The sequence below is a fragment of the Cynocephalus volans genome, chromosome X, assembly GCF_027409185.1.
Source record: "Cynocephalus volans isolate mCynVol1 chromosome X, mCynVol1.pri, whole genome shotgun sequence".
Classification (NCBI taxonomy): domain Eukaryota; kingdom Metazoa; phylum Chordata; class Mammalia; order Dermoptera; family Cynocephalidae; genus Cynocephalus; species Cynocephalus volans.
This window is the reverse complement of record NC_084478.1, coordinates 125,788,171-125,860,259: the sequence shown is the minus strand read 5'-3', so window position 1 is coordinate 125,860,259 and position 72,089 is coordinate 125,788,171. Positions and strand designations below refer to the sequence as shown.

General features: G+C 46.2%; 1 protein-coding gene across 1 annotated transcript; it reads left to right on the top strand.

Moving 5' to 3' along the window:
• The first annotated feature begins 21,501 nt into the window (after nt 1-21,501).
• LOC134368332 (melanoma-associated antigen 4-like) lies at nt 21,502-49,232 on the top strand. The gene is given in 6 exon segments (XM_063084870.1): nt 21,502-21,644; nt 23,376-23,493; nt 47,465-47,536; nt 47,730-47,776; nt 47,938-47,968; nt 48,081-49,232. Coding segments are annotated over 6 exon segments (1,563 nt in total).
• Nucleotides 49,233-72,089: the final 22,857 nt, after the last annotated feature.

The window sequence follows — 72,089 nt, the reverse complement described above, 5'->3', positions numbered from 1 at the left end:
TCCTCAAAGTTTTGTCCATGCTCTAGCGTGTCTTAAAATTTCCTTCCTTTCTAAGGCTGGATAATATTTCATTGTATGTATAGGCCACATTTTGTTTATTGATTGATCTATTGATGGACACTTGGGTTCTTTCCACCTTTGGGCTGTTGTGAGTAATGCTGCTATGAACATGGTTGTACAAATACCTCTTCAAAACCGTTCTTTCAGGGAACACTTCAGGAAGTAAGACTGGGCAAAGACCTTATAAATAAGACCCCAAAAGCACAGGCAACAAAAGAAAAAATAAACAGATGGGATTCTATACAACTAAAAAGCTTCTGCACAGCGAAGGAAACAATCAAAAGAGCGAAAAGACAACCTACAGAACGGGAGAAAATATCTGCAAACTATGCATCAGACAAGGGATTAATATCCAGAATATACAAAGAACTCAAACAACTCAACAATAAGAAAACAAGTAAGCCAATTAAAAAATAGGAAGAGGAGCTGAATAGACATTTCTCAAAGGCAGATATACAAATGGCCAACAGACACATGAAAAATGCTCAACATCACAAAACATCAGGGAAATGTAAATCAAAACCACACTGAGGGATCGTCTTAGTCCATTTAGACTGTCTATTATCAAAAAGACAGAGAATAACAAATGCTGGTGAGGATGTGGAGAAAGAGGAACCTCCTACACTGTTGGTGGGACTGTAAATTGGTGTAGCCATTATAAAAAGCGATATGGAGTTTTCTCAAACAACTACAGATTGAGCGACCATACGATCCAGCAATCCCACTTCTGGGTATGTACCCAAAGGAATCATGTTGAAGGGATACCTGCACTCCCATATTCATTGCAGCTCTGTTCACAATAGCCAAGATATGGAACCAACCTAAGTGTCCATCAATGGACAACTGGATAAGGAAAATGTGGTATGTATACACCATGGAATACTACTCAGCCATAAAAAAGAATGAAATTCTGCTATTTGCAGCAATGTGGATAAGCCTGGAGAAAATTATCTTAAGTGAAATAAGCCAGACACAGAAAGAGAAATACCACATGTCCTCACTCATAACTGGGAGCTGAGAAAGAAAGAGAGAGAGAGAGAGCGCGAGAGAGAGAGAGAGAGAGAAAGAAAGAAAGAAAGAGAAAGATAGATGATAGATAGATAGATCGATGACTGATAGATAGATAGATAGATAGATAGATAGATAGATAGATAGATAGATAGATAGATAGAAAGAAAAGACCACAATAACATGTTGACCTTCCAGAAGAAGAGAATGAACCTAAGAATACTAGAGACGGGGGGAGGGAGGGAGGAAGGTTGTGGAGTGATTGGTCAGGTAAGGGGCCTAAAAAATAATTACAATTTCTAATAACAAATTTGCTAATAATAATACTAAAAGAGAAAAGTAACAGAAAGACAGAAAGGAAGAGAATATGTGTGAGCACAGGGAAAGGTTTGGATGAATATGCCCCAAATTGTTAAAAGGCTATGGGGGAGAAGGGTGTACTGAGAAGGTGATATGAAACTTTTTAAGCAAAACAAAACAAAAAAATAAAATGTTATTTAAAAAAAAAAAAAAACAACCTTTCTTTCAATTCTTTTGGGTATGTACTTGGAGGAGGAATTGCTAGATCACACAGTTGTTGTATGTTTAATATTTTGGGGAAAGGCCATACTGTTTTCCATAGTGGCTGTACCGTGTTACATTCCCACCGGCAGTGCACAAGGGTTGCAGTCTCTCCACATCCTTGGCAGCACTTTTTGATATAATAGCTGTTGTAATGGGTGTGAGGCGATATCTCATTGTGTTATCAATTTGTACTTCCTTAATGATTAGTGATGTCGATCATCTTTTAATGTGCTTGTTGGCCTATTGGTCACTCTTAAGGAGGGTTGGCAAACTTTTTCTGTGAAGGGTGAGATAGTAAATATTTTAGGCTTAGTGGGCCAGACAGTCTCTGTCATAAGTACTCAGCTCTACCATAGTAGCACAATGGCAGCCATAGACAATATGTTAATGAATGAATATGGCTGGGTACCAGTAAAACTTTATTAACAAAGCAAGTGACAAGCAGGATTTGACTCCAAATTAGTTTGCTGACCCCTGCTCTTAAGGCAAGGAGCACTGGGTTATTAATTTCTGCATTTCATTTCTTCTGTGGGACTGTGAGCTCTCTGAGGGCAAGGGCTCTATCTTGGTCACTTCTGCATCCCTTCGGATATAGCAGGGGCCCAGTTGATATTTTCTCAGTTGGCATTGCTCCTCTCCCCATGGAGAACAAAGCCGGTGGTGTGTGCATCTCCCAGGACCTGCTGCAGGAGGCATCTTGAGAGAGTTGCTGGGAGGCAGGCTGTGGTACAGGACAAAAGCTGAGAGGCCTTTGCTCCCTTTCCTCCTTTTCTCCCCTGACCAGGTCACTCGAGAATGTTCTCTAGGAAATTCTCTGGGCTAAAGCAGCTAGTGTGAAGAAAACTTCTGGGGCTGAGTGGGTAAGAGGCCGAGCTGGCAAAGGGAAAGCTCTAATTTGGTTCCATCATTTGGAGCCTTTTATGATCAATGACTAGGCAGTGCTGGTGAAAACAGGTGCACCCTGGAATGGAAGGTTCTAGTGTCCCCCAACATGCCTCTTTTCTTTCTCACAGTTTCTGACTATCTCTTTGTGCTTTTTGAGCCCTCCCCATTTGAAGATCAGATTGGAGCCCGTGTCCTGACTTCCTTCCTCCCCGCATGGCACCTTTGCTGCATCAGTCTCCCTGAATCTGAGTGGGGAATGTGGGGTGGATTGGCCAACCCCCTCCCAGTACAGGAACATATACACACCGGGACACCAAGAATACCCCTGCCCCTCAGCTTGTCTCTCCTGGACCCCACCTCCAAAGCAGGCTTCCCCACAGCTGCTGGCCCGGACCCCACAGGCTTGTATTTTTAATTAGGCCACAGTCCTCTTTGAAGAGCTGGTGAAAGTTACATGCCCTCTCCCATCAAAAGACACTCACTCATAGAGGCCCCAAAGGCTGCATCCGCTTTTTGGAGTTCACATACGTCCCGAGTCCACACGTGAAAGCGAAGTCTATAACCTCTGCTCCAACCCAGTCCTGCTGACTACTCTGATCCCCATTGCTTAGGCTGTTTTGTTTTGTCACCGTTGTTGCTCTAGGATTCCAAGCCAGGGAAGTGATTACCACGTTTCCTGAGCACCCACTTGGTGCTGTAGGGACACTGATTGGCTCTGCCCTAAAGGAGCTCCGGGCCTGGTGGGGGTGGGAAAAAGCACGAGCAGGGAGCAAAACAAGGCAAAGATCAGGGGCCACAGCCTGGGAATTCAGAGAAAAGAGAAGGTTTCCAATTGGAGGACCAGCCAGGCTTTCGGGGGAAAGGGAGCTGGCCATTCTGAACATAGGGACACATGGGGTAGAGGACACTACAGGCAGCAAGGACAACCTGAGCAAGGATATGTATGACAGGGCATGTGCAGGCAAGTGTGGCTCAGTTGGGCTGCAACATGGCAGGAGTGGAGCCCAGTGAAAGAATGTGGAAAGGTGGGTTGGGAGAAAGTCGGGACCCGCTGAAGCACTTTCGGCAGAGGAGAGGCAGGATCTAGGTCTGTTTTAGGCAGGACACCCTGGATGTGCAGAGAGGCTAGATGGGAGGAAGGGCAGGAGAGGAGGCAGGCAGATCAGCTCGGCTGTCCCAGTACACCTGACCTAGGTGCAGACGCCGCCAGCTTCTGAACCAGGTCGGTGTTGATGGGGAAGGAATAGGGACTTCAATGAGAGATCACCCCAGTGGATGTGCAGGACTTGGCAATGGGCTTTTAGCTGTTCCCAAGCCGGGAGAGAACTGCCTTCCCTTGGCCATGATTCTCAGATGGTTCAGGCCACAGGGCAGAGGCACAGGCCTGGGGCCATGCTCCAGGATGCCATTGTAAGCCATGTGCTACAAGGCCTCCCACCGTCAGGGAAGAAACGGGTGGGGGTGGCCCCCAGGACTTCTGACCTGATGAGCTCTCAGGGGTACCGGGGCTGTGGTTTCCTGGCGGATGGACTTTCTCCAAATGAGTGTGTATGTGTGTGGGGGGCGAGATAGGTCTGGGTCAGGAGTGTGGGCAAATACGAGGAGCGACCAAAGCACCCACCGGATGGGAAGCGTGTCTGCTTCCACGACTGTTCTGCCCCCTTTGCAACTTCCCTATGCTGATTTTTTTCTCTTTTCTTTCTTTCTTTTTTTTTTTTTTTTCTCTATCCTTTTGCTGTAATAATTCGTACAACTGTCTGTGGAGTCCTGTGAATCTTCCTAGTGAATGATCAAAGCTAGGAGTGGTCTTTGGGACACCCCAACTCGGATCGTCACTAGATCTGAGGCTTATGTCATGCCTTCACAATGGCCTCCCCTTACACTCTTCAGACCCTTCTGGTGCCCTGATGCACAGGGCTGGAAACTTGGCTGTGACTTGGCAGATTCTGTGTCCCAGAGAATGTACAGCAGGTGGTGGGCCCAGCTGAAGCAGGGTGGATGCAGGTGAGAGGGGCTGGAAGACACACACTCCTGGGGATGAGTGGCTGGATTCTGGAAGAACAGGGAGCTGCTGCAGTTGAGGGGGGCAGGAAGAATCTGCCTGAAGGAGCCCATGGGCGGGGAGAGAACCAGACCTCTCCTAGGCTCCACGGACCCCTCCTCCACAGTGTGGTCCTCTGAGGCAAGGGCCCACGCACAGGTGAGGAATGCTAATGAGTCAGATCCAGTGGAGAGGAAGCTCCACAGGCCTTGTGTGAGAGCGCCAGGGTTAGAGTCTTGGCTGCACCCCTGACTGGTGGTTTGTTGTTGGGAAAATGATTTACCTCCATTGTGCCTCAGTTTCTCCATCTTTAAATTGGGGATATTAATAGTTCCTACCTCATAGGTTGTTGGGAGGATGTCTTAGTCTGTTTGGGCTGCTATAACAAAATGCCATAAACTGGGTGCCTTATAAACAACAGAAATCTATTTCTCACATTTCTGGGGCCTGGGAATCTAAGATCAGGGCACCCGCTAGTTTCAGATTGTGGGGAGAGCCTGCTTTCTGGTTCATAGACAGTACCCTCTCACTGTGTCCTCAACTGGTAGATGGGGCAGACGACCTCCCTTGGGCCTATTTTGTAAGGGTACTAATCCCATTCCTGGGCATTTTTATGAGCATTCTAACCTGAACATCTTTCTATATCATTCAATATTTTTTTAAATGATGTTTTAATAGGTGCATACATCTTATCATATCATAGGGATATGCCAGTTGTTGTCATAATGACTAAGGGCTGAAGAGGATTCTACTGCTGAGATGCAGCACCACCTGGAGGATCCCCACATGGCCAAAGCCTGTGGGCATACCTGGAAGTAGGGGTGGGGAGGTGTGGGGGAAGTGAAAACACGATGTGCTTGCCAAAGGAGAGCTGCAGTCAGTGCGACTCTAGCAGCCAAGAGCTACTGTAGTCAAAGAGTCCATGGAGGAGACGCAGCGGGGTGGAAGCTGGCCCCAGAAGCTATTAGGACTTGACTAGAAGGTGGCAAAGATGTCCTACATGGCGTTGGGGGGGGGCACAGATGCTCTCGGCATTTGAGTGAGGAGCAGAGGATTCACAGAGGGCATTGCAGACAAGAGATTCAGAAAGGTAGGAAGGGGCCAGATCTCAGTGCACCTTGCGTGTTGCCCCAGGAGTTTGGAATCCGTTGGGCAGGTCATGGGAGTGACCTTTGGAAGGCTATTGCCTTTGCACTTGGGGGAGGCTGGAAGCATTTTGGGCATCAATGGTGTTTGAGGCAGAGCCAGCTGGTGTCCTTGTGTTGGGAACCAGTGTCCTGTCTCCTGCTCAGAACAGACACTGTTAGAAAGGAATGCTTTCCTGAAGGAAAACGGCAGCAAGAGCCCTGTTCCTGTAGAGTGTTGCTTAATTGCATGGGTTTCACCTCTGTGTAGTTATCAATGAATCAGCCTTGAGAGAGATGACTTTGCAGTTTATGTCATTGAGCCAGGAGGCCAGCAAGGGCATGTGTGTGAGAAGCAGCTTTGCCTGTGAGCCTCTGGGGGTCTGGGATACAGGGAAGCCCCTGCCAGCCTCTGTACCCTCTGTGCCCACGTGGCTTCTGTGTGTGCCCCTTCAGCACGCCATGATCTTCCAGAGGGCAGGGACGGCACAGCCCATGTTTCACATGGTCTCGTGCATGCTGGTATATCTCACGACTGGGCTGCTGCACCAGGGTTGTCAGTCCTTCTGCACATAAGCTCCTTTGCTGACTTGATTCCTGAATGGAGTTCCAGAGGCTTTTACCACTATGCAACTGGAGGAGGTGACAGAGCTCTACAAGATCATTAGAAAAGATCTTGATATAAATCTTACTACAATTTGCTGTAAAACTTCATATCAGTCTTATTATTCTACAAGAGGCTTTATTTCTTTTTTTCTTCTTGAATCGTGCTAGAAAAAGCCCAGTTTGGTATATGCCAGGCCCAGGGGAGAATGGAGACATGGCAAGCTCCTGGAAGAATTTTGGAGAAAAAAGAATCCCATTCTGTTACGTGGGACCTCTGGGAAAGCAGAAAAGGAGGCTCAGAGGGAAGTCTTTGTAGACTCCACAGAAACATCCAGAAAAGAATATGTTACTTTCTCACTCAAGTAATAACCATGTTTGGACGTAAAACCATCTCCTGCCCATCTTTCACAGTATAAAACTCGACATACATTAAAAACAGAATAATTAGAATGTGATATGTACCAAATAACTACCAGCTCAGAGGAGTCCTGCCCCAATTGGAAACTGAAACCAACAGTGATTTCTAATGTTATATTTTAGATGAAACTAAGCAAAACCACTTTCTTTTTGGATTATGAAAGTCAACAGGCTCATGGTAAAGGCAAGAAAAAAACGTTTACAGAAGAAAATAAAAATAAGCTACGACCTCACAACCTCGAAATAATGATTGGCAACATTGTTAGCATATTACCTTCCATTATACCATATATATATATAAAAAAAGGGATTTTGCATCGATACAATTGTATTTTGACTTTTTTAGCATTATAACATGAAAATTTTCCCTTGTCATTCAGTACTTTTTTAAATGATGTTTTAATAGCTGTGTACATTTCATCATGGGGATATGTCAAAATATACTTCACTGTATTCTTACTGATGGAAATTTGGAGGAACTTTAGTTTTTCGTTATGAGAAATAATGTTTTGATCAAAATGCTTACACAAAAACTTTCTTTTTTAATCTCTGATTTTTTTTTTCCTTTTCCCCTCTGGCTACTTGTAAGATTTTGTCTTTGTTTTCTAAAATTTAGTTAAATGTCTAGGTATGGATTTCTTTTTACTTATTCTGCTTGAGATTTGTTGGGCTTCTTGAATCTGTGGGTTGATGTCTTTTCCTCAGTTCTGGGATGTTCTCAAACATTAGCTCTTCAAACATTGCCTCTGCTGTTTCCTCTTCTCTGGGAATTCACAAATCTGTGTCAGACCTTATCTTTGTACTCTCTATGTCGCCTGCCTTCTTTTGTGTATTTTCCATCCTTTTTTCTGTATGTGCTTCATTCTGGATAGTTTCTTCTGACTTGTCTTCTAGTTCAGTTATACTCTCTTTAGCAGTGTCCGATCTACTGTTAAACTAGCCACTGGGTTCTTAGCCTTAGTTACTGAATTTTTTGGCCCTAGATTTGTCTGTGTTTTCTTTTTCAAACCTGTTGTGTGTCACCTTTTACAATTTTCAGTTTCCTATAAAGATCTTGCCTTTTGTCTCCTTGAGCATAGTAAACATGGATACTTTGCAGTAGGTCTGATAGTTCCCATACCTAGAGGTCCTGTGCCTCCCTTTTTGTTGTCTACTTCCACAGGTCTTTTGATCTCCTGACTCCTCATACTTTTGATTATCTTTGAGTATGTGTTAGAGATGTTGTTAAACGTTGTATTTGAAAAGAAATATTTTCCGTATTAATTGAAAACCTAGGATGATGTTATCTGCCACTCATGAGAATTTTTACTTACTTTTGCCAGGAACACGGGAGCAGGCCCTGCTCCCCTTAATTGATATCCAGGGTTTGGGGTTCTCTGGACCCCCTAGAGGAAATGAAGTGGTCTTGCAGTCTGTGGGAGGATTTCTAGGTGGATTTCAGGTGGTTTTCTAGGTCACAGTTACTCTTAGGGATAGACAATCAGAGTCCTAGCCAGAAATGGAGGGTGGTTTACCAGGTTGCTCATCATTGCTGGGTACTGAAGTCCAATTTTTGACTCTCTGGCCATTTTTGAGGTTGCTAAAATTGCAGCTCAGCCTCTGAGCCCCTTTGTGGACAAGAATAAGCCTCAGGACAGAAGTAAACGCAGTGCCAGTCTTCTTTCTGTCTCTATTTTCTGATCTCAGCCAGATCACAACCCAATAATTTCCACTTTGCTCATTTTTAATTGTTCCATTAAGATTTTTAAAAATCTTATCTAGTTTCTTTAGTTGTTTTTAGCTGTAGAGTTGGCCCAGATTCTATAATCTGACGTTCTCAGAGGGAGAAATTCTTCTTCTTCTTTAGGAAAAATTTCTAGGAGTAGAATTTCTAGGTCTAAGACATATGTATTTTTAAGACTCATGAGACAGATTGCCACAATCCTGTTCAGAAAAGTGGGTTTCCTTATGTGAGCCCTTTGCTCTTTTTTTCTCTGCTAGTTTCCAATTGATGTCTTAGAGTCCAGTCATTTTTCTGCGTACTTTAAAACCCGTAGCCTGTTTTAAATTTTAGTTGCACACCAGATGTAAAAAAATGGGGACTTCATTTCCCCATATTTGAATTCAACTTGTTCTCTAGCTCTTGTTTTCACTGATGATGGAAAAGTAAACTACTCTTTTTTGTTTCAAGATAACTCAGTTTCTTCCAGTTGAAAACTCAACTCCATCTCTCCCAGGACAATTGCTCCATTAAATCGGGATTTAAAAAGTATTCTTTGTAAGGGCTCCGCTTCGCCCTTGAAGGTGCCCCCTTTCCCGCCTCCCCTCTTGAGTAGCACGGGAGCGGGGGGAGCTGGGGAGCGGGGCTGGAGCTGCCCAGTGGTGGTGGGAGAAGTGTCTGGGCTGCAGGCTGGCCTCTGCTGCCCTGTCTCCCACCTCCCAGTCTTGAAGGTTTTGTCCCCTCTGTGTTCACAGTGCATGTCCACGGTCCTGGTCCTGTACTCTGGTCACAGTATTCACCCTTCTGTACCTCCTTATCCCCTGAATCCTCTAGGGAGCCAGCCTGTTCAGCCTTTGGCCACCTCTGCCCCTCAGGATTTCCTGCATGTAAGGAGCTGGCTGTGGGCACTGAGAGCGTTATGTTGGGTCCTCTGTGTGCCTAAGCATCACCCTACCATTTCTGCTCCCCTACCTGGGGCATTCTGCAAGATATTCACCCTCCCCCAGTTGCTAGGTGAGAAGCAACACACGCATCTCCTGTGCCATCCCGTCTTCAAGCCTGTCTGCATGATTTCTTGGCCCACTCCCTGTATTCCAACCTGAGCAGGAGGTGAGGCTGAAACTCCCCTGGAGAGGCCTTCTCTAATGTCAGTCTCCTCTCTCTCCAGACTTTGCCCCCAACCCAGGAAGAATGTCTCCTTTTAGGGTTGGAAACATCCCCTATGTCAGTGGTTCTCAACCCTGGTTATACTTTAGATTCAAATTTGAATGCAGAACAATCGAATAAGAGTGTCTGAGAATGAGCCCAAGCCCAGGTAATTTTCTAACGCTCTTCAGCTGCTCTTAAGGTGAGCCAGCATCGAGACCTGGGCAGCCGTGTCACTGTCTCCACCCCTGGCTTCACCTGGCTGCCGTCCTGGATGTTTAAGGGAGGCTTTTGGAATTTAGAAAGTGCTTTTCTGTCCCTGGAGCATGGCTCATGCATTTCAATCCTGGCTTCCAGACTGTGGTTTCGGAAATGAGCTTCGAGAGTTGGTTTTATAATCATGACAGAAAAGTAGCATCTCCTTTCCTTCTTTCCATCCCAGCTCTGACAGTCTTAGCTCATCTCAAGGCTATGACTGCTTCTGGATGAAATGGCAAATCCGGAATAGAAAAGTCTTCTCATGTATTTCAAAGTAAATTATGCTATTATGTGACTACTTTCTTATAACTATTTTTCTACTGATGTAGCCCTTAAATAAGCAAGGCCATCAGAAAACTGTGTTCCTCCTTGGACCTCATTGTGGCCCTGAAAACAGTTCCTCTCACTTTACTGTCCCTGGGCCACACCATGAGCCGGTGCTGAGGAGTGTTTTAAGAAACAGATGTGTGGAGCCTGTTGTGTTTACTGAAGTGCTGTTGTAAGGAGACTGCTCACCAGGCTACTCAGTAGAGAAGTCCCTCTTGGGTCTTAGTGGTCAAGTAACTGTACTTCCCTTCAAAACATCTTCTAGACATTAACAGATCAATGCAGTGCACGGTGGAGAATTTTTTAATTTTTTTTAATGGAAATGTATTGATGGCTCGTATTTATGGGGTATAGAGTTATATATCAATACATGTATACAATGTGTGATGATCAAATCAGGGTAGTTAGAATATCCATCACTGCAAAAGTTTATCATTTCTTTGTGATTTAACATTTGAGCTCCTCTCTCCTAGCCATTTGAGAACATACAATAAATTGTTGATTATAGATCCCTTAGCACTACAACACTAGAACTTATTTTTCCTGTCTAACTGCAATTTGGGGTTCATTAACCAACCTCTCATTATCTCTCTCCCTCCTCCCCTTCCCAGCCTCTAATAACCACAATTCTCTCTACTTCTAAAAGTTCAACTTATTATTATTTACTTTTTAGCTCACACATGTGAGCTCACACATGTGAGTTAACATAATGTCTTCCAGGCGCATCCACGTTGCTGCAAATGACAGGATTTCCTTCTTTTTGGTGGCTGAATAGTATTACATTCTTTGTGTGTGTGTGTGTGTGTGTGTGTGTGTGTGTGTGTGTGTGTGTGTGTGTGTATTCACCACTTTTTCTTTATCCATTCACCTGTCGATGGACACCTAGGTTGAGTCCATATCTTGGCTATTGAGAATAGTGCTCCAATAAACATGGGGGTGCAGATATCTCTTCAGTATGCTAATTTCCTTTCCTTTGCAATCCAGTGTTTCTGTCTGCAGCTCAATTGTGGTCCACCTTTATCAGGTATATCGTGTGTCAAAGCCTACATTTTCTATGCTAAACTTACCCTTGTATCGTTTTATCTTGCTCTTCATCTTTTTATTCTCAATTACTTAGTTTTCATTTCATTTTATCCTATAGAATCTACGTTTACATAGGATGTTCTGCAACCCAGAAAAATTCTCCACCATGCACAAAGTCTCAATACTCTCCCTTTCTTTCTAGAACAATTTGTGTTGCTAGCCTGGTGCCATTTTAAAACGCATAGCTCAAAGCCTTTATCACAGTTGTTTTTACGTCAGCCCTGGAAGTTGGAGAGGGATACTGTCCCCCCTTTACAGATGAGAAGGAGGCTGATCTAGCTTCCAAGTCTTTCCTCCACCCGAGTCGCTCATCTGTCCTTTGCAAAGTTACTTTCTGGCCAAGGGCTCAGTATCATGTTCAATGTTGAGTCTGCAATCCCCTCCAGGGCCTCTTGTTCTAGAACAGAGGCTGGCAACATTTTTCTGTAAAGGGCCAGATAGGAAATACTGTAGCCTTTATGAGCCAGGGGGCAAAATCGAGGATTCTGTGTAGGTACTGGCAAACAAGAGCAAAAACCGATTTCCACAAATATTTTACTGACAAAATCCAAAATGTACTAATAATTGGTACAACTTTCTTATAATCCGGGTCTAGAAATGAGAATAATTGAATTTGTTGTGGCAAGGCGCATTTTACTTCACTGAAGTTCAAAGTTAATGTTCCCATCATCAAATCGATTAAAAATGTTCATCTATAAAACACATTCTTAGCTCTGGCCAGACAGAAACAGGTGGTGTAGTTTGCCGATGCCTGTTCAAGATCTTTCTTTTTTCTCTTCCCCAAAACATTCACCCAACCACATCTCATCTCACAAGATAGCTAAGTAGATACTTAAAAAATATATAAAGTGTTGATGGCTGATAATGACTTAACGTGTTACCACTTTTTATGAAACACCATGCTTTTACAAAAATACTTTTCAAAGGATTATCTGCACATCAGTTTCTCAAAGCCTAAAGAAAATATGATTAGCAAAGAGCAAAAGTGTTATGCTGAGAAAATTGCTTGTGGGAAGCATCTTACTAGAGAGTTTTGGTATGGTCTTTGTTCTAACAAAGCAATCCCAGGCAAAATCGGTCAGTCAAGGAAATGCGGTTGGGACTGACATGTGCAATCCCCACTGGCATTTTCTGCATCTGTGAAAAATCACACCCCAGAGAGATGAGATTTCCTTTATCCTCCAAAAGGGAAGGCTCTTAATACCCAGACAGTTCACTTCCCGATCTGGAGGAATCTGTGGTTTCAGCCTGAGTTATCTTTTCAGCACCAAACGTGAAAGTGCTGCCTCCATTTATCAGCAAAGCACTAGCCTTTGGGTCCTATTTTCTTGTGAGATATTTGCGTGCTGGATATGGCATTTGATTTTTTAAAAGGCAGCAGTACTTACCCTTTCAGTATTTATACGGATAGCACAGGCAAATGGAACCCTGAGTATTGAATGACTGCACTGTTCCAGTTGAGAATTCTATACCAGCCAGCGACTCCTTCCCCCAGATTGTAGTTTTAGTGTTTAGCAGCTGCAAGTTCCCAGAAATCTTCAAAGCGGGACCACTGATTCCACCCTGCATGAGAGCACTTAGCTGCTGCCAGTTTTAGGCGATATGGTCTGGGAGGCAGCGGGGGTGCCTGTGCGGGGGAAGGGGTCAGATGACAGCAGATAGGACTGGCTCCGCACTTCCTTGCATGTGTCTGCTGTTGGCCAGTTCACTTGACCACCGAGCCAAGGTTTCCCCAGCCACATAATGGAGCTACTCTCAGGAAAGGACACTGTGGCCTGAGTGGTGTGCCCACCTGGCTCTCCTCTCCTTCCCTGCCCTGTCTTTTGGTCACCTCAGCACGGGTGCCTGTGCCAGCTGCTGACCGAGCAGGCAGCATCTGCCTCAGACACTCGTCCGATTGATTAGGAAATGCTGTAGAGAATTCACAGTGTAAGATATTATAACAGTGCACTGAAACACACTAGTTTCCTCTTATCCACAGTTTTGCTTTTTGCTGCTTCAGTTATCCACGGTCTGAAAATATTGAATGGAAATTCCAGAAATAAACCGTTCACGAGTTTCAAATCACAAACCGTGCTGAGTAGCATGACGAAATCCCTCACCATCTGCTCCATCCTGCATGGGACATGACTCGTCCCTTCGTCCAGTGGATCCACGCTGCATTCACCACCTGCCCGTGAGTCACTTAGCAGCCGCAGCCACGATCAGATCGACTGTCGTGGTGTTACAGGCTGGTGCTCACATCACCTCTATTTGACTTCAGCATGGCCCCAAAGCACAAGAGCAGCAATGCTGGCACCTTGTTATGACTGTTCTGTTATTGGCTATTGTTGTTCATCTCTTACTGTGCCATAGAATATATAGGGTTCAGAACAAGCTGTGGTGTCAGGCATCCTCTTGGGATCTTGGAACGTGTCCCCCGTGCATAAGGGGAGACTGCTGCAAGTGAATTTTGATTAGGCAAGCTATTTCCTGCCAAAGAAGTTGACAATCCTACCAGAATACCCAGTGCTGAGTATACCTGGAGAGCAAGATTTGCAGCAATTCATACAAAGACAGCTGCAGGGATGGAGTTGAGTTTTATGAGCTCTTCCTGCATGTGGGGTGTTGCGAGAAGGTGCTCGGCACCCAGGCCTTGCTGATCACTGATGCACGGCAGAGACCAAAGAAAACAGCAGGTGTTTGAGGCTGAGGTCAGAGGACAGCAGGAAGTCCCAACAGGGCAGGCCAGCAAGAATCATGGGAAGGGGGAACAGGGTAAGCCCTGATACCCAAGTCAAGAACCATCAGTCAGATGCACATTTGGAGACATGGTCACCAGTGGCTGGGGTCAAGGACAGTGGCAGGAGGTGTAAGGCGGCAAAGAAAAGCGAGGGGAGACACAGCACCGATACCCAGTGGGGACCGAGCAGCCTGCCACACAGTGCCAGGCCAGCAGCCAGGCAGGGGCTGAACAGGGGAGGGAGGGCAGGTGGAGGAGAACACAGCACAGCAGGCCAAGTTTCTGGCTCCTTCTGTCCTGTAAGAGTACCTGCTCCTCCCACTGACAGCCCACGGATGCGTAACACCGGGCTTCAACCAGAAGCCACATTTACTAAGGAACAACAAAAAAATAGCGTCTGTCTGCCCACTAGGATGGCACCCTGTGTTTTTACAGCCTCAAGTGCTTGGGACTTAGTCTAACAAAGGATTTCTGGACTGCTTCATAATGCTTGCTGACAGGATTAGCGAATGAATGAGTGCTCTCATCCCTGCTCAGAAACCTTCCTCTGCAGATGGTGACAGGGCGTTCAGAGCTGAACAAGGCCAGGAGCTGTGGGGACATGGAATTCCACACACACATGCCTTTGGAGTTCCCTGCAGAGGCACAGACTGCAGTCGGGGGGGGAGGAGAGGAGGTGGCCCGAGCTTGGGCTGGGCCATCTGCGGGCAGGCACCCCGCATCCCCTCCACTACTGGCCACACAGGCATTTCCCTTGGGGACACTCTGACTGCCCCACTCTATTCCCTCGGGTGTTTGCACACACTTGCCCCCGGTGCTCACCTGAGTGCGCACACCTGTCCGCTACAAGGGACAGACTTTCTTACTTCCCTTCCCCTCCCTCCTGGAACTCAGGCCCCCGCCTTGCCCTTCTAACTGGAGAGCCGAATTATCTCCTGGAGCGACACCTTTGCCAGATCCTTCCTCCCCAGCTTCTCCCTCCCTGCCCACCCCCTTCCCTTAAGTCCTTCATCCTTCTACTTCCTTTAAAGCTCTCGGTTACAGCACTCATGTGTTGAGTGCACTGTCTGTTTTTACTGTCTCATCAGATTCTCACTGCGGTCCTATTAGGTCCTATCAGGGTAGAGTCCTAGGCACAGTGTACTGATGGAGAAGCTGAGTCACAGATGGCAGGATAACCGTGCAGGGCAGCAGGACTTCTGGCTAGTGTGCCTTCCCTAAGGTGGGGGCCTGTGTTCGTCTGTGCTCTGCTGCTGTCACAGAACACCACACACTGGGATATTTACAAACAGTGGAAGTTTATGTGGCTCACGGGACCAGAGGCTGGGAAGTCCAAGAGAGGGTGCTGGCATCGGGCAAGGTCCCTTGTGCTGCATCATCTCGTGGCAGGAGGCAGAGTGCGGACGGGCAAGTGAGTAAGAGAGAGGAGACTGCACCAAAAAACGTTCTTTTTATCAGTCGCCCACCCCCACGGTAACTGACCCACTCTCACAGTAACAGCATTCATCACCTCTTAAAAGTCCCACCTCTCGACACTGTTACAATGGCAGTTGAGTTCCAACAAGACTTTTGGAGGGGACATTCAGACCATGGCAGGGCCTGTGTTCCCACCCATCCATGGTTCTCATGCCAATTAACCCAGCTCGAAAATGTGGGGTTTGGGCTGAAACTTGAAATATTTGGGGATCTTGTCACCAGAGTGCTGGAAAGTTTGTCTTCAAGAGGAGAAGGTAAGAATGGACATAGGTGCTCACCTCCACTCTCTTGCACTCCCTTCTAATGGCAATTAGAAATTCAGGGGTCACTTTTACAAGGTAATATGACAAAGGAAGCTTGAGTATTGTTGTCACCAGTTCCATATTATTTGTTCTGGTAAAATACACATAATTTAAAATTTACCATCCTTATTAGTCCATTTCTGCTGCTTATAACAAAATACTTGGGACTGGTTAATGCATAAAGAAACAATGTTTGTTGCTTATGGTTTCAGACGCTGGGAAGTCCAAAGTCTAGGGAATACATCTGGTGATGCAGCGTGTCACATTGTGAGGAAGGCAGGAGCAGAGAGAGAGACTCTCGCACGCTCTCCTTTTAAAGCCCTCATATCCATGCCCATGACCACCATTATTAGTTCATCCACTACCAGCATGGTCCTAAGAATCCAATCACCTCTTCAAGGCCCCACCCTTCAATTACCGTAATAGGATTTCCCACCCTCAACTCTTACACTGGGGATCAAGCTTCTAATATGTAAAACTTGGGGGACACAATTCAATCCATATCACCACATTAAAGTGTACACTTCAGTAGCATTAAGTCCATTCACAGTGTTGTGCAACCATCACCATAACCTACTCCTAAAACTTTTTCATCACCCCAGATAGAAACCTTGTACCCACTAGTAGTCACTCCCCGCTAACCCCTCCACCCAGCCCTAGCAACTACCAATCTGCTTTCGGTCTCTATGGATTTGCCTGTTTGGACATTTCATGTAAATGGAATTATGTAATAAATAGCCTTTTGTATGTCGTCTCTATACTTAGTACAATGTCTTCAAGGTCCATCCCTGTTGAAGCCTATGTCAGTACTTCATTCCTTGTTACGGCTAAGTAGTGTTTCATTGTGTGGATTCGCCGCATTGTGGGTATCCATTCATCGGTCGATGGATGTTCAGGTTGTTTCCACCTTTCGGCTGTTGTGAATAATGGTGCTATGAACTTGTGTGTACGAGGTTTTCTCGGAGCAGCTGTTTTCAGTTATTTGGGGCATATACCTAGAGTGTGGCTGGAGGGGAAGGAGAGGAGGTCAGAGAAGCCTGGGGAACACAGACCATCTAGGGGGAGTCTTGGTGGCCATTGTGAAACCCTGGCTTTTCTTCCAAAGGGAACGGGGAATCATTGGAGAGTAGAGACGTGGCCACATGCGATGTACGTTTCAGTGGATCACCTGGCTGCTGTGCTGAGCATTCACTGAAGGGGAGGGAGGGTGGAAGCAGTAGCTAGTTAGGAGGACACTACCATCACCCAGGCAATGTGACAACATCGTGGTGCTGACTGGATGGTGGCAGAGAACGTGCTGAGAGGTCATCCGATTCCAGATATGTTTCAGGGTGGAGCCATGAGGACTTTCTGGCTGACTGGCACCAAGGCCCACAGCAAGGTTTTCTACCCCAGCATTTAGAAGAATGGAGTTGACATTGCCCAAGACAGGAAAGACTGCAGATGGAGCAGGGTTGAGTGGGGAAGGTTAAAGGCTCTATTTCAGCCATGTGCGAGGGGTCTCGTAGATGTAAGGGAGACATGGAGCAGTCAGTTGGACATGCCAGTCTGCGGTTCAGAGCAAAGACTCAGACTGGAGTGTAAATTTGGAAGCTATTGGAACGTAAATGTCATTGAGAGCCATGAGGGCAAACGACATCACCAAGGAACGAGTGTGGATGGAGAAGAGAAGAGACCCACGGGCCATGCCCTGGAGTCCTCCAACCTCGAACACCAGGAGAAAGGAGACTGAAAGGAGCAGCCAGGAGCACAGCCAGGCATGCACGGTGCTGGATGCGAGTGGACTTCTGCGTCCAGGAAAAAGGAAGGACTGGCAGCGTCACATGTGGCTAAGAGGCACACGCAATGAGGACTGAGAACCAACCAGTGGTTTTAGAGGGACAGGTCATCTCCAACCTTGACACGTGCAGTTGCAGCGGAGTGGTGGGGTTCAAAGCCTAATTGGAGTGGGTTTAGGAGAGAACCAGGAGAGGAATCAGAGGACCTGGTATAGACAGCTCTTTTCAGGAGTTTTGCTATAAGGGGGAGCAAAAAGCAAAACACAAGGAGAGAGCAGGTGTCGGGGAAGTGGGTCAAGAGCAGCCTTTGTAGCATGTGTCAGCTGCAGGAGCGATGCAGCCCAGGAGGGAAGCAGATGATGCGAGGTGTGTTTGGGGAGGGGGTTGCTGGAGGGGGGCCTCTGAGTAGCGGAAGGGCGTGGGATCTCCCACTCGGGCAGAGCTTAGCTGAGGAAGTGGACAGGGCACTTGTAGCAAAAGGCAGGTGCGGATACTAGCAGGTGGGTTGACATAGGGGTGTGCACATCTTGTTAGAAGTGTGCTGCTTTCCTAGGGGAGGAGAAAGCAAGGTCATCGGTTGAGGGTGAGGAAGGAGGAGGAGGTCTGGGGGGTTTGAGAAGGGAGGAGATGTGGGTACCTTGGGCCCCTTAGAGACTTGTGTCCCTGAATTTAAACTGAAATCAACCCGTGTGTTTACATTTCTCTCCTATGACCAGCTGTGCGTTGCGGGTGTGGAGTAGGGGGAGCATTGAGCTGACCAGCACTGGGCTTGGCCAAATAAGACCAGCAGAGTGAGAAAGGGACACTGGGGTGACAGCACCTGCCATGGCTTGAACCTGGGGAAGTCCACTGTTAAGATGGTAGGACCACAGATTGGGGGGCCCAGTGGAATAGAAGAAGGGTAGATTTGGGGTACCTAAGCACGTGAGCTAGAAAGAACAGGGATAGCAATCAGAGAGTTGAGTCTTATGGGTAGAGAATACAGATGATTTTTTGTTTTTTCCTTTTTTTCAAGGTATATTTTCTGTAAGGTATATGTATTCTTTTTTTGTGACATAATTATTTTTCAAAGAGAAAGAAATGTGTTTTGAAGTGTGGATAGGATTGGAATAGATGGAGGTGGTCTCGTGGAGGATGTTTCAGGAAAAGGAAGTACAAAGTTGGTGTGTATTTCACGAACACGAATGCTCCAGTATGGCCGGGCCATGGGGTCTGTAGGGTTCATGGCTGGAAGGAATGGAGACAGGCAAGGATGCCCAGGAGGAACCTGCACTTCGTTCAGAAGAGACTAGGGAGCCACTGAAGGACTTTGAGGAGGGGAGATATCCAGAACACAGATGGGCCCTTGGTCACATGTCAAAGGAGGAGACATTGAAACTGAGCAAGCTTCACCCCTCTCGGTGAAAGTTCCTGGGGCTGCCACCCTCTCCTCCCCGTCTCTCTCTTCCTCCACCCATCCTCTCTCAGCTGGGACTGTTGTGTGCGTTGCATGTGTTTTGTGTAACAGCAACAACAAAAGGCATTATTTTTAATTTCTGTTCTTCTCCGCTGTAGTGGAGCTATTTTTAGGCTTTGGCGGATCCCTTAACGTGAGGGTCATTTTTGAATGATTTTGGATTGAAAGAGTTGCACTAATGGTGGTCATCGCACTTGAGTTTGAAAAATGAGGCTGTAGGCTCACGTTCCAGGATCTCATCAGCCCAAAGGGTCATTGGCCACGGCCCCCACAGCTGGCAGGTGGCGAGGACACCTTGGAGGGCAAGTGGGGCCATGCTCTGCTCTTGATTCACTGATGTGAGGACAGGGCTGGCTAACCTGCCACTGGCATGGCAGTGGCAGATGGGGCGGGTGGTGGCTTCCTGTGGGAAGACTGATTCTCCCCGGACATGCAAGGCTGGCTGCCCATTGCAGTGCAGTCGGGTAGTTCTAGAATTCAAAGCAGTCGCCCACTGCACTTGCCAGCAGCACTGGCCGGCCCAGCCGTGGGTGAGGATGTGCCTTTGAATCGTTTAGTCTCCATGACGTCCACAAGTTAGACCTTAGCTGCCTGCTGGGGCCTTGCCTGCTCCCAGCCCTGTGGGGAGGGCCCCGGAGCCCCGGCATCTGCAGGGATGTGGCCTTCTGCTTCTGCTTCAATGGGGGACTGCCGCCTCCCAGGGGCCATGGCCAGCCCCTCCTTTCCACAGGCTCTTCGTGACGCTGTGATAGATTTTGACCGTGACCCTCAGGAAATCTCTTCCCATGACACCAGGAGGAATCATCCTCATGCATTTGGTCCACACCCGCTGCATCAGGAGCAGCCTCCTGCCCCTTTGTCCTCGGGTTCTGTTGGCCCACGCAGGTGCAGACAGAGGCCTCCCGGGAGCCCTCGTGCCAGCCTGGGCAACTGTCCTGCCCTGGCCTTGTTTCAATGAGGAGGCGCTAAGGGGACCTCGTGGTTCTGTTCTGAGAAATGCCAGGACTTCTGATATGGAGACTGGTGGGCTGTGCCACACAGGGCTGTTTCCAGCAGAGAGGGGGCCAAGTCACACTATGAAGGCTTCTCTCCGTACCACCCACAACCGAAAACTATCCCCCAGAGAGAACCAAGTTGTATTAAAATATCAGGCTGCTTGGCAGGAAGAGATGTTACCCAAGGGGCAATCCGAGAGGGCTCTGGAAGGAAGAAGACAGTGGAGGTGAGCTCTGGATCCCTGCCCTTTCCCCTCCCCCGTTCTTCCTAGCACCTCCCTGTCCTCTCCCTTCTCCATCTTTCCTCCCTCCCTCCTTCCCTTTCAGCTGCAGCCAGAGCACACTCCCTGCTGTCCAGTTGGTCCCTGAAGCACCGTGGAGCCCTTCCTCACAGGGGTCATCGCACAAAACTGAATGAGTAGTGCTCATTCACTTATTCAGAAGATATCTAACAAGTGCCTACCCTGTGTCGGGCAAGGCACCCGCTCCTGGGAATACGAGAGATTACAGGGACCGCATCTCTGCTCCCAGGGAGGGACCTGACAGTCCTCTGGCAGAGGAGCTCCCCAGGACAGTTCTGCTGGTACAAACACAATGCCAGAGCCCCATCTCTGTAAGTGGAATTTCGTGGTTCTGGGCTGGACCCAGGAATCTACATTTTCTAAGGAGCCGTCAGCGTGGCGCTGCAGCAGCTGAGCCCTAGACCAGCCGCTGGGGCTCCTGAGGCTGTGCCCATAACCACAGCCTCAGAGTGTTTGTTGTGTGACTGTTCCCTGTGATGTCCACTGTCCTGCCTGCCTTGGAGGGTTTAGAGAGCAGAGAGTCTTGGGGCAGGTGTTAGTTATACACACTTGTCAGTGGTGGACATTTTCAGACTCTGAGCACAGGCTTTTGGGAAGATCGTTCTAACCTGTCAGAACCTCGTGATGTGCTCACAGCTGCACCCTAGAGAATGGAGGTGACAACAGGGCTGTCTTCTTCCCCTCATCCTCTGCAGACTCCAGCATGCCCAGGGATGCTCCTTACATCCAGGCATGGGTGTCACTGACGTGTCCATAACTCAGGTGGACCTGGCTTTAGCTCTCGCAGAGTGATCCTGCAGTTTGCCTCTTCAGGCTGTGTGATAAAGCCTTCTTTTTCCTGCCCTGGATCGTAAGTAGGAGGAGATAGCATATGGCATTGTCCCCATAAGTTGAGGATGGCTGACTGCAGATGCCGGGGCAGAGGGGAGAGCCAGGCCTCTCGGTGATGGGAAGCCAGGTCACTGGACAGCCACTCCCCTGTGCACCTGCCTCCTCCCTCTGCTCCATCCTCCATGGGCACAAGGCCCAGCATGGCAGTAGCCTGAGCCCCACCAATGCATTAGATTGCCTTGTCCAGCTCTCAGCTCTGTCTCGATTCCAAGCTCAGGGGACACATAATTTGGTTAACCTGGTTTGGGATCAGTGCTCATTTCAGGTTCAGCTGACTGAGGCCAGGAGATGGGCTCATATCGTACTGTTCCAGTTCAGAGATCAGGCTGGTTCTCTAAGAGGGGCCAAGGGTTTGGCAGAAATGGCTGACGAGGAAGCCTCTGCTGTCCCTGGGGGATCCAAGGGCGGCACAGCTGCGCTAGCAGATGTCAGTGTCCTGTGCACAGCCATGATTGATGCGGGATTTCTGGAAAACATGGAGGAGCCTCATTGCAAGCGGGCAAAGTCACATCATTTATTGAGCTCCCGCTCTAAGCATGGGCACATTCCATATCTTCTCTTGTTTAATCCACACAGCAACACTCCGTAGAGACTTAACTGGGATCAGAATGCTTCTGATTAACGTAACACGATTCTGCCTTTCAGCAGCAGCGCTAGCATTCTGCTCTGCGTGTGCTTCTCCCGTGTACCCACGGCTGCGTCACTACGTGGGTACCAACAGGTGTTCTGCGGAGTCAGAAATCTGGACAGTAAGGTCAAAGTCCAGTCAGAAATCAGAATGAGCAGATGAGAGTCTGAGATGACGGTCCACATTTCTCCAGAAAATTCTGTGTAATAGCTTCCTGGTGGTCTCCTGTGTGAGACGTCTCTTTGGCCCAGAAAAGCATCATAATGGTATTTCTGAGCTTTGGCAGGGTGGGAGTTTGCCAGCTCCTACATGAAGCCTTTTCTGAAGGATGTAGTAAAGCACAGGGCTAAAACTCAGGGCTTTGAAGTTAGGTGTTGAGTTCTATCCTGTGACTCAGCAGGTCACTTAACTTCCTGTCACATGGAGATGGTTCTGCCTCCTTTGCAGGGTGGTGCAGGTGTTCACCTGGGGCAGGGCGTGGAAAGGGCTTTGCACCTCGTGCTTGAGACAGTCATTGTTGGATACGTGGTTGCAACAATAGCAATTATATTGTTATGTTCACTCTCAGTTGCTGGAATGAGGGAAGCCTGTCTGTGTTTCTCTACCCCTGCAGCAGAATGCCTTAGGCATGGTGGATGCTGAGACATCTGCCGAGTGACTTTATTATACAAGGGTGTCTATGAAGTCTGCAAACAGAGGCAAAAAGACATAATAAATGGCTTACTGATGCTACACTAACGGTACACGGCATAACACGAGTACAGTGCAGTACGATATGTAATATGTACCAGTGTGTTGCCCCTCATTAGCAGTGCAGGGTTCCACGCGTCCTGCAGAATTGCAGTGAGCATGGAGCATTGAGGGCAAATGTGTGTGATGTCGCCTCACATCATTTCTGTCTCTGATCTTCGTTGAGTCAACTTGGGCTCTTAGCCTACCCCAGAAGAAACAATCAAGGGGATCAGTACATACAAAAGTAAACTACTTTTTCCCCAGATTTTACAGTCACCCCGTAGATGCTCTTTGCATCTCTCCCACTCAGCACCCTGTCTGTGGGCTGAGGCACCTCTCTGCCACTTATCATTGATATCCCTGGGTACTGATGGTTTCCTGCCTAGTCGTCTCCCTTCTCTAGAGACCCACACCCTGAACCACTTCCTCCCACCTTGGCATGGAGATTGGGTGTCTTGCTTCTGACCTTCCATCTCCAGTCTCCCCTTGGAGCAGCCGTCTTGCCAGATCTCTTCTCCTTCCTGGGGATGGGAGCAGATGCCCCTTGCTCCTCACCACTGAGCTTCTTTGAGGCTGCCCCTGGATCCCATCCTGTCACTCAGCTGTGCCCCTAACGCAGGGACAATCACGCCCCATCCGGGCAGACAGCACGTGGGGCATGAGACCAGTCTCCATGCAGTTGACAGAGGACGCCTTGGGGGCTCCAGAGGTTCTGACACTAATAGGCAGCCTTATGGAGGGGGTGGTGACCCAGGGCCTCAGGGGAGTGACTTGACTTTCTGTGCTGGGCCAGCGCCAGTCCGGCGGGCGGTTGCTACACCAGGGTTTCTGGGGCTGGTGCCTCCACGATCTTGGCTTCTTTCTGTGTCCCGCAGGATGCCAGCCATGATCGGCTGCTCCTTCGTGGTCAACAGGAAGTTCTTTGGTGAAACTGGTCTTCTGGACCCTGGGATGGATGTGTACAGAGGAGAAAACATCGAACTTGGAATCAAGGTTTGTGACACGGCGTCCCTCCCTCTTCATCTGTTCTTGCTGCGAGCAGAGCTGCTTGGCCATCCTCGAGGGGAATGTGAAGCTTCTTGTAGCTGACGAGTGACAGATTCACTTGCCACGCCCCCACCCCGGGTAGGACGTCATAGCAGGGTTGTCACCCCTCCTTCCACAGGGGACTCCTGGGCTGTCCTCTGTAGGGGTTGATTTGTTTCCCGCCTGGGTGACTCACTCTGGATGTTGGTTCCTGCTCCTATCCAGGGTTGTCTTTTCCTTATGTTTTTCTTAAAATTAAGTGATCTTCTTAAATTACTCTTTCCATCCTAAGTGTTTCGGTAGTTCATGTACATCAAAGAACCGTAAGATGCCAGAGGAGGGAAGCGCCAGGTTCCGGGACCCTCCCTTTTCTCAGAAGTGCTTCTAGGAGAGCGTGATGCGGGAGGGGACCAGGAGGGAGTGGAGTGGGCCCATTGCTGGGCCCCAGCCAGGATCAGCTCCACTGTCAGAGATGCTATCTGCCGGGCTCTGCTTAAGATTTTGTTCAAAGGAAGAATTCCACTGGAAAAAAATGAAAGTTAGAAACCATTGATGCATTCCAACCTCCTAATTTTAGAGTTAAGATGAATGAATCCCAGCAAAAGACAGATGGGTGTAGGAGGGACTCCTTTAGTATCCACTGACAAAGGGTCTCTGCTTGAGCAAACTTTTGTCAGGCTCCTGAGCCTTCTCCTAGGCCCATCTGTACACTTCTTGTAAAATCCAGTCTTAGCAAGAACCTTAAGTCAGTTTAGCAAAAACCTCCTACCCTTCATATTTGATCACCCTCCATATCTGATCAAGTTTCTTATCCTCCATCATTTCCCAGGTGATGTCTGATCACCTGGCCTGTCTTCAGCAAGAATCCTTTTAGTTCGGTGTAGCCAGAATCCACCTTCCACCTGATGTTTCCTCTTAGCAATTTCTCATTCACTGACCCCCACCCTGCTCCTTGGCTATAAATTCTCAATTGCCCACGCTGTACTCAGAGTTGAGTCCAGTCTCTCTCCCCACTGCAAAATCCCATCAGAGTGGTCCCTACACCTATCACAATGGTCCTGAATAAAGTCTGCCTTTATCATACTTCAACAAGTGTCATTGAATAATGTTTTTCTTTAAGACTGGTAACCACCAAGCAGGGAACTTGCTTCTCCAGGCTGGTGCATCTTCCACTACACTCTGAAGATGCTGGGGGAAGCCAGGCTGGGGTCTCTCTGTCTGTTGCCCCCTGTCCTGAACCTTTCCATACATGAGCGCTGGCAAAGCAGGCTTGTTGGCAACAACTCAGGACACAGTTGTAAGGTTTAAAGTTTATTAAATTTCTTCTGCCTTACTCTGCTGTATTCTCATTTTTTATACTTATTTTTATCCTTCCTAGGCATTTACCCAGTGTATACTTATTTTTACCTACCCCCAATCAAAGCCTGCTCTCTGCAGTTGGTTTCACTGGTTTATTCCCAACTGCTTGTCTGGAGCAAAGGCAAAATGTCCACCAAACTGAGAAGGTACCTTGAGACTGAAAAACGAAACAGGCAATTCCATGCAGTAAAGTGAAGGTTTTTATTAAGGGGTAACTTACGCACAGGATGATGGATTGGGCAGACAAAAACTCACAGGCATACACAAAGTTTCTCTGCATTACCTCCTGGTCAAACTCAGGTTTATGCAGTCAGTTCGCACAAAGCAGTGGAAAAGGTCAAAGGTAGTTACTCATTAAAAAGCAAGCTAATGTAACTAGCTCCAAATGTTGATGCGGGTGGTCAGGCTGGCCTATTGCCCACACTGGTACTTAATGATTTCTTCTTAATAGTCAGCAGGCTGTTCCTGTCTATTGTTCTACCTCACCCCTAGCTACTGTATAACTTTTATGGGCAAAGCTCTCACAAAGGACATAGTAAGCGGTAAGGGTTCAAGATGGAGTGAGCTATGCTCACAGTCCCACAGTGCTGAAGACCTTTAAGACACCCCATCGGACCCTCATCTGCACGTGAGCTCTCTTTGTGGAATAAGGGCTTTGTGCCCTTATGTAATCAGTGTCCAAGCTGCACAAGTGAAGGGAATGGTGGGGTGTTGGGAAAATATAGGAAAAAGGTCAGGGCCCCTCAGATGTTCAGAATCTTGCTGAGCATTTGATGTAAATGGGCACGTGGGCTCAGGTGTTCCTTTAGTTATTGTCTGACGTAATTGCTCATGTGCACCCAGGTGTCCTGGGTTATGGACTTAAGTATAAAGGATGAGTGGCTGTGATCCACAGTACCTCCCACCCCCGGGATGACCCCGTGGGGGCAAGTGCCACGGGGAGGCCACTTTGCTGCTGGAGACTGTTGCTACTGCTGCTAGTGTCCCCCGGACCCTCCACAAGGCCACCGCCACCACCGGACCTGTAAGCTACCAGACCTATAAGCTGCTGCTGCTGCTGAGGACTGAACTCATGTCATCTGCCAACAGCTCCTGGAATTTTCCCAGTTACCTAGCATGGACCTGCATGTGAGGGGTCTGGGGACCCAGTCTGTACAATGGGTTTGAAGGGTCTGAGCCCTAGCTCTGACAATATAAATGGAAACTTAGTATGACTAAAATAATAACTAAAATAATGAAACATTTTGTCTTTAGTTATGATTTGCCTTGCTTTACAGTGGGGACATTCCTGACTTCCTAAAATCACTCCCTTGTGAAGACTGCACACTCTTCTTTCTGTGCTTTCAATTCCAGCCTGGTTCTTCACTCAATGGAATTTGCCCAGAATTCCTTTGTAAAGCCGAGCAATTCAGAAGCCCATGATCCTAGCTAATATATGTGTCATTCATCCTCTTTGAATTTGATTGAAGAAAAGATCTGGACCCAGCATGGTGATCCTTGACGTTCAACTTAAATGTCAGTCCTCTCCCCATCTTCTCGTTCTTGCTTGAGCCTTTCTGCTTTTTTTCCTTAGCACTCCTCAACTTCTAGCATACCACAGAATTTACTTATCTCTTATGCATGTTGCTTTTCTTTCTCTTCCCCTCACTAGATTTCAAGCTCGGGGGGGGGGGGCGCAGATCTGTTTTGTTCACCTTTGCATCCCAAGCGTGCAGAACCACGAGTAGAAGCATGGAGTGGGGGAGACGAGCCAGACTGGAATACGTGGAAGGTTAATTGGGAGGTGAGAATCTACCAGTCCAAATAACTGTTCCAGGTACTTATCTGTGAGAGGAAGGAGGTGAAGGAGGCCCTGCATGGAGAGAGTTGAGCTTTTATGTTTTTTAAATTTTATTTTGAAGACAAGAGAGTTAAATATCTCTGTGCTGTGAGAAGGGAGCCAGTGAAGGGTAGAACCACAGAGGAGAGGGCAGGGCGGTGCACGAAGGCCTACCCTTGCAGAGATGAAGCCAGGTAGGGGATCATCGTGGCCAAGAGAGACCCTCCCATGTGGGTGGCCACTGCAGGCTGTGCCCAGTGGACCACAGAGGCTGTGACAGTAGAACTCATCGTTAAGGCTCTCTGGGGAGATGTTTGGCTCTCCACACTCACAAAGGCACTTGCTTCCCCTCCCCCAACTTGTAGATTTACTTTGTAACAGTTTCATTGAGACATAATTGACATAAAAAAATCGGATATATTTTAGGTGGACAACATGATGTTTTGATAACATATATGGTGTGAAATGATCACCACAATCAAACTAATTAACAATCATTACTTCTACCGGGTTACCAGTTGGGGGGGAGGGAGAGAAGATTTAATGTCTGTGCTCCTAGCAAATTACAGTATTGTTAGGTATCATCCTCACAGACCTTCAGAAAGGACTCCCCATTGCTTTGCAGCAGCCCAGCAGGAAAGGTCTGAGGGCAAGGTTCTGCCAGTCTCAGTGGTGATGGTGGCAGCTGCCTGGCAGGCAGGACTGTGTGGCTGTTCACCATCCCTGAACCCTGATGGAGGCACAGGCCTGTGCCCCCGGTCCCTGCACCTCCAGCTGCGGGGCCAGCGAGTGCCAATCCCCACACTCCTGGTTGCCAAGCCTGAGAGAATGGGCCCTGCGGAGTGGAGTCTGCCCCCAGGGGGTTGCTCCCTGGCTTTGTCTTCTCATTGACAAGGGGGCTCCTGCTGCTCAGTCATCTTTATTAGAGTATCAGATGGATCTGGGCATGGAAGTCACCCTCGAGGGCAGTCACCTGCCTCTTACTGCACTCCCAGCACAGCCAGCATCTTGCTAGAGAGGTGGGAATGATTTTGCCTCTTACTTCCCATAGACCACAGTGTCCCACAGGCTGTGAGCTGACACCTGATAGTCTTGCCTCTCTGCCAATCTTTAAGGTGGGACCTGAGCGCTGTTGGTTCGGCAAAGGCCAAGGCCTGGGCTCGGGGTCTACACATTTTCCTGTGTTTCTCAACACCTGGTCCTCAACCAGCAGCATCAGCATCACCTGGGAACTTGTTACAAATGCAAATTCTCGAGCCCCATCTCAGACCTGCTGAGTCAGGAACTCTGGGGTGGGACCCAGCTACCTGTGTTTAACAAGCCCGCCAGGTGATTCTGTTATGCACCCAGGTTGTCGAGCTGCTGGTCCACACCTGAGATCAGCCAGCTCCCAGGAAAGTACCTGCCTGCATCTGAAGGGAGCCCAGGCGAGCCCACCTCTTCCCAGTCCCTCTTCCGGGTGCCCCTCCATGGCCACCCTGGCCCACAGTGAGTCTTCTCCTAGCTCCAGCCTGTGCAGCCAGGCACCAGCGTCTGCCTCCTCGTAACTTCATGTGCAGGTATCTCAACCAGGTGACTGCAAGGTTCCTAGTGACAGGGCTCCTTTTTCAATGAAATAATGTATGTAAGGTGCTTTGTTTTACAGACTGTATTCCTTCTTTAATTTTGTGCTATTTTATGCTGCTTAGAGCACACATTAGTTGAATAATGAATGCACTCTTAAGAAATCTATCCCCACTGCTTGAAAAAAAAAATCAGCCTATGTAAATATATACGCACACATAAACATATATATAATTTTTATGTAGTGTACACACACGTTTACATACACAAATTTACCTATAAGAAATAACACGAGGCTCTATGCTTTAGTTAAATGGAAAAATTTTAATATAAGAACACTTTCTTGGTGACTTGTCACCAAGAAATAGGTCCATGTGTGATCATTCTAACTATTCTCTGAAATTTTTTGTTACTTTTTGATTTCATCCTAAGTAGAGGCAGCACAAGAACAGAAAGTCTTACTGTGGGTCAGGAACATAAATCTCAGAGTCGACTCTAGGGTTGTTGCTTGGATGCAAGGCAGCTTGTCTGTGACCAAAGCAATCAACACAGTAAAGGGGAAGAATGCTCTCCCGGGACCAAGAAAATAAATGAGGCTGGAAGTGGTAAGTTTTCATCTCATCTCCATTAACCAGAAACTATTAACAAGGAGTATTACAGTAACATGTCTAAATGTTAAGAGAAAAAAATTATCCAAGGAGAGAACACATAGGCTACTTGTAAATGATGCAAAATCAGATGGCCTCAGATTTCTCCAGTATATCAGTCAACTTGAGAGGAAAAGGCATCATCATCTTCTGAGCCCTTGTGTAAAAGGTGGCACCCAAGACTGCTGAATCCTGCTGGGCAGCCATTCTTACAGGGAGACTGTGGAAATATACTTCCAGATTTTCAAACCATCAGAAAATGTCTCAGCTAAATTAGGAACCCCGACGACTGAATAAAAGGCAGAATTCCTGTGTGTAACGTTGCTGAAATATCTGTGAGACCAGTGACCCACTAGGGACGTAGGTGGTGAGAGGGTTTGGGGATGCACAGGTGTGATAACCCTCCTGCCTGGTCCAGCTCAGTGCAGGGCCTGTCCATGGTGTAGCCTTTGCAGGGGACCTGCTTGCAGGTCCCTGAGGGGCCACGGCAGTCCCCAGTGCAGAAGTTAGACACTGGCTTGGCCATGTTATGGTGAATGACAGGCAAAGGGTGGACGCATTTTAATTCACATGGGGCAGAAGTGATGTTCTTAAAAAGCAGAGTTTAACCTGAAGGCCTTGATTGCTGGTTGCATAGTTCACCATGCCCTGAGTCACATTATGTCCCTGAGGACCTGGGATGCCATTTTGACAACACAGGGGGACTGAGATTGGCATGTCTGCCATCTTTCCAGCTCAGTCCATTCGGACTCAGGGCACCGAAGACCTGAAGTGCCCCCTGCAGACTCGGGCCTCACTGTTCCTGAACCTCCACCATAGATTCGAAGGCTTGCCTCCTTCAGAGGGGTTATTTAGAAATTAGGGGCACTCTGGTGTGGCCAAGGCCCCAGGACCTCAAATGAACATGGCGTGGGCACTCACACTGGTCTCGTCGCCCTGTCTCTTGTTTTCAGCTTTACCCTGCTCTCCACTTGTCTGCAACTGGCTCAGACACACCCTGCCGACTGCCACCTGATATACACTCCAGCTGCCCCACCGTAGCTTTAGCAATCATCATCCAGCATCCATGTTAACCAGGAGAGATCCCCCTGCGCTCTCTGAGACCCCTGGCATTGAGTACCCTGGTGTCCAGAAGTCACTTGTGACCTTTGTCATCCATTTAGAACTCTTGGGCTCAAGTTTGCTATATCCATTGACTGTCGTGATTTGAGTCATGGTCACTCCCAGAGGGGACCAGACCATCAGTGCTTTTTCATTTTCTTAATCCTTAGATTGCATGAGGCTTTGGTTCTCCCTCCACTACTGGCATTGGTCATGGTTAGATTGAAGACATGGTTAGAAGGAAGTCCTCTTTGGCTGTGTGAATGTCTTTGTGGTGTAGGGTTAGGGTATATCTGTGATAGAATTCGGAGCAAAGTTCCTAGTGTGGAGTAGGTTTTGAGGTATCACAGATTGGTCTTTAATCGAGGTGCATGTTCTGGTCAGCAGTTTATGTGAATGTGTTTGCAGTGGAGACTTGTGCATGCCTTCTGCACTCCAGCAGGCACTTGTGCTGGAGATACACATCCTTGCATGCGGTTTCCATCTTCATGAGATTTGTGGTCAGGCAGAGACACCATGCATTAAACAGACAATGACCAATGAGATAGTCTTCAAGACAGGATGGGGGTGCTATGCGAGAGTATGGTAGGGAATATAGCCTAGTCTGGGGAGATGGGAGGATCCTCCCTGAGGAAATGACGTTTAGGAATTTAAAGATGAGTCTAATTTAGATAGGGAGAGAAGGAGGTGTGCGGGTAAGAGTATTCCAGGCAGAGCAAGAGGCCTACGCAAGAATTTGGAATTCCAAGGGGGCAGTGTGTTCTAGGAACTGCGGGAGGTCAGGATGGCTGGGGCATAGAAAGGGGGAGGAAAACCTGCCAGGCAGAGGAAGCAGCAGTGGCAGCAGTCTCGCCATAGCCTAGATTATGGAGGATTTGTAAGCATCGATGTGGCTTTTTCTTAAGGACCACTGTGGACATTTTTGATAGCCAGGTAGGTAGGTACATAGGTAGATAGATAATAGATAAATAGATAGGTAGGTACATATATAGATAGATAATAGAGATAGATGACAGATAGATAGATAATAGATGGTGGAGTGATGATAGATAGATAGACTGACAGAGGATAGGTAGGTAGATAGATGATCGGTATATAGGTAGGTAGGTAAGTAGATAATAGATGGCTAGATGATTGATAGATGATAGACAGATTACTGATAGATAGATGATAGATGGATAGATCCGTGTACCCATAATCAACCTCCTTTAAAGGGATTTAAGGGAAGTAAGATGATCAGACTTTTCAAAAAAATAAATAAAAAGATCATTACGACTGCCATGTGGAAGACGGATTGTAAAGCTGAGTCCACTCAGGAGGAAGGGCAGGAGAGAGAGCTGAGGCTTAAGATGTCCTTCATGTTCTTCATCTATTTACCTCTCTGTGATCTATTCTGAGTAGTTTCTTAGGTTCATCTTCCATTTCACTGATTTTCTCTTCATTTATGTCTAATCTGATTTACATTCTATCCATTGAGTTTCTAAACCTAATAAATATTTTTCCTTTCTAGAAGTTCTATTTCAATATTGTCCAAATCTACCCATTCTTTCTTTATAGTGTTTTCCTCTTTTATTGTGTTTTTTAAAAATCCTTGCTTCGGGTCTTTAATTATGTTTAGCACACCCATTTTGTACTTTCCATCTGATGATTCTATAATGGGAGTCCTCTGAAGAACTATCTGGCATCTCAAGGTCTGGCTTCCAGTTTGGCCAGCATCTTTGGGAGTTTCCAAAGAAAAACACCTTTGGTGAGCCCATCATCACTCCTGTGCAGGGAACTGATGACAGTGACAGTGTTGAGGAGCTACCCTTGCTGGGCTTCCTGGGACACAGAAATGAATAGTGGGGGAAGAAATGGCAAAGGAAAAGCTATTCCTTTCATTCCAGGCTAAGCGTGGGTGAGAGGTTTGCTTGTCAGCTTCTGTGCGCCACACTCTGGAAATCACACAGACCTCTGGATGAAGCTTTGATGTTACTGACAGGTTTGTGCTACCAGGTGGAGGCCAGTTAAGGTTTATGGACTCAATAAAACATAGCTCTGTGGTCAGATTCTACATATCCTGAAATATTTACCAAGATCTGTATGTGAAAACCTAGAAATTGTTCATCTCAGACCCATCAACTCACAAAAGAAAAACAGTCTCAGAAAAGGGCAGTTATCTGATCAGACTCACACAGGAAATTCAGGACTATAATCCACTTCTTCTGCCTCCTATCTTCATTTCTTTTTACTGCAAGATGACATTCTACCGCCAAATCATTTGTAGCCCCTAATATTTTCTGCCTCCAAAGTTCTATAGCTCTGTTATTAACATCAACAACTGTTGAGTGGCCCAAATTGTAACTCTGGGTGGGATCATGGTCCATTGCTCTCCCTCAGTCCACACATCCTATCCATCTTCAGATCCTAGAAATCCGTCAGATCCATTCACTTCTCTCCATCTCCACTACCTTCACCCCAGTCAGTTAACACATATTTATTGAAGACCTGTGATTCTGAGGTGTGTGTGTGTGTGTGTCGGACAGAGAGAGAGAGCAACCCGTGCAACTAACACTAACAAATGCATGACTAAAAACATTGGATGTGCAGTTTAAATGGATAACCTATATGGAATGTGAATTATATCACAATGTAGCTGTTTAAAAATGCATCTAGATCATTTGTGCTTCTTTTTCTGCGAAACTCCTATTTATTTATTTTACCCACTTTTTTAGTGAGTTGTCTTCTTGTTAGTTTATAAGAGCTTCTTATATATTCTGTATTACAATCCTTTGTTAAATATACTTGCTTAAATATACTTTTTTAAGGGTGAAATATAACATACAAACAGCCAACTGCAAACCCATACAGTTTAGCAGTGATTATGAAGCTAATACCCATATATCCACCACACGAGTCTAGATATAGAATATTACCCAGCAATGCGGAAGTGCGCCCATGTGAATTACAGCCAACTTTCTCTACAGTAAAGGGGGGCTTTGTCATAATCGTTTTGTTTTCATTTTTTAAATTTTACTGCCTTTAAATACATTCATTAACAATATTGTTTAGTTTCACCCAACTTATGAACTTTTTATTCAGGTTTAATTTTCAAAAGTAACTTGCATAGGTTTTGAGTCCACAGTTAGATGAGTTTTGACAAATGCATATCATAGTGTGTCCACCACCCAAATCAAGATGTAGAATTTTTATATGACCTCAGAAAGTTCCTCATTCCATTTTCTACTCTATCTTTTCTCATCCAAAGCAACCACTGTTCTGACTCCCACCAGTATAAATTAGTTTTGCATGCTCTCATACTTTATATAATTAAAAGCATACAGCATGCACTTTTTGTATCAGGATTATTCGCCCCAACATAATGTTTTTGAGGTTCATTTGTTGTGTGGCATGAATCAGTATTTTATTCATTCTTATTGCTGAATTCCATTGTATGGATATATCAGAATTTGTTTAACCCTTTACCTGTTAAATGACATTTGACTCATTTTATTTTTGGCTTTTATAACCCTGCTATGATGTTCATGAACATGTTATACAAATACTATACAAATATTTTTGTAGACCTTAGGTCTTATTTATTTTGGGCAAAATACCTAGGAGTAGAATTTCTGGGACATAGGGTTGCTATTTGTTTAACTCTATTTAAGAACTGCCTGGTTTTGGTTAGATTCCTAAGAGATTTGTACACGGAAAGATGATTGGAAAGTGCTTTTTGGAACAACATCTGTAAGAGAGTGAAGGACGTAGGGAGGGAGAAGCAGCAGAGGGAAGGATCAACTGTGAACTGTTACAACAGAGACTCCATCCAATTCCATGGGGAACTCTGCAGCTGTCATGGCCCTTCAGAGTTGTCCTGAATTGAGGCAAAGGGACCAAGTCTTTATACTCTTGCATTGATCAGGCATCGGATGTAGGTTTCTCCTGGGGAGATTATATAACCTTTGGGTAGGTTAAGCCTTCCATTTAAAAAGCAAAGATTGTCATATTAGACAAAAAGATTAACCCAATTATATATATATATATATATATATTTTATAAAACCCTACCATATGTAGAAACAGATAAATGAGAAATAAAAGAATGGTAAGTGACATACCATGGATTAGCCATACTAACAACAGATAAAACAGATTTTAGAGCAAGGAATATTATCAGGGATCAAAAGTAGATATTTCACAATGATAAAGGAGTCAGTCTACCAAGAAGACATACTAATTCTAAGTGTGTTTGCACCTAATAACAGAGCTTCAAAATAAATGAAGCAAAACTTGTAGAAGTAATAGACAAATTCACAATTATATTTGGATACTTCAGTACCTTTCCCAATAATTGATAGAACTAGTACACAAATATTAATAAAGATATGAAAGACTTGGACAGCATTATCAACCAATATGACATAATTGGCATCTACAGAACACTCCACCTAAGAACATCAATATACACATTCCTTTCAGAATACACTTTTTTTTTAGGTGCATATGGAACATTTACCTAGATAGACCATGTCCCGGGCCATAAAACAAGTCTGAATAAATGAAAAAGATTGGAGCAATAAAAGTATGTTCCCGTACAACAACAGAATTAAGTTAGAAATCAATTAAGAAATATATCTGGAAATCCCCCCAAATTTGGAAATTTAACAATAGACTTCAAAATAATCCATAAATCAAAGATGAAATCCCAAGGAAAATTAAAATTTTGGGAATTGAATCAAAATGAAAATACAACACATCATAATTTGTGGGATGCAACTAAAGTATTACTTCAAAGGATATTTAAATGCTTAGATTAGACAACCTTATAAAACTAGAAAAAGAAAAGGAAATTAAAGTCAATGTAAGCTAGAAAACAGACAAAAAGCAGTAGAGAAAAGCAAAGACACTAAAAACCGGGTCTTTGAAAATATCGGTAAAGTCAGTGAGCTTTGAACGAGATAGCTCGGAACAAAACAAGAAAGGACACGCATCACCGCATCACCGATATCAGCAGTGACATAGGTAACGTAGCCACAGACCCCACAGCCGTTAAAAAGATAAGAGAGTATCATAAACAAGCATATGCCAAAAAAGTCAACAACTTACAGCAACTGAGCAAATTCCTATAAGATACAAACTACCAAGAAGGTAGTAGATCATCTAAACTGGTGTATATCTATTAAAGAAATTGAACTAGTGGTTAAAATCTCCCCACCAATAAAATTCCAGTCTGAAATGACCACACAGGTGAATTCCACCAGATATTTCAGGAAGGAGTAATACAATTCTACACAATCTTTCCCAGAAAATTGAAGAGGAGCAAATACTACCCAAGTCATTTTACGGGGCCCTTTTTACTCTGATGCCAAAGACAGAAAAAGACCACACAAAAAAGGAAAATGACAAGACCAATATCTCTCATTAACTCAAATGCAGAAACTCTCAATAAAATATTAGTAAACTATATTTAGAAATGTATAAAAAGACTTATACTCCACGATAAAATGAGATTTGTACAGGTAGGAAAGACTGGATCAACATTTGGAAATCAATTATTGTAGTCTGTATTGACAGGCTAAAGAAGAAAAATCATATAATCATATCAATTTAAGGCAAAAAAAATCTTTTGACAAAACTCAACACTCATTTATGATAAAAACTCTCAGCAAATTGATAATAGTGGGAAATCACCACAACTCGATAAGGAGCATCTACAAAAAACGTACGGATAACATTGTACTTAAAGGTAAAAGACTGTTTTCCCCCTAAGATTAGGAATAAGGCAAGGGTGTCTGCTCTCAGCTGTCATCACTCTTATTCATAATAGCACTAGAAGCTCTAACCACTGCAAAAAGGCAAAAGAGAATGCACAGTTGGCAAATAAGCACATGAAAAGATGTTCAACATTATTGGCCACTGGAAATATGAACTAAAATCATACTGAGGTATTACTATACACCTATCATAACTACTAAAAATATTATTTTCTATTGAAACATGATTGATTACACATATTTGTAGAGTACAGAGTTGAATATCCATACCTGTGTACAACATGTGGTGATCAAATCAGGACAATTAGTATATTCATCATTATACAGTGTAATCAATTCTTTGTGACCCTTTACCAATTTCTCTCTAAACCTCCCTCCAACTCCCCCCTTCCCACCTGTGATAACCTTAGTTCTGTTCTCTCCTTTTGAAAATTCAATGTATGATTGTGATTGTTGTATCTTTCTTTCTTTTTTATTTGTCTATTTTTTTAGCTTCCACTGTATGAGTGAGGACATGCAATATTTCTCTTTCTGTGCTTGGTTTATTTCACTTAGCAAAATTTTCTCCAGCTTCATCCATGTTGCTGTAAATGGCAGAATTTCATTCTTTTTCGTGGCTGAGTAGTATGTCATTGTGTATGTATACCACGTTTTCCTTATCCAGTCATCCATCAATGGACATTGTATTAGCCCGTTTCTGTTGGTTACGACAAAATACCTAGAACTGGGTACTTTGTAAGAAAACAAAATTTATTGCTTACAGTTTCTGAGGGTCGGAAGTCTAAAGTCCAGGGAACACATCTGGTGAAGGCCTTCTTGGTGGTGACAGTGACCCAGGGGTCGCACAAGGCAGAAATCCAGAGCAGAGAGAGAGAGAGAGAGAGAGAGAGAGAGAGAGTCGCTCATGTGCTCTCTTTTTAAAGTCCTCAGAACCATGCCCATGGCCACCATTATTAATCCATTCATGGTCCTCAGAATCTAATCACCTCTTCAAGGTCCCACCTTTCAATTACCCTAATGGGATTTCACACTCTCTTAACAGTCACAGTGGTGATCAAGCTTCTAATACATACAACTTGGGGGACACAATTCAATCCATATCAGATATTTAAGTTGTTTCCAACTCTTGGCTATTGTAAATAGAGCTGCGATAAATACGAGAGTGCAAGTATTCCTTCAACATTATGGTTTCCATTCCTTTGGATATATACCCAGCAGTGGGATTGCTGGATCGTATGGCAGTTCTATCTATAGTTGTCTGAGAAAGCTCCATGCTGTTTTCCATAACTGCTGTACTAATTTACAGACCCACCAACAGCATAGAAGGGTTCGCCTTTCCCCACATCCTTGCCAGCATTTGTTATTCTCTGTCTTTTTGATAATAGTCAGTCTAACCAGAGTGAGATATCTCAATGTGGCTTTGATTTGTATTTCCCTGATGCTTAGTGATGTGGAGCATTTTTTCATGTACTCGTCGGCCATTTGTATGTCTTCCTTTGAGAAATGTCTATTCAGCTCCTTTGCCCATTTTTAAATTGGGTTACTTGTTTTTTTTATCTTTACTATTAAGGTGTTTGATTTTCGTGTACATTCTGGATATTAATCTCTTGTCGGAAGCATACTTTGCAAATATTTTCTCCCATTCTGTAGGTTGTCTTTTCACTCTGTTGATTGTTTCTTTTCCTGTATATCTGCTAAAATTAAAAATAGTGACAACTCCTAACACTGGCAATGATGTGGAGAAACTGGATCCCTCATATATTGCTGATGGGTGTATAAGATGGTACCATGACTCTGAAAAAGAGTTTGTCAATTTCTAATAAAATTAAACATGCAATTAGAATATGACCCTGAAATTGTGCTATTGGGCATTTATCACAGAGAAATGAAAACTTAAGGAGATTTATCTTCAGGGCTCAGTCTTCACCCAGTCTTTATCCTCTCTGGCAAGGAGTGGACTTGTTTATCTGACCCCAACCCCTCAGGACCCACCTCCCTCCCTCCCCTCCCACACCTGCCTCTTCCCTTCCTTCCCCCTCCCCATCATCACAAAACACGCAGACATACACTTTATTTCACAAGGGGCACATTTTATTTTAATTAGCACCATCGTGTACCCCGTTGGTATAAAATTCACTGGCCACTACCCGGCATCCAGCCCTCTGGAGACTTCGCAGTTAGTTTCGAGGTCTCCGGTCTCACAATTACGTTCGTGGCTGCCATGTCCCCACTTGAGATGGGGGGTATCTTCTCATCTTTTTGGTCCTGCTCTGGCTCATTTTCCTGCAGTTCCTCATTCATCCAGTGATAATGGCCGAATAGTCAGCTTTTTCCCTTTTGGGGGTTCAGCTGAAGGAGTGGTCATTTCTGGAGTGGCGTTTTTTTCTCAGACTCCTTTGCAGGGGTCTTTTAATTTTCATGGATGTCTTGGGCCCCTGTAAGGACAACAGGGAGATCACAGAAGGGCAAGGTTTAGGGAAGAGGATGGAGAAGGGATGGGAACAGGGGCTTCCTGAGAATGTGTGTGGGCTGAGGGGGTTGCACGAGGCGAGGACAGGGTAGGAGTCTTGGGAGAAAGGAGTCAAGGGGAAGACGAGAAGGAGCTTGGGTGGTCATCTCACCTTGCCCTTTCCTCTGGACTTGGGTGGAGAGGGGTTCTTCCTCTTCTTCCCCGATTTGGTGTTTCTGGTGAGCTGTGGTTTCCTGGTCTCTTTGCCATGTCAGCACTGCCCAGTGGTCTGTCCCAGGGCCCCTGGCTTCCCTATATACGCCCTGCACAGGACAATGAGCAGCCACAGTCTATGCTTCATTTGGTCAGCAAGCCAGTCCCCCAGCCTGTCTAGCCCTGTCCTGGCAGGGGTGGCTCAGACATCACAGTGGCCCATCCTGACTCCTCCGGGAGTGGGGGGAGGCCAAGGTGCCTTGGTTGGAAAATGGGGTGTTTTCTTAGCAACCGACAGCGCCTTCTGAACAAACCTGCCACACTCCTCATGGTTCAATTCTGGGGGATCACATGGCAAGGAGAGGGTGTCTTCTCCAAGCCCTTCCCCAGGGCCACCTCATTCAGTGGCTCATTCTGTTCTCTCCCACCCTTCACCATTACCTGGATTTTGTATGTCCTACCTACCCATGGTAATGTGGCCACGCTTAAGTCTGTGTGGAAATATGAATCATCCTACTACCTTCCTAAAAATTTCTCTTATGTACCCTGAAGACCACTCACTTCCTGGCTGCCACTAGGAAACTTTTCTATCCGACTTGCTTTTCCCGGTGTGCACAGATGTCCTCTGGGGTTTGTTTTCCAGTCTGAAATCACTGCCTTCAGGCTGGCAGACTCAGTAAATAAACTTGCTCTTCTGCGTATCCCAGTCTTGTTTCGAATCTGGGGGATCTACTTATCTCAATAGATGTAGTACCGAGACTTGGATTTTAACAGTGTGTGTGCAGGGGTGAGGCAGATATTTACATGCCCGATGTTGTGCTGGATGTTTGCATGGAGGAAACTATTATCCAAGAATAATAAATTCATGATAGGGGGAGGGAGATTGCTCAGTATGTTACCTGGGATTCTGTTGAGTGCAACAAGGAAAATATTAGGCCTCCAGATTGGAAAAGGAGAACTAAAACTTTTTTTCACAGGCCACAGTTTTGTCTATGCAAAACGCTATACCAATCTAAAAAAAATGCTACCAGAACTAATGATGGAGTTTGGCAAAGTTAAAGAACACAAGATCAATACACAAAAATTAATTGTAGTTTTATAAACTTGCAATGAACAGTTGGATATTAAAATAGACAACAGTGTCTTTTAAAATAGCTTTAGAAAATAAGAATTATGTAGGATTAAAGCTGACCAATAGTTACATTAATAAAAGTTCAACATCACTATTTATTAGGAAAATTACAATCAAAATCACAATGAGATATCTATACACCTATTGGAATGGCTGAAATTGGAAAGAATCACCCCATCTAATGGTTATCAAGCATGCAAAATACTGGAACTTTCATACATACCTTGTGAGAATACCTTTTCAAAAACAATTTGACAGTTTCTTAAAAAGTTAGTCATATCCCTACAGTGCACTGCAAACAACCCCCTCTCAAGTATTCATATAACCCTTTTCAAAATTCAAGCTAATCTACCATGACAGACAAATCTATAGTTGCTTGGGACTGGTGATACAGGAAGGGGCTGGAGGGAGGAATTGCAAAGGATTAGGAGGAATCTTTTAAGTGTAATGGATATGTTTCCTATCTTGATTGTGGTGATGATTTTGCTGGTGTATAGATATTTAAAACTTTTCAAATTGGACACTTTGGGAAATTTATTGAATGTCAATGTCAACATACCTCAACCAAACTCTATTTTAAAATTATATTCTCTACAGAGTAAAGCAACTTTTGAAAAGATTAAAGATAAGAGATTTCTGCGGAGAGTATTTTGTCACTTTATACTGGGATATGGTGGTGACAAAAGTCAAGGCTGGCTTTTATTCAGTCTTATCACTGTTGTAAAATTCTCCATAGAGATTCAACTTCCACTTCTGAGAAGATGGAGTAAATGTGTTTTCCCCCATTTCTCCTGCTAAGTACAACTAAACACTAAGAACAATATATGTAAAACAAGCATAAGAAGAATGAACAGTGGAGAGAGAAAGGCAGGCTGGTGAAGACCTTGGGGTCCAAGGAACCACACAGTGGTGAGTTCCTTGGGTGTTCCTTATGCCTCATATAACTCAGAAATGGAGCTTAAAAAGCTAGCAAATGAAAAGGCCAACAGGTGCAGATGGTAATAAAAGCCTCAACCGAAGCCTGCTCTGTCTACCTCCCAAAAAGGAAGAGGGCAGCCTAGTAAGAAGGAAATCTTTTAGACAGTAACTGCTCTGCTCCCACCAAACACCACCACCAGAAAAAATAAAAAAATAATAATAACTGGTGTCTCCCCTCACACCCACATCAACAAAATCCAAGTAGGAAGCCTAGACTGGTGGTAGCTGATGTGCTGGTGAAGAAGCCCATGCACTGCTGTCCCTGGAGGCCCCCTCCCATTGTGGAATTAGCTCAGGGTCATCCCATGATACCCATCCTCTCTACCTTTAGAGTACCTCTGACCTCAAGAGAGACCCCTTCCTTTGCTCTGTGAAGTACTCCAAGTCCCAATAGTGGGGATCCCCAGAGAGGGTTTCCCACAAAAGCGCAGGATCTGCAGGACACCTTGAAGTTAGCATAAAATGAAGGAAGCAAAAACCCTGAAACCCTTCCTCCCATCAAAAGCTCACATCCTGGTGAGGACAGAGGTAGGACCCTACACCTGTCACATGTGGATAACCTGGCACTGCCTCCAGGGGGGTAAAGTCTTCCTGGGCTTGTTCAGAGTGTCAGCCCAACATCTCTTGTCACGAGTCTCTGAATCGTGCTGTCAGGCCATTCTTGTTGAAGCTCCAGGGCTCCAGATTTCAGCAGGGGATGCTGTGGGAGGTGGAATGAACAGATCATCGATCCAGGTAGCTTTCTCCCAAGCCACCTCTACATTCCCGATTGTGCTCTTTGAAAAGAAAGGCCCATGAAGGTGGCAAGGCAATCTACGTTGGAGACAAAGGGCAGAAGGAGCTGCCACTTCCTCTCGTTCCCCCACTCATATCATCTGCATCCTTTCTGATACTGACCTGACCAGCGTCCCCAGCCTCCTTCAGTCCTTTCCCGTCCGGCATTATCAATGCCCTACTTGACCCATGCTGCTAGCTCTCTAGATGACAGATATATATGAAGGTTCGTTTTACTATTCTACATAATTTCATGTATGGCTGACATATTTTACAACAATTTGAAAACTAGGTCTAATTCCTCTGCTATTAGCTTTTGTATAGCGTCAGGAGGGTTCCAGTTGCATTTTCTATCCTACTTAGAGACACAGTTGTTTCACTGTGATTTATTAAAATGACTGTCCTCTCCCTCTTACTTCGCAGTAGCACCATTTTCATAAATGAAGGGTCCATTCAGTACCCAATTTCAGAGTAAGACCTTTCAACTTTTCCCCATATAAATATAATGTTTGCCATAGGTTTTTCATACATATTCTTCATTTCGTTGGCTCAATTTACTTTTTTTCAATTTTTAATAAACTTCTTTTAGAATAATTGTAGATTTACAGAAAAATTACAACGATAGGACATAGAGGGTGCATATGTCTCACTCAATCTCCCCTGTTACTATCATCTTAGTATGGCACAATTGTCACAACTAATAAACCAAAACTAATAAAATGTTATTATCAAAAATACACACTTTATTCAGATTTCCCTTCATTTTTATCTAATACCCTTTTTCTGTTGCAGGATTCTACCCAGCATTTCACACAACATTTACCCATGATGCCTCCTTAGGCTCCTCTCTTGGCTGTGACAGTTTCTCAGGCATTCCTTGTTTGTGATGATCTTGACAGTTTTGAGGAGTGCCATGCTAGTCAGGCATATTTTAGGATGACCCTCTTTTGGAATTTTTCTGATGATTCTGTCGTGATTACACTGGGATTATGAACTTGGGAAGGGGAAGACCACAGAGGTAAAGTGCTATTCTCATGGCATGGTATTAAGGACATATACTACCAACAGTGCCTTACCACTGTTGATGTTAATCTTGACCACCTCCCCCAGGTGGTGCTTTTCAGGCTTCCCTACTGTAAAGTTACCCTTTTCCCCCCATCCACACTGGAAGAACATCACTAATACACAGCCCACACTTGAGGAGTAGAGAATACCTGCATAAATGGTCAGCAATGCTTCTGCACAGGAGATTTGTCTACTCTTCTCCATTTCTTTATTTATTCGGTCATTTGATTATATCCTTATGTATTCATAGCACTATATTTTATACTTTGAGATAACATTTCTTTCACTACTAAAGTATGTTATTTTTATTGAATACATTTAAGATGAATTGAGATATGATTTTTCTCACTCAATATATTAATGTAGTTAGCCAGTCTTAGTACTATTTGCCCACAGACCCATCACTCATTCTTCTGCTCTGCTCTCTGCTATACAGGGATTGACCCGTGCAGGCTACAATTTCTAAGCTCACCAACATTTGGCTGCCATTTTGGTTTAATCAACTGGAGGGACCCACAGGAGATAAAACCAGGACCGAGCAGCCAGAGTTTTTCTCATTCTTCCTCTGCACCAGGTGGCTTCTCCTTAATGACTAGATATTTTCCTTGGCTCCATCACATATTTCCATGAGCCACCATCACGTTGTCCCACCATGACTTCAGATCCTGTCAAACTCAACACATAGGCTCCAGTAACATCCTCTCCTCTCAGCCTAGAGGTGGGATTTACTACTTCATGTTGCTAATTATTGGATTCTCCACCTCTGCCATCTTTGGCTTCTCCTACACTTATGTAACCAGTCCCCTGCATTATATTCCTTCTGTATTAAATGTTCAGAAGGGTTTCTATTTTCTTAACTGTTACAACTTGGCAATTATATTGATTGATCTTATAGTGTTAAACTTCTTTGCACTGCTGCAACAAAACCAACTCTGTCAACAGCATTTGAATATGGTTAAGTCCCTTCTATAACTAATGACAAAAATAAAACAAAACAAAACAAAATGCCCCTGGATCCTGAGATCTCCTCCAAATGACATTCTATCCCTCTCAAACTTTTCACAATCTTCTGAAAAATAATTTTACACCCCCTTATATGGGGATATATATGGAAAAAATAATAGGATAAGTAATAGAGTAATATACTCAACTTTTGAAGGGTTCAAGCAATACACATAAAGTATGTAACACTTACTGTGTGATACAGCTCAAGTGATACTCAGAGGGAAAAGTATATCCTTAAATGTATTAGAAACTTTATAAAACATTTAAAACATCCAGGCAAATCAAGAAGCTGGGGAATAAATACAATATCAAGTCGAAGTTAGAAGAAAGTAGGAAATAATAAAGATAAATGCATTAAAAATGAAACAGATATCCGAGATAACTAACAAAACCCAGTTCTTTGAAAATGCTTATAAAATAGACATTTTTTGCAAAGATGATCAATTACTAAGAAAAAAAGGCATAAACAAAGAATAGAAGTTAAACTATATATGTTAGATATAGATGCAGGAGAGGTGTTTCTAAGGCAACACTATAGATATGACTGTCTACCACTGGTCTTCCCTGCTGCAGCTCCAGACTTGGAGTCATTTTTCACAAGGGCTGCAGTTAGACAAATTCTCAGATGTGACAGGGAGGACATCTCCCAGAAAGCATTTGGTAATGAAGCCAGTTGCCAAGATGAGGGCCCTCATGAGTGGCGTCGGAGGGGTCCACTCTCCAAAACAAAGCAACCACAAGGACTCCATCTCGTGCTGTCTCGTTAGCTCAGTTGATTACAGAGTGCTTTGATAACACCAAGATCAGGGGTTTGTATCCCTTCTCCATCCAACCACCAACATATATAAAGAATCCATCTCCACCCGTGCCGTAAACCCTGCAAGGACCCAGACAGAGGTGTCAGGGTGACCAATTCCCCAATTTTCACCTATACAAGGATTCACTTACACAAGTCCATTTCTGCCTCAAGGAATCAGGGAAGTGTGGACCTCGGTCCAAGAGGGGCATATTCAGGTAGGCCCAGGGAGGTGTCACAGGCCTCCTAGGAATGAAGGTGAGGACCTTGAGGGTGAAGTAAGGGGACCCATACAGTCCACTTTTCCTGGACACTCCTGGCATGCTGCCGGAAGTCACGTCCTCTGACTTCCGCCTTGGGGAGTCTGAGAAACCGGAGCGGTTGCTGTGAGGTGCACGATTCCAGTCGGCAGAGGGGACCTTGATCAGTCTGTGCTAGAGTCGAGGTGAGACTCTCAGGGGGGCGAGGGACTCAGAATCATCCAGCTGTGCCCCTGCTGCCACACGTGGACCACTCGGGGCAGTCTTGTGAGGCTTAGCCCCACTCCCACATTCCCACCTCGGGAACTCACGGAGTTAGGCCTTGGTGTGACGGGGCAGATTCAGGTCACAGGGGACAGGGCTTTAGCCTCTGCCTGCAACCAAGTTGAGGCCCCAGGGGGTTCACTAAGGGGAACCACGGAGTCCATTTCAGGCAGGACACACCGAGCATGGTGCCGGAAGTCACGTCCTCTGACTTCCGCCTTGGAGGTCTGAGAAAATGGAGGGCCTTGGTGTGAGGTGCACACTTCCAGTCGGCGGAGCGGACCCAGCTCTGTCTGGGTTAGAGACGAAGTGAGATAATGAGGCTGGACTGAGGGTCCGGAATCTTCCAGCTGTGCCCCCGTTGTCAGCCGACAGCCACTCGGGGACATACTTGTCAGGCTGAGGCACCCCTCCCCCATGCCACTTCAGTCGACTCTGGAAGTCAGAGCTTTTTTGTAATATGGGTGACTGGGTTTGAATAAGGACAGGACCAGGCACTGTCAGGCGCGAATGTCGGGACCCTGTGAAAGAACTGAGGGGACCCACAGAGTCCATCTCCACCCCCGCTGTCAGCTTCGGAAGCCCCAGGAATGGCGCCCTAAATGACATCCGCTGACTTCTGCCTTTGAGATGGGGAAGAGGCGTGGGCCTTGATTGGAGGATAGGGGGCCGAGGCTCTTCCGTGTAGACAGGTGAAAACATAGAGAGAAGAGGGAATGGGCATTAGAATCCAGAACGAGGGAACGCCACAGAAGCCTGAGCCTGTTGTCAGCCCTGGGAGGCCTTGGGCATGTGTCCTGACTTCCACATCCAGGTGTGGGAGAGAGCAGGGGCCTGGTATTAGGAGTATGAGCTCAGAAAAGCAGAGGGATGGCCCAGGATCTACCTGGAGTCAAGGTAAGGATTCAGGGGACCCAGGAGCCCAGGTAAAATGGGGCCCAACCCCGCCCTGGGAGAACGTGGGCAGGGTTGCCAGAAGTGTTGCATCCTTGCTTCTCCTTTTGGGGAGTCAGGGAGGTGAACACCTTTGCCTGAGGGACGACTGGGGATACCACCACCCCAGAACAGCAGAGACCTCCCAGGAACACACTCTGTCACCACTGTCGGCCCTAGAAGCTCCAGGCAGGGTGACCAGATATGATGCTCCTTCGCTGCTGCCTCGGGGGCTCTGAGGGTGGTGAGGATTTTGGTCTGAGGGTTGAAGCCTCAGGTCGGCACAGGAAAGAGTCCCAGGCCCTGCCAAACATCCAGGTGAGGACACAGAGGGAGGAATGTAGGGACCTCCCACCACAGATAGCGAGGACCCAACAACTCCCCACCCCTTTTGTTGGCCCTGGGAGGACCCAGACAGGGCTGTCTGGATGTGGCGGCCTCTGACTTCAGCCTGGGGAGGATGTCAGGGAGGAAATGACTTTGTTCTGAGGGGAATAGCCTTACATCAGCTGAGGGACAAGTGCCAGGTTTTTCAGAAGTTGAGGTAAGTACCCCTCGTGAAGACTAAATATACCTTCCCATATCAGAAAAGACACTACAGAGTCCAGCTTCCCTGTTCTCAACCCCTAGGGGATCCAGGTAAGGGTAGCCGGGTGTGACATGCTGTCGATTCCACCATGGTGGGGAAAGGGGGTCCTCAAGCACATGAGAGCTTGGCCTGAGCTAAGGGAGGTGATGCCAGCTCAGCATAGGCTTGGTGTAGACCCTGTCAGGATTACAGGTGAATACTCTGAGGGTGGACTGAGGGATGCCCCAACCCAAAACAGTCTGGACCGAGGCCTTGCTGTCTGCCCTGGGACATCCTGGGCCAAAGTGCCCAGATACGATGCACCCTCACTTTTATCTTGGGCCTCTCAGGGAGGTGAAGGTCTTGGTCTGAGGGGCCACTTCAGGTCAGCATAGAGAGCCACATCTGGTCACAGAAGGAGTCATCTGAGGCTTAGCCAGGATTCAAGGTGATAGATCTAGTTGAAGGTAACCCCTAACTCCCAAAAGAAAGGACCCCACAGAATGCAGTGGTCCCTTGTTCTCTACTCTCGGAGACCCCAGGCAGGGGTGACCCACCCAGGATATGACACCTTGTCACTTCTGGCTTGGGGTTTTCAGGGAGCTGAGGGCCTTGGTTTTAGGGGTGAGATTGGACCAGAAGGGAGAGAGACATCCGATCAGCTGAGGGAGGAATCCCAGGATATGTCAAGGGAAGAGATTTTGGTGAGGACTGAAGGTATCCCCAGCCCAGAACATAAAGAGGGCCCCACAAATATCCACCGTGGCCCTGATGTCAGCCCAGGAGACTGTGGGGAGGCCTTCAGACTGAGCCTCACTTCTGGCTCAGGAGTCTCAGAGGGCAGAGGACCTTGATCTGAGAGGGCCATGCTCAGATTGACAGAGAGATTTGTCCCAGGCCCTACCAGGAGTCAAGGTGAGGGCTGAGGGGACCACCCAGACCAGAACACACACGACTCCAGCGCCTCCCTGTTCCTTCTGTGAGCCATGGGAAGACCCAGGGAACAGCGGGTGGTTGGGCTCTCACTTCCTTTTCCAGTGTCTCATGGAGACAGGGCTTTGGCATAAGGAAGGTGGCCTCACGTCAGCAGAGGGAGAGTCCCAGGACCTGCCAGATATAAAGGTGATATCACGCAGACCGCTCACTCCAGGACACATGGATCCCACTAAATTTGGGCACCTCCTGCGGTCCTCCCTGGGATGCCCTGGGCATGTGTGGCCAGATGTGGGCCCCTCTCTGGCTTTTGTTCCATATCAGGGGTGTGAGTTCTTGTTCTGCGAGTTTCTCAGGCCAGCAGAAGGGTTGGGTCCGGGTCCTGCCGACGTAAAGGTGAGGGCTCTGAGTGAGTATGAAGGGGACCATTCATTCACCACAGAGGAGTGGGGACCTCACAGAGTCCGGCCCACCCCTCCTGTCGGCACTGGGAGTCCAAGGTGTCCTTGCAGTCTTCAGCTTGAGGACTTCCTCTATTCCTCTTACAGGAGCTCCAGGAACTGAGAGGTGAGACCTTGGTCTGAGGCAGTGTCCTCAGGTCACAGCAGAGGAGGCTCAGGAGAGCCAGGCGTCAAGGTGAGTTGCATGCCCTGAATGAGTTACAAGAGCCCCATCGGCCCCAGAACAGAGGGGACCCCACAGTTCCCGGCCCCACCCACACAACTGTCAGTGCTGGACCCTCATTCTCTGACGGCTGCACCCTGCGGAGCCATCTCATTCCCCCTTCATGTCCACAGGAGACAGGCCGACCAGGAGGACAGGAGCCCTGTGAGGCCCTAGAGCACCAGTGAAAGAGAAGACCTGCAAGTAGGCCTTTGTCAGAGCCCCCTAGGGTGTGGTTCTAGGCTGAGGCCACTCAACCGCTCTCTCTCTCCTCCAGGCCTATGCATCCCCATCCCCGTCACCCAACTCCAGCCCACACTCCTGTTTTCTGCCCCCAGGGAAAGTCGCGATGCCTTATTGTGACAAGAGTCAGCTCTGCGAGCTTGAGGAAGACCTTCGGGCCCAAAGAGAGGCACCAGCCCTGGTGGGTGCGCAGGTTCCTGGTGATGAGGAAGACATGGAGGTGTTCACCCCCTCTTCTTCTTCCTCCAACTCCTCTGCCTCCACCTCTCCTCTGATCCCGGGCACCCCGGAGGACGTGCCTACTGCTGGAACACCAAGTCCTCCCCAGAGTCCTCAGAGTGTCTGCTCATCCCCCACGGCCACTGTCTCCCCTCCATGGAGCCAGGCAAGCGAGAGCCCCAGCATCCAAGAAGAGGAGGGCCCGAGCAGCTCACAGGATGTGGGATTCCCTGAGTACTTGCTCCAGGGTGCACCACAGGAGATGATGTATGATTTGCTTAATCTCCTGCTCCTCAAGTATCGAAAGAAGGAGCTGATCACAAAGGAAGAAATGCTGAATGGAGTCCTCAAAAATTACGAGGACCAATTCCCTGCCATCTTCAGCAAAGTCTCTAAGTACATGGAGATTGTCTATGGCATTGCAGTGAAGGAAGTGGACCCTGCCAGCCACTCCTACATCCTCAGCACCTCCCTGGGCCTCACCTACGATGGGATGCAGAGCGATGACCAGAGCGTGCCCAAGACCGGCCTCCTGATTATCACCCTGGGCTTGGTCTTCATGGAGGGCGACTGCACCTCTGAGAAGAGCATGTGGTATGTGCTGGGTGTGCTGGGGTTGTGTCCTGGGAGGGAGCACCCCATCTATGGAGAGCCCAGGAAGCTCATCACCGAAGATTGGGTGCAGGAAAACTACCTGGAGTACCGGCAGGTGCCTAACAGTGATCCTGCGTGCTATCGGTTCCTGTGGGGCCCACGTGCCCACGCTGAAACCAGCAAGATGGAAGTTCTGGAGCATTTGGCCCAGTTCAATATTACTTTCCCCAGTTTATTCCCACACTTGTATCAGATGGCTCTGAGAGATGAGGAAGAAAGCGCCCAGGCCGGAATTGCCACCACAAATGGCACTTCTGCCACAGCCAGTACCAGTTCTAGTGGCACACCTTGAAGCTTCTCTAAGCCCAGATGAAGTCTAAGGTAGATTCTCCACTGTGTTTGAAAATAGCAGTCACTGTTTTTAGTAGAAAGATAGTGTGGGGCTAGGGAAATAGAGTGAATAACAAACAGCTTTGGTTTCCTGTACTATAAGGGTAACTTGGAGCTTTCTCTTGTTTTCAGTTTGGAATTTTTCAAATGTTATTCCTTTAAATGGAAGGTTTAATTAGCTTAAGAAACTAAGTTTATGAATGACATTGATCACACATTTATTACTCTTTATCCAGTTCAGTAGTAAAAGTTTTGCTATTTCATAAAACAAATTGAAATCTTATTTTGTGGTCTGTAACAAGAGAGCATGGGATCGGAATAGGAATTTACTTGGAAATATGAAAAAACTTAACAAAATAAGATGAGGTCAAGAAACAGAGAAAAAAGTAAGAAATCAGTCATTTTTGGCTTCCTTTTCCCTTTAACTCTGTTGTTCTGTGAAATTAAAATATATATGTATACCTGGATTTGCTTGTGTTCTTCCATGATGTAGGAGAAATTGCATCTCCATAAATGAAACCACTGCTCACAACTCGTTTATTCTGCAAACATTTATTGAGCATCGCTCTCTGGAAGGCCCTGTGTTAGTCGTGGAGATATTAGGATAAGCCCAACCCATAGGGTGGTTGAGCCTAGGGGCAGCGGCCATATCGGGAAGGTGGTGAGATGTCCTCTAAATCCTACAGAACAAGTAGAAAAGGGTTAGGCAGAAGGTGGGGCTCCAGATGAGAGCAGTCGACTGTAAATGTCCTGAGCCAAGCCAGCCTGTGGCTTTGGAAGCTGCACTTCCCTCTGTGGGAGTTGCCTGCACTGAAGCTGGGTGGTGGCAGGGGCCAGGCTCTCAGACGCTGTGTCTTAGGGCTGCGAGCAGAGCCTGGATTGGAAATCTTCTCTGAGCAGTTCCTTTTGGATGGTGGATCGAGCAGAGAGAAATCTCCACCTGGGGCAGGTATGGAAAGTGTCCTGCACTCCTGTCCTAGTTGCAGTTGAACACCGTGCAGGAAGTAGGTGATTTATACCCACCACGTGCAAGGGTTTCCTGAGAAATAAGAGTGAATCTCCCATGAGGTGAGGCCCAGAAGCCATTGGCCAGGTACTCTTCTGCCTGACTGGGACAAACAGAGCCAGCCCCATTAAAATGCCATTTTAATTAGGTTATCTGGAAGGCAGTTAGGGCAATTGTAAGCAAGGGCTGGATTTTTGGTGGGGAGGGGGATTATCGAAAATAGGGGTATGAATGGAAGAGCAGCTGGGAGAATGGGAAGAGTTTCGTCCTTGACTCAGATTCTACAAGCTTTGAGTTGCATCCAGCTGGGGAAGACTTCCACAAACCCACATGAGATAATAGATCATCTAGGATGGAAATCTTACCTAGTTTTATCTTTCAAGCAACATTTATGGCTGAATTGGTATTCCTTGTACTATTGTGCTGCATACTCTGTGAGGTCTCCTAGATGAAAACAAAAGCAATAACTAACTTTCCCAGAGGAGAGGCTAGTAGGATCTGAGGTCCGAATAGTGATACAGATAAGTGCCAAGCATTGAAAGTCTAATACATGTCAGACACTGTGCCAAGTGCTTTGCATGCATTTCATACATTTCAACAGTCCTACAAGACAAACTCATTAGGACACCCATTTCACAGATGATGAACCTGAGGCTCGGAGGGCTTTGGTAATTTTCCTGAAACCACATGGCTAGTAAGCAACAGGACTGGGGCGGGATCCCTGGTGTTATGGGCAAAATTGTGTCTGCCACAAAACTCCTAACCCCCAGTACCTCAAAATGTGACTGTATGTGGAAATGGGATCTTTACAAATGTTATTAGGTTAAAATCAGGTCATTAGAGCAGGCCCTACTCCAGTATGACTGCTGGCTTTATAAGAAGAGAAGATTGGAACACAGATATGCACAGAGGAAAGACCACGTGAAGACACAGGGAGAAGATGGCCATCTACAAGCCCAAAAGAGAGGCCTCAGGAGAAACCATCCCTGCACACACCCTGATCTTGGACTTCCAGCCTCCAGAACGGTGAGGAAATGAGTTTCTTGTTGTTTAAGCTGCCCAGTCTACATTACTTTGTTAGGGAAGCCCAAGGTAATTAGGTTAAGATGAAGTCTTGAAAGTGGAGCCCCTCATGATGGGATTGGAGCCCTTATAAGAAGAGGCACCAGACCCTCCCCGCCATCCAGACACATGGAGAATGTGGCTGTCTACAAGCCAGGAATAGAGCCCTCGCCAGACACCCCCTATACTGGCATCTTGATCTTGGACTTCCCAACCTCCAGAACTGTGAGAAAACAAATGTCTGTTGTTTAAGCTACCCAGTCGATGGCATTTTATCATATATAGCAGAAGGAGCTGACTAACACAAGAAGGAAGGTGACAATGCACATCAAACACAATTGGGGATTGGCTGTGGTTCCTTGAGAGCCAATTCTGCCCAGGTGCCAACATTTTTGCACAGTCCCAGCACTTTTCTGCAATGCTGTGGCCTTCTCCTAGTCTTCGCCCATCTGTCCTACTATCCAACTCTGGAATCTGGCCTGTTTCCCAGCTCTTCATGGCTGCATCCTCTGAAGGCTGCACCCTGCTCCCAGTGGGACAGCCAAGAATCACCTGCTCTACCCCTAACATACAGCATTTTTACTCTTTGCAGAAGTCCCCTCTGACAGCAAAATCCCTTTGACTTTAAATACTGATCTTTATACACCTAATCATCCCTCTGGATGTCTTCAGCACATTCTCCAAATATTTTCCAGATAAGCTGGTGGTTGGAGTCTGATTTGGAACATAAGGTACCAGTTCCTAGGATATCACCCTGAAGTGAGAGTTTTTGAAACCACCCTGATATTACAGTAGGATGTTAATGGGATGTCTCATTTGAAACTAAACACTTAACACATACATAGATGAATGAGCTTTCCCACATGGTCAAAAACCAAAGCTTCTTACATTAGTGAGCTCAGACTACCATAACAATATACCATAGACTGGGTGGCCTAAACAACCGAATCTATTTCTCATATTTCTGGAAGCTGGGAAGTCGAAGATCAGGGTACCAGCAGATTCAATGCCCGGTGAAGGCTCTCTTCCTGGTTTGGAGATGCACACCTTCTCCGGGTGTCCTCACATGGCAGAAAGAGAGAGCAAGCAAGGTCTCTGGTGTCTCTACTTATAAGGGCACTAATTCCATCATGAAGGCCCCCGCACTTACAACCTCATCTGAACCTAATTTCCTAATGGCTGAAGGCCCCATTTGCAAATACATCACATTAGGAGTTAAGACTTCAACATGTAAATTCATATTTCAACGTTATATTAGGACATAGGGGGAAACAGTTCAGTTATGTCATCTCCCTCATAAATGGTAGATGAGGAAAGACCATGGAAATCACTGTGGAGCAAAAATCTACTAAAGCTAAACTTCTAAAGCCCTGAAATCCTCAGAGGAGCAGTTCCTTGGTGTATATGATAGCTCTGATTACAAATGAAAGAAATGACGATCTTTTCAGTGCCTGTGACCTATGTATCTGCCCCACACGCAAGTCTTGGCTCTCAGTGTGTCTAATGGCACCCGTACAGGTAGATGTTTTGGTGTTTGGAGAGTAGCAGAGACGGGCAGGTTAAGATTTTGCCCATGCATCAAAAGCAGGAAAAATTTTTCGGCCTACTGACATTTGAGGTTACTGCAAAGGATAGGCTATTTATTACATAATTCCATTTACATGAAATGTCCAAACAGGCAAATCCATAGAGACCGAAAGCAGATTGGTAGTTGCTAGGGCTGGGTGGAGGGGTTAGCGGGGAGTGACTGCTAGTGGGTACAAGGTTTCCATCTGGGGTGATGAAAAAGTTCTAGGAGTAGGTTATGGTGATGGTTGCACAACACTGTGAATGGACTTAATGCTACTGAAGTGTACACTTTAATGTGGTGATATGGATTGAATTGTGTCCCCCAAGTTTTACATATTAGAAGCTTGATCCCCAGTGTAAGAGTTGAGGGTGGGAAATCCTATTACGGTAATTGAAGGGTGGGGCCTTGAAGAGGTGATTGGATTCTTAGGACCATGCTGGTAGTGGATGAACTAATAATGGTGGTCATGGGCATGGATCTGAGGGCTTTAAAAGGAGAGCGTGCGAGAGTCTCTCTCTCTGCTCCTGCCTTCCTCACAATGTGACACGCTGCATCACCAGATGTATTCCCTAGACTTTGGACTTCCCAGCGTCTGAAACCATAAGCAACAAACATTGTTTCTTTATGCATTAACCAGTTCCAAGTATTTTGTTATAAGCAGCAGAAATGGACTAATAAGGATGGTAAATATTAAATTATGTGTATTTTACCAGAACAAATAATATGGAACTGGTGACAACAATCCTCAAGCTTCCTTTGTCATATTATCTTGTAAAAGTGACCCCTGAATTTCTAAATGCCATTAGAAGGGAGTGCAAGAGAGTGGAGGGGAGCACCTATGTCCATTCTTACCTTCTCCTCTTGAAGACAAACTTTCCAGCACTCTGGTGACAAGATCCCCAAATATTTCAAGTTTCAGCTCAACCCCCACATTTTCGAGCTGGGTCAACTGACATGAGAACCGTGGATGGGTGGGAACACAGGCCCTGCCATGGTCTGAATGTCCCCTCCAAAAGTCTTGTTGGAACTCAGCTGCAATTGTAACAGTGTCGAGAGGTGGGACTTTTAAGAGGTGATGAATGCTGTTACTGTGAGAGTGGGTCAGTTACCGTGGGAGTGGGTGCCTGATAAAAAGAACGTTTTTGGCACAGTCTCCTCTCTCTTACTCACTTGCCCGTCCACCCTCTGCTTTCTGCCACGAGATGATGCAGCACAAGGGACCTTGCCTGATGCCAGCACCCTCTCTTGGACTTCCCAGCCTCTGGTCCCGTGAGCCACATAAACTTCCACTGTTTGTAAATATCCCAGTGTGTGGTGTTCTGTGACAGCAGCAGAGCACAGACGAACACAGGCCCCCACCTTAGGGAAGGCACACTAGCCAGAAGTCCTGCTGCCCTGCACGGTTATCCTGCCATCTGTGACTCAGCTTCTCCATCAGTACACTGTGCCTAGGACTCTACCCTGATAGGACCTAATAGGACCGCAGTGAGAATCTGATGAGACAGTAAAAACAGACAGTGCACTCGACACATGAGTGCTGTAACCGAGAGCTTTAAAGGAAGTAGAAGGATGAAGGACTTAAGGGAAGGGGGTGGGCAGGGAGGGAGAAGCTGGGGAGGAAGGATCTGGCAAAGGTGTCGCTCCAGGAGATAATTCGGCTCTCCAGTTAGAAGGGCAAGGCGGGGGCCTGAGTTCCAGGAGGGAGGGGAAGGGAAGTAAGAAAGTCTGTCCCTTGTAGCGGACAGGTGTGCGCACTCAGGTGAGCACCGGGGGCAAGTGTGTGCAAACACCCGAGGGAATAGAGTGGGGCAGTCAGAGTGTCCCCAAGGGAAATGCCTGTGTGGCCAGTAGTGGAGGGGATGCGGGGTGCCTGCCCGCAGATGGCCCAGCCCAAGCTCGGGCCACCTCCTCTCCTCCCCCCCGACTGCAGTCTGTGCCTCTGCAGGGAACTCCAAAGGCATGTGTGTGTGGAATTCCATGTCCCCACAGCTCCTGGCCTTGTTCAGCTCTGAACGCCCTGTCACCATCCGCAGAGGAAGGTTTCTGAGCAGGGATGAGAGCACTCATTCATTCGCTAATCCTGTCAGCAAGCATTATGAAGCAGTCCAGAAATCCTTTGTTAGACTAAGTCCCAAGCACTTGAGGCTGTAAAAACACAGGGTGCCATCCTAGTGGGCAGACAGACGCTATTTTTTTGTTGTTCCTTAGTAAATGTGGCTTCTGGTTGAAGCCCGGTGTTACGCATCCGTGGGCTGTCAGTGGGAGGAGCAGGTACTGTTACAGGACAGAAGGAGCCAGAAACTTGGCCTGCTGTGCTGTGTTCTCCTCCACCTGCCCTCCCTCCCCTGTTCAGCCCCTGCCTGGCTGCTGGCCTGGCACTGTGTGGCAGGCTGCTCGGTCCCCACTGGGTATCGGTGCTGTGTCTCCCATCGCTTTTCTTTGCCGCCTTACACCTCCTGCCACTGTCCTTGACCCCAGCCACTGGTGACCATGTCTCCAAATGTGCATCTGACTGATGGTTCTTGACTTGGGTATCGGGGCTTACCCTGTTCCCCCTTCCCATGATTCTTGCTGGCCTGCCCTGTTGGGACTTCCTGCTGTCCTCTGACCTCAGCCTCAAACACCTGCTGTTTTCTTTGGTCTCCGCCGTGCATCAGTGATCAGCAAGGCCTGGGTGCCAAGCACCTTCTCGCAACACCCCACATGCAGGAAGAGCTCATAAAACTCAACTCCATCCCTGCAGCTGTCTTTGTATGAATTGCTGCAAATCTTGCTCTCCAGGTATACTCAGCACTGGGTATTCTGGTAGGATTGTCAACTTCTTTGGCAGGAAATAGCTTGCCTAATCAAAATTCACTTGCAGCAGTCTCCCCTTATGCACGGGGGACACGTTCCAAGATCCCAAGAGGATGCCTGACACCACAGCTTGTTCTGAACCCTATATATGCTATGGCACAGTAAGAGATGAACAACAATAGCCAATAACAGAACAGTCATAACAAGGTGCCAGCATTGCTGCTCTTGTGCTTTGGGGCCATGCTGAAGTCAAATAGAGGTGATGTGAGCACCAGCCTGTAACACCACGACAGTCGATCTGATCGTGGCTGCGGCTGCTAAGTGACTCACGGGCAGGTGGTGAACGCAGTGTGGATCCACTGGACGAAGGGGCGAGTCATGTCCCATGCAGGATGGAGCAGATGGTGAGGGATTTCGTCATGCTACTCAGCACGGTTTGTGATTTGAAACTCGTGAACGGTTTATTTCTGGAATTTCCATTCCATATTTTCAGACCGTGGATAACTGAAGCAGTAAAAAGCAAAACTGTGGATAAGAGGAAACTAGTGTGTTTCAGTGCACTGTTATAATATCTTACACTGTGAGTTCTCTACAGCATTTCCTAATCAATCGGACGAGTGTCTGAGGCAGATGCTGCCTGCTCGGTCAGCAGCTGGCACAGGCACCCGTGCTGAGGTGACCAAAAGACAGGGCAGGGAAGGAGAGGAGAGCCAGGTGGGCACACCACTCAGGCCACAGTGTCCTTTCCTGAGAGTAGCTCCATTATGTGGCTGGGGAAACCTTGGCTCGGTGGTCAAGTGAACTGGCCAACAGCAGACACATGCAAGGAAGTGCGGAGCCAGTCCTATCTGCTGTCATCTGACCCCTTCCCCCGCACAGGCACCCCCGCTGCCTCCCAGACCATATCGCCTAAAACTGGCAGCAGCTAAGTGCTCTCATGCAGGGTGGAATCAGTGCTCCCACTTTGAAGATTTCTGGGAACTTGCAGCTGCTAAACACTAAAACTACAATCTGGGGGAAGGAGTCGCTGGCTGGTATAGAATTCTCAACTGGAACAGTGCAGTCATTCAATACTCAGGGTTCCATTTGCCTGTGCTATCCGTATAAATACTGAAAGGGTAAGTACCGCTGCCTTTTAAAAAATCAAATGCCATATCCAGCACGCAAATATCTCACAAGAAAATAGGACCCAAAGGCTAGTGCTTTGCTGATAAATGAAGGCAGCACTTTCACGTTTGCTGCTGAAAAGATAACTCAGGCTGAAACCACAGATTCCTCCAGGTCGGGAAGTGAACTGTCTGGGTATTAAGAGCCTTCCCTTTTGGAGGATAAAGGAAATCTCATCTCTCTGGGGTGTGATTTTTCACAGATGCAGAAAATGCCAGTGGGGATTGCACATGTCAGTCCCAACCGCATTTCCTTGACTGACCGATTTTGCCTGGGATTGCTTTGTTAGAACAAAGACCATACCAAAACTCTCTAGTAAGATGCTTCCCACAAGCAATTTTCTCAGCATAACACTTTTGCTCTTTGCTAATCATATTTTCTTTAGGCTTTGAGAAACTGATGTGCAGATAATCCTTTGAAAAGTATTTTTGTAAAAGCATGGTGTTTCATAAAAAGTGGTAACACGTTAAGTCATTATCAGCCATCAATACTTTATATATTTTTAAAGTATCTACTTAGCTATCTTGTGAGATGAGATGTGGTTGGGTGAATGTTTTGGGGAAGAGAAAAAAGAAAGATCTTGAACAGGCATCGGCAAACTACACCACATGTTTCTGTCTGGCCAGAGCTAAGAATGTGTTTTATAGATGAACATTTTTAATCGATTTGATGATGGGAACATTAACTTTGAACTTCAGTGAAGTAAAATGCGCCTTGCCACAACAAATTCAATTATTCTCATTTCTAGACCCGGATTATAAGAAAGTTGTACCAATTATTAGTACATTTTGGATTTTGTCAGTAAAATATTTGTGGAAATCGGTTTTTGCTTTTGTTTATCAGTACCTACACAGAATCCTCGATTTTGCCCCCTGGCTCATAAAGGCTACAGTATTTCCTATCTGGCCCTTTACAGAAAAATGTTGCCAGCCTCTGTTCTAGAACAGGAGGCCCTGGAGGGGATTGCAGACTCAACATTGAACATGATACTGAGCCCTTGGCCAGAAAGTAACTTTGCAAAGGACAGATGAGCGACTCGGGTGGAGGAAAGACTTGGAAGCTAGATCAGCCTCCTTCTCATCTGTAAAGGGGGGACAGTATCCCTCTCCAACTTCCAGGGCTGACGTAAAAACAACTGTGATAAAGGCTTTGAGCTATGCGTTTTAAAATGGCACCAGGCTAGCAACACAAATTGTTCTAGAAAGAAAGGGAGAGTATTGAGATTTTGTGCATGGTGGAGAATTTTTCTGGGTTGCAGAACATCCTATGTAAACGTAGATTCTATAGGATAAAATGAAATGAAAACTAAGTAATTGAGAATAAAAAGATGAAGAGCAAGATAAAACGATACAAGGGTAAGTTTAGCATAGAAAATGTAGGCTTTGACACATGATATACCTGATAAAGGTGGACCACAATTGAGCTGCAGACAGAAACACTGGATTGCAAAGGAAAGGAAATTAGCATACTGAAGAGATATCTGCACCCCTATGTTTATTGGAGCACTATTCTCAATAGCCAAGATATGGACTCAACCTAGGTGTCCATCGACAGGTGAATGGATAAAGAAAAAGTGGTGAATACACACACACACACACACACACACACACACACACACACACACACACACACACACACACAAAGAATGTAATACTATTCAGCCACAAAAAAGAAGGAAATCCTGTCATTTGCAGCAACGTGGATGCGCCTGGAAGACATTATGTTAACTCACATGTGTGAGCTCACATGTGTGAGCTAAAAAGTAAATAATAATAAGTTGAACTTTTAGAAGTAGAGAGAATTGTGGTTATTAGAGGCTGGGAAGGGGAGGAGGGAGAGAGATAATGAGAGGTTGGTTAATGAACCCCAAATTGCAGTTAGACAGGAAAAATAAGTTCTAGTGTTGTAGTGCTAAGGGATCTATAATCAACAATTTATTGTATGTTCTCAAATGGCTAGGAGAGAGGAGCTCAAATGTTAAATCACAAAGAAATGATAAACTTTTGCAGTGATGGATATTCTAACTACCCTGATTTGATCATCACACATTGTATACATGTATTGATATATAACTCTATACCCCATAAATACGAGCCATCAATACATTTCCATTAAAAAAAATTAAAAAATTCTCCACCGTGCACTGCATTGATCTGTTAATGTCTAGAAGATGTTTTGAAGGGAAGTACAGTTACTTGACCACTAAGACCCAAGAGGGACTTCTCTACTGAGTAGCCTGGTGAGCAGTCTCCTTACAACAGCACTTCAGTAAACACAACAGGCTCCACACATCTGTTTCTTAAAACACTCCTCAGCACCGGCTCATGGTGTGGCCCAGGGACAGTAAAGTGAGAGGAACTGTTTTCAGGGCCACAATGAGGTCCAAGGAGGAACACAGTTTTCTGATGGCCTTGCTTATTTAAGGGCTACATCAGTAGAAAAATAGTTATAAGAAAGTAGTCACATAATAGCATAATTTACTTTGAAATACATGAGAAGACTTTTCTATTCCGGATTTGCCATTTCATCCAGAAGCAGTCATAGCCTTGAGATGAGCTAAGACTGTCAGAGCTGGGATGGAAAGAAGGAAAGGAGATGCTACTTTTCTGTCATGATTATAAAACCAACTCTCGAAGCTCATTTCCGAAACCACAGTCTGGAAGCCAGGATTGAAATGCATGAGCCATGCTCCAGGGACAGAAAAGCACTTTCTAAATTCCAAAAGCCTCCCTTAAACATCCAGGACGGCAGCCAGGTGAAGCCAGGGGTGGAGACAGTGACACGGCTGCCCAGGTCTCGATGCTGGCTCACCTTAAGAGCAGCTGAAGAGCGTTAGAAAATTACCTGGGCTTGGGCTCATTCTCAGACACTCTTATTCGATTGTTCTGCATTCAAATTTGATTCTAAAGTATAACCAGGGTTGAGAACCACTGACATAGGGGATGTTTCCAACCCTAAAAGGAGACATTCTTCCTGGGTTGGGGGCAAAGTCTGGAGAGAGAGGAGACTGACATTAGAGAAGGCCTCTCCAGGGGAGTTTCAGCCTCACCTCCTGCTCAGGTTGGAATACAGGGAGTGGGCCAAGAAATCATGCAGACAGGCTTGAAGACGGGATGGCACAGGAGATGCGTGTGTTGCTTCTCACCTAGCAACTGGGGGAGGGTGAATATCTTGCAGAATGCCCCAGGTAGGGGAGCAGAAATGGTAGGGTGATGCTTAGGCACACAGAGGACCCAACATAACGCTCTCAGTGCCCACAGCCAGCTCCTTACATGCAGGAAATCCTGAGGGGCAGATGTGGCCAAAGGCTGAACAGGCTGGCTCCCTAGAGGATTCAGGGGATAAGGAGGTACAGAAGGGTGAATACTGTGACCAGAGTACAGGACCAGGACCGTGGACATGCACTGTGAACACAGAGGGGACAAAACCTTCAAGACTGGGAGGTGGGAGACAGGGCAGCAGAGGCCAGCCTGCAGCCCAGACACTTCTCCCACCACCACTGGGCAGCACCAGCCCCGCTCCCCAGCTCTCCCCGCTCCCGTGCTACTCAAGAGGGGAGGCGGGAAAGGGGGCACCTTCAAGGGCGAAGCGGAGCCCTTACAAAGAATACTTTTTAAATCCCGATTTAATGGAGCAATTGTCCTGGGAGAGATGGAGTTGAGTTTTCAACTGGAAGAAACTGAGTTATCTTGAAACAAAAAAGAGTAGTTTACTTTTCCATCATCAGTGAAAACAAGAGCTAGAGAACAAGTTGAATTCAAATATGGGGAAATGAAGTCCCCATTTTTTTACATCTGGTGTGCAACTAAAATTTAAAACAGGCTACGGGTTTTAAAGTACGCAGAAAAATGACTGGACTCTAAGACATCAATTGGAAACTAGCAGAGAAAAAAAGAGCAAAGGGCTCACATAAGGAAACCCACTTTTCTGAACAGGATTGTGGCAATCTGTCTCATGAGTCTTAAAAATACATATGTCTTAGACCTAGAAATTCTACTCCTAGAAATTTTTCCTAAAGAAGAAGAAGAATTTCTCCCTCTGAGAACGTCAGATTATAGAATCTGGGCCAACTCTACAGCTAAAAACAACTAAAGAAACTAGATAAGATTTTTAAAAATCTTAATGGAACAATTAAAAATGAGCAAAGTGGAAATTATTGGGTTGTGATCTGGCTGAGATCAGAAAATAGAGACAGAAAGAAGACTGGCACTGCGTTTACTTCTGTCCTGAGGCTTATTCTTGTCCACAAAGGGGCTCAGAGGCTGAGCTGCAATTTTAGCAACCTCAAAAATGGCCAGAGAGTCAAAAATTGGACTTCAGTACCCAGCAATGATGAGCAACCTGGTAAACCACCCTCCATTTCTGGCTAGGACTCTGATTGTCTATCCCTAAGAGTAACTGTGACCTAGAAAACCACCTGAAATCCACCTAGAAATCCTCCCACAGACTGCAAGACCACTTCATTTCCTCTAGGGGGTCCAGAGAACCCCAAACCCTGGATATCAATTAAGGGGAGCAGGGCCTGCTCCCGTGTTCCTGGCAAAAGTAAGTAAAAATTCTCATGAGTGGCAGATAACATCATCCTAGGTTTTCAATTAATACGGAAAATATTTCTTTTCAAATACAACGTTTAACAACATCTCTAACACATACTCAAAGATAATCAAAAGTATGAGGAGTCAGGAGATCAAAAGACCTGTGGAAGTAGACAACAAAAAGGGAGGCACAGGACCTCTAGGTATGGGAACTATCAGACCTACTGCAAAGTATCCATGTTTACTATGCTCAAGGAGACAAAAGGCAAGATCTTTATAGGAAACTGAAAATTGTAAAAGGTGACACAAAACAGGTTTGAAAAAGAAAACACAGACAAATCTAGGGCCAAAAAATTCAGTAACTAAGGCTAAGAACCCAGTGGCTAGTTTAACAGTAGATCGGACACTGCTAAAGAGAGTATAACTGAACTAGAAGACAAGTCAGAAGAAACTATCCAGAATGAAGCACATACAGAAAAAAGGATGGAAAATACACAAAAGAAGGCAGGCGACATAGAGAGTACAAAGATAAGGTCTGACACAGATTTGTGAATTCCCAGAGAAGAGGAAACAGCAGAGGCAATGTTTGAAGAGCTAATGTTTGAGAACATCCCAGAACTGAGGAAAAGACATCAACCCACAGATTCAAGAAGCCCAACAAATCTCAAGCAGAATAAGTAAAAAGAAATCCATACCTAGACATTTAACTAAATTTTAGAAAACAAAGACAAAATCTTACAAGTAGCCAGAGGGGAAAAGGAAAAAAAAAATCAGAGATTAAAAAAGAAAGTTTTTGTGTAAGCATTTTGATCAAAACATTATTTCTCATAACGAAAAACTAAAGTTCCTCCAAATTTCCATCAGTAAGAATACAGTGAAGTATATTTTGACATATCCCCATGATGAAATGTACACAGCTATTAAAACATCATTTAAAAAAGTACTGAATGACAAGGGAAAATTTTCATGTTATAATGCTAAAAAAGTCAAAATACAATTGTATCGATGCAAAATCCCTTTTTTTATATATATATATGGTATAATGGAAGGTAATATGCTAACAATGTTGCCAATCATTATTTCGAGGTTGTGAGGTCGTAGCTTATTTTTATTTTCTTCTGTAAACGTTTTTTTCTTGCCTTTACCATGAGCCTGTTGACTTTCATAATCCAAAAAGAAAGTGGTTTTGCTTAGTTTCATCTAAAATATAACATTAGAAATCACTGTTGGTTTCAGTTTCCAATTGGGGCAGGACTCCTCTGAGCTGGTAGTTATTTGGTACATATCACATTCTAATTATTCTGTTTTTAATGTATGTCGAGTTTTATACTGTGAAAGATGGGCAGGAGATGGTTTTACGTCCAAACATGGTTATTACTTGAGTGAGAAAGTAACATATTCTTTTCTGGATGTTTCTGTGGAGTCTACAAAGACTTCCCTCTGAGCCTCCTTTTCTGCTTTCCCAGAGGTCCCACGTAACAGAATGGGATTCTTTTTTCTCCAAAATTCTTCCAGGAGCTTGCCATGTCTCCATTCTCCCCTGGGCCTGGCATATACCAAACTGGGCTTTTTCTAGCACGATTCAAGAAGAAAAAAAGAAATAAAGCCTCTTGTAGAATAATAAGACTGATATGAAGTTTTACAGCAAATTGTAGTAAGATTTATATCAAGATCTTTTCTAATGATCTTGTAGAGCTCTGTCACCTCCTCCAGTTGCATAGTGGTAAAAGCCTCTGGAACTCCATTCAGGAATCAAGTCAGCAAAGGAGCTTATGTGCAGAAGGACTGACAACCCTGGTGCAGCAGCCCAGTCGTGAGATATACCAGCATGCACGAGACCATGTGAAACATGGGCTGTGCCGTCCCTGCCCTCTGGAAGATCATGGCGTGCTGAAGGGGCACACACAGAAGCCACGTGGGCACAGAGGGTACAGAGGCTGGCAGGGGCTTCCCTGTATCCCAGACCCCCAGAGGCTCACAGGCAAAGCTGCTTCTCACACACATGCCCTTGCTGGCCTCCTGGCTCAATGACATGAACTGCAAAGTCATCTCTCTCAAGGCTGATTCATTGATAACTACACAGAGGTGAAACCCATGCAATTAAGCAACACTCTACAGGAACAGGGCTCTTGCTGCCGTTTTCCTTCAGGAAAGCATTCCTTTCTAACAGTGTCTGTTCTGAGCAGGAGACAGGACACTGGTTCCCAACACAAGGACACCAGCTGGCTCTGCCTCAAACACCATCGATGCCCAAAATGCTTCCAGCCGCCCCCAAGTGCAAAGGCAATAGCCTTCCAAAGGTCACTCCCATGACCTGCCCAATGGATTCCAAACTCCTGGGGCAACACGCAAGGTGCACTGAGATCTAGCCCCTTCCTACCTTTCTGAATCTCTTGTCTACAATGCCCTCTGTGAATCCTCTGCTCCTCACTCAAATGCCGAGAGCATCTGTGCCCCCCCCAACGCCATGTAGGACATCTTTGCCACCTTGTAGTCAAGTCCTAATAGCTTCTGGGGCCAGCTTCCACCCCGCTGCATCTCCTCCATGGACTCTTTGACTACAGTAGCTCTTGGCTGCTAGAGTCGCACTGACTGCAGCTCTCCTTTGGCAAGCACATCGTGTTTTCACTTCCCCCACACCTCCCCACCCCTACTTCCAGGTATGCCCACAGGCTTTGGCCATGTGGGGATCCTCCAGGTGGTGCTGCATCTCAGCAGTAGAATCCTCTTCAGCCTTTAGTCATTATGACAACAACTGGCATATCCCTATGATATGATAAGATGTATGCACCTATTAAAACATCATTTAAAAAAATATTGAATGATATAGAAAGATGTTCAGGTTAGAATGCTCATAAAAATGCCCAGGAATGGGATTAGTACCCTTACAAAATAGGCCCAAGGGAGGTCGTCTGCCCCATCTACCAGTTGAGGACACAGTGAGAGGGTACTGTCTATGAACCAGAAAGCAGGCTCTCCCCACAATCTGAAACTAGCGGGTGCCCTGATCTTGGATTCCCAGGCCCCAGAAATGTGAGAAATAGATTTCTGTTGTTTATAAGGCACCCAGTTTATGGCATTTTGTTATAGCAGCCCAAACAGACTAAGACATCCTCCCAACAACCTATGAGGTAGGAACTATTAGTATCCCCAATTTAAAGATGAAGAAACTGAGGCACAATGGAGGTAAATCATTTTCCCAGCAACAAACCACCAGTCAGGGGTGCAGCCAAGACTCTAACCCTGGCGCTCTCACACAAGGCCTGTGGAGCTTCCTCTCCACTGGATCTGACTCATTAGCATTCCTCACCTGTGCGTGGGCCCTTGCCTCAGAGGACCACACTGTGGAGGAGGGGTCCGTGGAGCCTAGGAGAGGTCTGGTTCTCTCCCCGCCCATGGGCTCCTTCAGGCAGATTCTTCCTGCCCCCCTCAACTGCAGCAGCTCCCTGTTCTTCCAGAATCCAGCCACTCATCCCCAGGAGTGTGTGTCTTCCAGCCCCTCTCACCTGCATCCACCCTGCTTCAGCTGGGCCCACCACCTGCTGTACTTTCTCTGGGACACAGAATCTGCCAAGTCACAGCCAAGTTTCCAGCCCTGTGCATCAGGGCACCAGAAGGGTCTGAAGAGTGTAAGGGGAGGCCAGTGTGAAGGCATGACATAAGCCTCAGATCTAGTGACGATCCGAGTTGGGGTGTCCCAAAGACCACTCCTAGCTTTGATCATTCACTAGGAAGATTCACAGGACTCCACAGACAGTTGTACGAATTATTACAGCAAAAGGATAGAGAAAAAAAAAAAAGAAAGAAAGAAAAGAGAAAAAAATCAGCACAGGGAAGTTGCAAAGGGGGCAGAACAGTCGTGGAAGCAGACACGCTTCCCATCCGGTGGGTGCTTTGGTCGCTCCTCGTATTTGCCCACACTCCTGACCCAGACCTATCTCGCCCCCCACACACATACACACTCATTTGGAGAAAGTCCATCCGCCAGGAAACCACAGCCCCGGTACCCCTGAGAGTTCATCAGGTCAGAAGTCCTGGGGGCCACCCCCACCCGTTTCTTCCCTGACGGTGGGAGGCCTTGTAGCACATGGCTTACAATGGCATCCTGGAGCATGGCCCCAGGCCTGTGCCTCTGCCCTGTGGCCTGAACCATCTGAGAATCATGGCCAAGGGAAGGCAGTTCTCTCCCGGCTTGGGAACAGCTAAAAGCCCATTGCCAAGTCCTGCACATCCACTGGGGTGATCTCTCATTGAAGTCCCTATTCCTTCCCCATCAACACCGACCTGGTTCAGAAGCTGGCGGCGTCTGCACCTAGGTCAGGTGTACTGGGACAGCCGAGCTGATCTGCCTGCCTCCTCTCCTGCCCTTCCTTCCATCTAGCCTCTCTGCACATCCAGGGTGTCCTGCCTAAAACAGACCTAGATCCTGCCTCTCCTCTGCCGAAAGTGCTTCAGCGGGTCCCGACTTTCTCCCAACCCACCTTTCCACATTCTTTCACTGGGCTCCACTCCTGCCATGTTGCAGCCCAACTGAGCCACACTTGCCTGCACATGCCCTGTCATACATATCCTTGCTCAGGTTGTCCTTGCTGCCTGTAGTGTCCTCTACCCCATGTGTCCCTATGTTCAGAATGGCCAGCTCCCTTTCCCCCGAAAGCCTGGCTGGTCCTCCAATTGGAAACCTTCTCTTTTCTCTGAATTCCCAGGCTGTGGCCCCTGATCTTTGCCTTGTTTTGCTCCCTGCTCGTGCTTTTTCCCACCCCCACCAGGCCCGGAGCTCCTTTAGGGCAGAGCCAATCAGTGTCCCTACAGCACCAAGTGGGTGCTCAGGAAACGTGGTAATCACTTCCCTGGCTTGGAATCCTAGAGCAACAACGGTGACAAAACAAAACAGCCTAAGCAATGGGGATCAGAGTAGTCAGCAGGACTGGGTTGGAGCAGAGGTTATAGACTTCGCTTTCACGTGTGGACTCGGGACGTATGTGAACTCCAAAAAGCGGATGCAGCCTTTGGGGCGTCTATGAGTGAGTGTCTTTTGATGGGAGAGGGCATGTAACTTTCACCAGCTCTTCAAAGAGGACTGTGGCCTAATTAAAAATACAAGCCTGTGGGGTCCGGGCCAGCAGCTGTGGGGAAGCCTGCTTTGGAGGTGGGGTCCAGGAGAGACAAGCTGAGGGACAGAGGTATTCTTGGTGTCCCGGTGTGCATATGTTCCTGGACTGGGAGGGGATTGGCCAATACACCCCACATTCCCCACTCAGATTCAGGGAGACTGATGCAGCAAAGGTGCCATGCGGGGAGGAAGGAAGTCAGGACACGGGCTCCAATCTGATCTCTCAAATGGGGAGGGCTCAAAAAGCACAAAGAGATAGTCAGAAACTGTGAGAAAGAAAAGAGGCATGTTGGGGGACACTAGAACCTTCCATTCCAGGGTGCACCTGTTTTCACCAGCACTGCCTAGTCATTGATCATAAAAGGCTCCAAATGATGGAACCAAATTAGAGCTTTCCCTTTGCCAGCTCGGCCTCTTACCCACTCAGCCCCAGAAGTTTTCTTCACACTAGCTGCTTTAGCCCAGAGAATTTCCTAGAGAACATTCTCGAGTGACCTGGTCAGGGGAGAAAAGGAGGAAAGGGAGCAAAGGCCTCTCAGCTTTTCTCCTGCACCACAGCCTGCCTCCCAGCAACTCTCTCAAGATGCCTCCTGCAGCAGGTCCTGGGAGATGCACACACCACCGGCTTTGTTCTCCATGGGGAGAGGAGCGATGCCAACTGAGAAAATATCAACTGGGCCCCTGCTATATCCGAAGGGATGCAGAAGTGACCAAGATAGAGCCCTTGCCCTCAGTGAGCTCACAGTCCCACAGAAGAAATGAAATGCAGAAATTAATAACCCAGTGCTCCTTGCCTTAAGAGCAGGGGTCAGCAAACTAATTTGGAGTCAAATCCTGCTTGTCACTTGCTTTGTTAATAAAGTTTTACTGGTACCCAGCCATATTCATTCATTAACATATTGTCTATGGCTGCCATTGTGCTACTATGGTAGAGCTGAGTACTTATGACAGAGACTGTCTGGCCCACTAAGCCTAAAATATTTACTATCTCACCCTTCACAGAAAAAGTTTGCCAACCCTCCTTAAGAGTGACCAATAGGCCAACAAGCACATTAAAAGATGATCGACATCACTAATCATTAAGGAAGTACAAATTGATAACACAATGAGATATCGCCTCACACCCATTACAACAGCTATTATATAAAAAAGTGCTGCCAAGGATGTGGAGAGACTGCAACCCTTGTGCACTGCCGGTGGGAATGTAACACGGTACAGCCACTATGGAAAACAGTATGGCCTTTCCCCAAAATATTAAACATACAACAACTGTGTGATCTAGCAATTCCTCCTCCAAGTACATACCCAAAAGAATTGAAAGAAAGGTTGTTTTTTTTTTTTTTTAAATAACATTTTATTTTTTTGTTTTGTTTTGCTTAAAAAGTTTCATATCACCTTCTCAGTACACCCTTCTCCCCCATAGCCTTTTAACAATTTGGGGCATATTCATCCAAACCTTTCCCTGTGCTCACGCATATTCTCTTCCTTTCTGTCTTTCTGTTACTTTTCTCTTTTAGTATTATTATTAGCAAATTTGTTATTAGAAATTGTAATTATTTTTTAGGCCCCTTACCCGACCAATCACTCCACAACCTTCCTCCCTCCCTCCCCCCATCTCTAGTATTCTTAGGTTCATTCTCTTCTTCTGGAAGGTCATCATGTTATTGTGGTCTTTTCTTTCTATCTATCTATCTATCTATCTATCTATCTATCTATCTATCTATCTATCTATCTATCAGTCATCGATCTATCTATCTATCATCTATCTTTCTCTTTCTTTCTTTCTTTCTCTCTCTCTCTCTCTCTCTCTCTCTCTCTCTCTCTCTTTCTTTCTTAGCTCCCAGTTATGAGTGAGGAAATGTGGTATTTCTCTTTCTGTGTCTGGCTTATTTCACTTAAGATAATTTTCTCCAGGCTTATCCACATTGCTGCAAATAGCAGAATTTCATTCTTTTTTATGGCTGAGTAGTATTCCATGGTGTATACATACCACATTTTCCTTATCCAGTTGTCCATTGATGGACACTTAGGTTGGTTCCATATCTTGGCTATTGTGAACAGAGCTGCAATGAATATGGGAGTGCAGGTATCCCTTCAACATGATTCCTTTGGGTACATACCCAGAGGTGGGATTGCTGGATCGTATGGTCGCTCAATCTGTAGTTGTTTGAGAAAACTCCATATCGCTTTTTATAATGGCTACACCAATTTACAGTCCCACCAACAGTGTAGGAGGTTCCTCTTTCTCCACATCCTCACCAGCATTTGTTATTCTCTGTCTTTTTGATAATAGACAGTCTAAATGGACTAAGACGATCCCTCAGTGTGGTTTTGATTTACATTTCCCTGATGTTTTGTGATGTTGAGCATTTTTCATGTGTCTGTTGGCCATTTGTATATCTGCCTTTGAGAAATGTCTATTCAGCTCCTCTTCCTATTTTTTAATTGGCTTACTTGTTTTCTTATTGTTGAGTTGTTTGAGTTCTTTGTATATTCTGGATATTAATCCCTTGTCTGATGCATAGTTTGCAGATATTTTCTCCCGTTCTGTAGGTTGTCTTTTCGCTCTTTTGATTGTTTCCTTCGCTGTGCAGAAGCTTTTTAGTTGTATAGAATCCCATCTGTTTATTTTTTCTTTTGTTGCCTGTGCTTTTGGGGTCTTACTTATAAGGTCTTTGCCCAGTCTTACTTCCTGAAGTGTTCCCTGAAAGAACGGTTTTGAAGAGGTATTTGTACAACCATGTTCATAGCAGCATTACTCACAATAGCCCAAAGGTGGAAAGAACCCAAGTGTCCATCAATAGATCAATCAATAAACAAAATGTGGCCTATACATACAATGAAATATTATCCAGCCTTAGAAAGGAAGGAAATTTTAAGACACGCTAGAGCATGGACAAAACTTTGAGGACATTATATTGAGTGAAATAAGCCAGTCACAAAGGACCAATACTGTGTGATACTACTCACATGAGGTTTCTAGAGTAGTCAAATCCATAGAGACAGTAAGTAGAACGGTGGTTGCCAGAGACTGGGGGAGAGGGGTGGGGAGTTAATGTTTAATGAGCACAGAGTTTTAGTTCTCCAAGATGAACAAGTTCTGTGGGTGGACGGTGGTGATGGCTGCACAACAACGTCAATGTGCTTAATGCCATGAACTATACACTTTAAAAATGGCTAAGATGGTAAATTTTATGTTAGGAGTATTTTACAACAATTAAAAATATGTTTCTAGGAAAAGTGGCTAATAAGTAAGTGTGCAAGTGCACAGAGGAAAGAGGGGTCACTACAGGAGAGTTCTCAAGGAGAGGTGACTTTCAGTCAGTCCGGAAGGATGAGACCGATTTGGCCAGTTTGAGAAGAGGAGGAACCACCATGGGGCTGTGGTTGGAAATGGTAGATGAGGATGCAGGGGTCAAGGAGCTTGGACTTGATCATCCCCCGGAAAGTGATATGGGGGCATTTGTGTCTGGATGGTGGGGAGAGTGCAGGGAGAGAGACTGGAGGCAGGGGACCAGTGGGAACTACTCTGTAGTCCAGGGGAAAGATGACAAGAGGGTGTCTGTCCTGGGGAACTGGTAACGGAGGTAACAGAGGAGAGGACATAATTGAGAGATGGTTCTGGGCAAGAATGGACAATACTTGGTGATTGATTGGATGTGAGGCCAAGGGAGAAGGAGGGATTAAAGATAACTAGGAGGCTCCAGCTTCGAGGAACTGGTGGTTAGTAGTGCCTCCTGAGTTAGGGACCTAAAAAAGGGCCACGATTTGGGCAGTGGCAAGGTAGAGGTCAAATTCCATTCTGGCCATGGTGAGTTTGATGAATCTTGGATTTTTCAGGTGGAAATGTCTAGAAGGCAAGAAATAGATATTTGAGGGGAGTTGGACTATTGCTACTGCTCGAAGCCATTGGAATGTGGGAGGATGAAGGATGGGACCTTGGGAATTGAGAACCACCCAATTTGGGGAACCACCCAAAAACTAGGGTGTCAAGGAAAGCTGGGAAGGAGAGGATCAAGAAAGAGAGTGGTTAGCAGTGTCGGGCGGTGCAGAGAAGTTGAGGAGGCTGAAGACCAAGAATCGATACCCAGACAGTGAACAAGGAAATGTCCCTGAAGTCTAACAGTCAACAAATACTGAGCTCCTACTCTGTAACTGGCTTCATACTTCTGGGGTTCAGAAGCCAAAAATCAGTTTCACTAAGCTAAAGTCAAGGTATTGGCAGGGCTGACTGCTTCTGGAGGCTCTGAGGGGGGAAATCCGTTTTCTTGCCTTTTTTCAGCTTCTAGTGGCCACCTGTTTTCCTTAGCTTGTGGCTCCTTCCTACGTCTTCAAATATTGCTCCAGTCTCTGCTTTCATGGTCATATTTCCTTCTCCTCTTCTGTAGTGAATTCCCTCTCTCACTTTCTCTTATGAGGACACTTGTGATTACACTTAGGGCCCACCCAGATAATCCAGGATAATCTCCTCATTTCGAGTTCCTTACCTTAATCACATCCGCAAAGTCCCTCTTGCGTATAAGGTAACAGTAACCGATTCTGGGGGTTAGAACGTGGACACCTTTGGGGAGTTGTAATTCATCTACCAAAAGAATTTGAAAGGGGCTCCACTGGGCTGGTGGGGCGGTGGGGCAGGAATGTTTTGGTCCTCAAAGGTTTGCTTGCAAAACCAGGCAAACATTAGATTCTATCTGAACCTGAGCACAAGGAAGGGAGACAGGACTAGCATAGGTGGTGGCGCCAGACAGAGTTGAATCTGCAGCCTGGTCACTAAGCGGAGATGCAGACACAGGAGGGCGCTGAGCCTCCTACTGAGGCATGGAAGGTACTGGGGCCTGGTTACGAGGCTGGGATGCAGCTGCAAGGGGGACCAAAGTTCAGGCAAGTCCTCATAGGTTCAATTGTCAGAATCCTGGGTAGATAACGTTGTGTTCTCTGGTCTCACTCTTAATTTAGTGGCTGCCCAGGTCATCACTTGTGCTGGGGATCTCCTCGTCACTGGAGGTGCTGGGGATCTCCTGGTCCATTTGGACCTTCTATGGCTCTTTTTACTGCAGTTCCTCATTCAGCTGTTGATAGTGGCTGAATAGTGTTGGCCTTTTCCCGTTTTGGGGTTTAATTCAGGGGGCGATAATTTTTGCAGTGGCTTTGGTCCTTAGACTCTCTTGAAGGGGTCTTTTAAGTTTCACGGATGTCTTGGGCCCTTGAAAGGACAACAGGGAGATCACAGAAGGGCAACGTTTGGGGAAGAGGATGGAAAAGGGATGGGAACAAGGGCTTCCTGAGAATGCGTGTGGGCTGAGGGGGTTGTACCAGGCAAGGACAGGGTAGGAGTCTTGGGAGAAAGGAGTCAAGGGGAGGACGAGAAGGAGCTTGAGTGGTCATCTCACCTTGCCCTTTCCTCTGGACTTGGGTGGAGAGGGGTTCTTCCTCTTCTTCCCCGATTTGGTGTTTCCGGTGAGCTGTGCTTTCCTGGTCTCCTTTGCCATGTCAGCACTGCCCAGTGGTCTGTCCCAGGGCCCCTGGCCTCCCTATATACGCCCTGCACAGGGCAATGAACAGCCACAGTCTATGCTTCATTTGGTCAGCAA